At 37.7% G+C, this 72,089-nt stretch overlaps 2 protein-coding genes across 5 annotated transcripts; both read left to right on the top strand.

The window, feature by feature from the left end:
- The first annotated feature begins 9,725 nt into the window (after window positions 1–9,725).
- LOC140803208 (uncharacterized) lies at window positions 9,726–18,284 on the top strand. 4 transcript variants are annotated; one of them, XM_073158946.1, is made up of 6 exons: window positions 9,726–9,888; window positions 9,988–10,443; window positions 11,230–11,317; window positions 12,245–12,616; window positions 12,805–17,223; window positions 17,883–18,284. In XM_073158946.1, exons 3-5 carry the CDS (start codon window positions 11,309–11,311, stop codon window positions 17,188–17,190), a joined length of 4,767 nt encoding a protein of 1,588 aa, XP_073015047.1. In that variant the 5' UTR covers window positions 9,726–9,888; window positions 9,988–10,443; window positions 11,230–11,308; the 3' UTR covers window positions 17,191–17,223; window positions 17,883–18,284. The 4 variants fall into 4 exon arrangements, with proteins under 4 accessions (XP_073015047.1, XP_073015045.1, XP_073015044.1 ...); XM_073158944.1 differs by having other exon boundaries at window positions 11,233–11,317; XM_073158943.1 differs by lacking the exon at window positions 11,230–11,317 and having other exon boundaries at window positions 9,726–9,920.
- A 2,656-nt stretch (window positions 18,285–20,940) lies between these two features.
- Window positions 20,941–39,665, top strand: LOC140803209 (protease Do-like 9). Its single transcript, XM_073158947.1, has 9 exons — window positions 20,941–21,542; window positions 23,339–23,538; window positions 23,622–23,802; window positions 36,437–36,628; window positions 37,419–37,651; window positions 38,629–38,730; window positions 38,826–38,876; window positions 38,986–39,090; window positions 39,183–39,665. The coding sequence occupies exons 1-9, from the start codon at window positions 20,966–20,968 to the stop codon at window positions 39,279–39,281; spliced, it is 1,740 nt and encodes a 579-aa protein (XP_073015048.1). The 5' UTR covers window positions 20,941–20,965; the 3' UTR covers window positions 39,282–39,665.
- The last annotated feature ends 32,424 nt before the right edge of the window (window positions 39,666–72,089 follow it).

Consider the following 72,089-nt stretch of genomic DNA (forward strand, 5'->3'; position numbering starts at 1 on the left):
TTCTCAAATCCAAGGACCAAACTTCTGATCAACTGATTAAGCTTTTCAAAAGATTATCAAATGAAAAATCAGTTGGAATTGACAGAATCAGATCCGATCGAGGAACTGAATTTATCAATAAAACTCTTTCAAATTATTTAGAGAATACCGGAATCAGGCATGAGCTTTCAGCAGCTAGAACTCCTCAGCAAAATGGTGTAGCTGAAAGGAGAAATCGAACTCTCAAAGAAGCTGCTAGAACAATGCTTGCTGATTCTAATATCTCTCAAAGATTTTGGGCAGAAGCAGTGAACACTGCGTGTTATACTCAAAACAGATCAATGATTAACAAGAATCATATGAAAACACCTTATGAGATCTGGCATGGAAAGAAAAGCGTGGTTTCATATTTTAAAATATTCGGCTGCAGATGCTTTATACTTGACAATGGTAAAACCCATTTAAAAACTTTTGATGCTAAATCTGCAGAGGGAATATTTCTTGGTTATTCTTCAGTAAGCAAAGCGTATAGAGTCTTCAACAAAAATACTTTGAATGTTGAGGAATCTATTCATGTTGTATTCGATGAATATGCTCTAACTGATAAGCCAACTAATATAGTTGAGCTAGCTGATAGACTTACAGACATAAGCTTGGATGATGATGATGATGAAGAAGACGTTCACATTAATCAAAGCAATCTCCAAACACCTGAACCTGAAATATTAGATCAATCAGCTAAATTGGGAGTAAACCTTGACAATCAGTTAGTGGAGCCAACTAGTACGAATCAATTACCAACTGAATTAGCCTCAACTGAAACTGAGAACACTCAGTTACCCATTGAAGAAGTTGCTGATGAAGAAGCACCAAATGCTGAACTGAAATGGAAGAAATCACACCCTCCAAACCTGGTAATAGGTAACCCATCTGATCCAGTAAGAACCAGAAATCAGATGCTTAATTTATTCATTCATTCAGCTTTTGTATCTCAAATAGAACCAAAGAAAACTGACGAAGCTCTTGCTGATCCAAATTGGTTAAATGCCATGCAAGAAGAGCTAAACCAGTTTACCCATAACAATGTCTGGAACTTAGTTCCAAGACCAATTTCTAAAACTATTATAGGTACCAAGTGGGTGTACAGAAACAAACTGAACGAAGATGGTACAGTTGTGCGCAACAAAGCAAGATTAGTAGCACAAGGCTATAGGCAAGAAGAAGGAATTGATTATGACGAGACATATGCACCAGTTGCAAGACTGGAAGCAATCAGAATATTTCTTGCCTATGCATCCTTCAAGAACTTTAAAGTCTACCAAATGGATGTGAAAAGTGCCTTTCTAAACGGCCAGTTGCAGGAAGAAGTCTACGTCGAACAACCTCCAGGTTTTATCAACCATAAACTTCATGATCATGTGTATCATCTGAACAAAGCACTATATGGCCTCAAGCAAGCTCCAAGAGCTTGGTATGAAACTCTTTCAAAATTCCTAACTGATCACGATTTTTCTGTTGGATCAGTTGATAAGACTTTGTTCAAATTTTCTAAGGATGATCATATCTTACTTGTTCAAATTTATGTAGATGACATTATTTTTGGGTCAACTAACCCCAAATTATGTAAGAAATTTGCCAAGTTAATGCAGGATAAGTTCGAAATGAGCTTGATGGGTGAGCTGACATTCTTTCTGGGTTTGCAAGTGAAGCAATTGGATTCAGGAACCTTTATCAGTCAAACCAAATATACCAAGGAATTGCTGAAAAAATTTGGCATGGAATCATGTTCAGCAGCAAGCACTCCAATGAGTTCATCAGTTAAATTAGATTCTGATCAAGGGGGAATATCAGTTGAGACGACACTCTACAGAGGTTTAATAGGTTCATTATTGTACCTAACTGCAAGTCGTCCTGATATTGTGTTCGCTGTATGCATGTGTGCAAGATTCCAAGCTAATCCTAAGCAGTCACATTTCTCTGCTGCCAAACGTATATTGAAATATCTTAAAGGCACGCAAAATGTTGGCTTATGGTATTCTAAAGACTCATCTTTCAGTTTAGTTGGCTATTCAGATGCAGATTATGCAGGATGCAAGCTTGATCGAAAAAGCACAAGTGGATCTTGTCAGTTTCTAGGAGACAGACTGATCTCTTGGTTCAGTAAGAAGCAAACATCTATAGCAACTTCCACAACTGAAGCAGAATATCTTGCTGCTGGAAGCTGCTGTGCCCAACTGCTCTGGATTCAGCAACAACTGAAAGATTATGATGTTGATGCAAAGGAATCACCGATATTCTGTGACAACACGAGTACAATCGCTATAACGTATAATCCAGTTCTTCACTCCAGAACCAAACATATAGATGTCAGACATCACTTCATCAGGGATCATGCACTAAAGAAGGACATCAGATTAGAATATGTCTCAACGGAACAACAAGCAGCAGACATTTTCACCAAGCCACTGGCTGAGACTAAGTTTTCTCACTTCCGCAATATACTTGGATTAATTGATTTATCTTAATTAATGATCATTGTTCATAATTTGTTGATTAAGCTTTATTGCTGTTTTACTGAATATTTAAGTGAGTTGCTTATTCTTATGAACTCTTAACTGATGTCAGCAAGTGTGTATTGTTCTTATGGTTATGTTTCTAACAAATCATTGCAGGCAGAATGAGAAAATTATGCACCAAAAAAAAAAAGAGAGAAGTATTACAACAAGAGTGTTGTAAATGAAAAAGGGGGATGTAAGGTGTGGGGGAGCCAAAAAGGGATGAAATCCTATCCCAAGGCTAAATAGATGGAGAAGTAAGGCGTTGAGGAATGTCAGATAAAAATTCTGACAAGTGCATAATGAAAATGATCAGTGTACGTCCCATCTTCTTTAGCTGTTCGAAACCTCATAATATTGACTCCCTAATTCCTGGTGTACAACCTTGAAATTTTGCCGCTTTGTGTTCACTCGTTGGTCACGACTAGAAACAGAACTCGGGATAGGGAAACTTGCATTGAACTGTTGATTTGGTGACTCGCATGATTTTCAAATGAAACTGTCTGAAGCACGAACTAGTGAGACCCACAGCACACACACGACCACACTTTCTGGTAAATTCAAAATGTTATAAGGTGTTTTAAAAAGGGTATTGATGAATGTTGGGGTCTGGCTAAGGGGATGTGGTTTAAACACCCGCTGAGGCAGGAGATACCGGTTCGCTACTTCACCATCATTTTAGTTGTTTCGGTACCCTCACCTTTGTGTTTGTTTCGTGTTTGATTGCGGTCTATAACCTATTTTACTTGAGGGCAAGCAAAAGGTTAGTATGAGGGGGTTGATATGTGTCGTTTTTACGTGTTTTATTGTATTAGTTTTAGTTGTGTTTGCATTGTGCATGCATGCATTTCATTTACATTCTGTTCATTTTAGAGTAAACATTTGCATTTTATCATATCTCACTCGGGCATGAAGAATTTGCAAGAAAAGTGACCGGAAAGCCGAATATGGAGCAAAGTGCGAACTGAAGCAAAAAGTGAGCAGAAAAGGCGAAGCTCGAGCGGTACTTTTATACCGCCCGAGCGCGAGAGGTGAAAGGCTGAGGAGAGATCCCGAGAGGTCGGCGCTCGAGGGGTTGTTTTCTACCGCTCGAGCGCGAGAAGGAATGTACAAAGACCAAGTCGACAGAAAGGTTGGCGCTCGAGCGGTAGTTTTCTACCGCCCGAGCGCGAATGCCGCACTTCCCAAGGAGATTTACAGAAGGTGTGGCGCTCGAGCGGTACTTTTCTACCGCCCGAGCGCCACCTATTTTTGGAAAAATTTCATGCTCGATTTCTTACCTTATTTTGGAAGAAGAATGCTATGGTAAGGATTGGGGGTCGACTTTCAGACGGAGGGGGACATTATTCTTCAGCCGTCACAAGTTTGGAGAGCACTTTTGCGCTTGGATTGAAGATTTGAAGAGGCCGGGCATCGTTCTTCGCAGATTTTGTCTCGCCTAGTATTTCTAATCTAGTTTCTTTCATTTTAAACATTGTTGCATTTATTTTTACTATGAATTCTAGTAGCTAACTTTATTATTTGTTGGGATTAAAGGGGATCCTACCCCAAACGTTGTTTGAATTAATTTACGTTTTGATTGTGCGTTATTCTTGATTTTACTACTGTTTTGTCGTGTCATTAAAGGGTAGCTAACTTTAACGACGTTTCATATCACGAGTGAGTTCGAGAGAATAACGAGTGATAGGATCGAGTAGTATAATTCGCGGATCTACAATTTACATAGATATATGAAATTGGATACGTGCCGATAGTCATAGTCTTTAGGGTCGAAAACTAGGGGATTTCATAGACCGAAATGCGATTCGCTCTTGATAAATAATTAAAGATATTTAATTACTTCATTGAGTAGAATTAGTTTGTCATAGCTCGAGAGAGTGTGTTCAATAGATTAGGAAATCCTGTCGGAAGCGTAGATCACGATCGAACGAATTAATTAATTAACGAGGGGTAGGTGAACCGAGATTCCCAACAAATCCATTTCTCATTGAATTTTACTCAACCATTTTAGACATTATATCTAATTACTTGATTTTGAATCTTTTTATTTGCATTCTTATTTGATTTTAGTAGTAATAAAACAATCAACTCAAGTTTCGTTGCTAAATGTTAAATAACTGAAAACAATAATTGTTAAACACAGTCTTCAGTGGAACGATATTCGTACTCACGTACACTATATTATAACTTGACATCTTGCACTTGCGATTAATTTTGAGCATACAAAATCATATTTTTATTGGGGATTTTACTGTGCAAGTTTTGCTCGATCATGCACGTAGTTATAATTATTCATGATACGATTTTCACAGTATGCTTTACGACACTTTATTTTTACATGGCATGCGATTTTATGAAATATTTACTTGTTATTCACGATATATACATGTTGAGTCTTTAGACTCACTAGACTTGATTGTTGTAGGTATTGATGAGGGCGAGACCGCGGACGGAGACTAGTGAGAGATCTTGGGACAGCGGTAGTAAACCCGAGGACCTCATGATTTAGTTTATGCACCTTTTATTATTCAAACTCAGTTTTAATACGCTGGATTATTTTTAAGTTGATGTTTACGTTGGATTATTTTAAAATTATTGGTTGAAAACAATATTCGCTTCCGCTTTTAATTTAAAGTTAAAATTAGTTACATGTTTATTTTATAAATGAGACAAGATAATTATTTGTTTAGAAAAAATTTTAATAATTCCGCAAAATTATGAATACGGAATACGGGCCTTCACATTATACATGCCTTTGATCTTTAAAATTACCGAACCGATGATACCGAGCGGGAGAAAAGCGAGAGTTTATCCGGGACGATCATAGACCAATTTTCTTGAAGAAAAGTGACGGAAACTTGCTGGAAATTACAGAGGGAAGAGGGCGGCTGCTCATGCTTAAGAACCCTAAGTTTTCTCTTCAAAAAGATGAAATGAAATGGGAGGAAATATGTTGTGTGCAAATCGTATATGTGGTGTGTGAAAATGTGTGGGTGTGTGTGAGTTTGAGTGATAACGTGTGTGTGTTATAATTAGAAGTATTTAAATTGCTTAATGATAATTAAAATGTTAGTTAAAAGTTAATCCCTCTACTTTTACAAAATCTCCTAATTAACAAAATAAAATGAACAATGACTAAACTTTAAAAGTTTTAAAATCTTAAAATTGCCTAATAAATTAATTAGGCTTTTAAAATGCTAAAAATTAAATAAATTGTTTAAAATACCTCAATCCTAACTGAAAATAAAATACCTCTTTTTAATTGCCAAAATTCATCGCAGGTCTTTTTTCCTCGATCCTGCATCGAATAATCGTCTGAAACATGAAACTCGAGAAAACATTTTAACGTGCATCACATAAACATAAGTAATTTAAAATAATTAAATTTCATAAATAATTCATCGCTAGATGTCATTTTAAACTTAAATAATTGATTTAACAATTAAATAAATGCATGTGTTTTATGTGTATGAATTTGTGCTTTACAATTTCTTTCAAGGAAAAACAATAAAAAATGGAGAATTTATTGGATAAGGACAAAATAAAATCCTAAAACTAAAAGTAGAAAGTAAGAAAAAAATAATTAATTTAAAGATAATTAAATAACCAAAATGAGTATACCAAAAGAAGAAATTCAATCTTGTGAACCCGGGATTTTTCGATCCAAAGAAAATCAAATTTTCATCAAATTAACTCGAGGAAGTAACTTCAAAGCTCGGGGATTAGCTCAACAGGAGGCCGAGCTGCAAATAACTGCATCAATCGAAGAGTTGTCACAGGAGGAGTAAAACCCCAGCTTAAAGACTCGATCCCTCAGCTCGAAGAAGCTTAACCAAGCTTGTCCTAACAAGACCCAAAAGGGAGCTATAAGTTGAGCTAAAGGTTTGGACAAATTAAGTATGCAAAAAATAACCTTTGAGTAAACCCATGAAGGAGCTAAGGGAGGAGCTAAAGGACTAAGACATATTGATGATGCAGGAAATGACCTTTTAGAAAACCAAAGTGACAATTAAGGAATGCATGAGATTTTGAGCCACCATAATGATCACATTCAAACCTTTTCTTGGACCCCAAGTGGTCGACCAAGGTGTCTAGGTGGAAGGTCTTTCTTTTGCCTATAAATACCACTCATTTGGTTGAAAGGAAACACACCACAAAACCTCTCAAATTTCGGTTTTCCCTTCTCCTCACTCTCCCAAATTTTTGGCCAAGTAATCAAGGAAGAAAAGAGGAAAATTCGTACGGCCCGGTGCTGAAACTTTGCGTCAAAGTGTTGTCGGATCGAAGACCCCTATTGTCAAAATTAAGTCGAGGTGCTGTCAAACTTTCGAGAGTCAATTGTGTGCCAAAGTCTGAATTTTCGAATCTACTTCAAAAATCGGTAAGTGGGCTTTCGTTATGTACTTTGTTCGTATATTTAAAACTTTGCATATAAATTATAAAACTTGCATGATTGTGTGTCCATTCTTTCGAAAATCTCAGGTCCGTTCTTTAAAATTTCGATCGATTATATGTTTTCTTCTGTCCTTCGAAATTCTTTGATTCCGCTGTATCCGTCTGAAATTCTGATATGTTCTGTCTGATAAGTCTGAATTCTGTGTTGCTGTTACGATTCGAATTTGAAATGGGACGAAAATTGTAATTCTGTTCTGGCCCCCCATTGGTGGGTATAAAACCATGGTCTGTTCTGGCCCCCATTGGTGGGTATAAAAGCATGTTCTGGCTTCACCCCTTAAAGGACTAACATATTGGGGACAATTTGACCATGGAAATGAGATGAGTAACAATGATGTGTCTGTTTGATTTGATGTGTTTCTGAATTGCTCTGAATCATCTGATAAATTCTGTCATTTATTCGATTCGCTTCTGTCATGATAAGTTAAGAATATTAAGTTTTGAAAGTCTGTTAAAAGGACGTTTTAAGAAAATTAAGTTCTATATGTATCTTTGGAAATCGATCGACCCCCCTTGCTGAGTGTTTTCCCAAAACACTCACCCCCTTACAATTTCAGATAAAAATGAAGAACAAATAAATGAGGAGGAGCAGGAAGCTTTCTGGGGTTGGTGAACGATGATCAAGAGCAAGAATCAAGTTATCCCTTTTGTTTAAGTTTTCTGCATTTCGCAACTCTGATGTATTTTATCTCATTGTCATTATAAGACAATACTTTATTTATGAAAAAGACTGATTTGATTTGATACGAGGCTTTATTGTTTTCAATATAATTGTTAAACAATGTCGGATGTCACCGATGCTTCGGACTCGGGGCGTGACAAATTTTACCAAGTTCTAATTCAAGGGTTTCCACTATTCAATTATATCACTGTTCATTAGCTATCATATTATTTATCTATGCCGTTACAAGTAATTAACCTTATAATTATAGGGATAGCCGCTAAAATTCTTATATTGTCCTAATTTATTTGATCAAAGCTAGCATCAAGTCAAAACCTATTAGTAATCAACTAGGATAGTGTTTCATATTAATTAAAAACAATATTTTCATTTTGTGAAAACATTTAATCCTGAAATCTAACAACCAAAATAGCTATAATTGGTAGATCCAGTTTCGTTGATTTATTTTTATTAAATATGCAATGATAGCACAACACAGTTAATCTATCGTTACTCGTGTACCAATCGTTCATGACAATTACATATCACTGAAATCATGGATAATCATAGAAAATTATATATGAAATTAAATTTTCAGATTAATGAACATACAACTTTCATATAAATAAATAATAAACTAACAAATATTTGAACAAAACAAGAATATTAAATTAAAGCGCAAAACCTTACAGTGATAAAATTGAAATAGTAGAAATATCCATAAATCAGAAATAAAAGCTTAGCCTAAAGTTGCAGAGAGAAGATGAAAATTTCCTGCATCTCTTTGTGTTTTACGTGTAGATGGCGGAATTCTTGTGTATATTTTTTTGTGCATCCTTCTCGATTTTTCACGTGTAGATAATTAATTGAGCCCAAGGGTAAAAACCATTAACTAAAAGAAACTTAGTGTTAAAAATATCTCAAAAAAAAGAATATGAAAAAAAGGGTGAACCCCATCCCCGAGGGCCCCATACATAGCCGCCCCAAGTCCCGGCGTGAAAGGAGGTAAATCAGGGTTATGCACCGGCAGCAGGTGCCCAGAAGAGAGGTTGGCAGGAGAAATTCTCCATAAAGAGGGAGCCGAGACTCGATCCCTCACCAACATGGATTAAAGTATCCTTCACTCCAGGCTCTTACCACACAGCCTATGCCCCCCCCCGGCAAAAAAAAAAAAAAAAGAATATGTAGTTTATATGGAATAAAACTATACTTAATATTTTTTTCTCTCAATAATAATTTATCTCTCCAAGAATTTTTTTAAGTCAAACACCGTAATTAGAAATCTAAAATTTGGCATAATCTTCACAAATTTCAAATTTCATTCCTTGAAATTCTGTCAGCTTCAATTTCACATTTAGTAGAAAAACTGTTACAAGGCATGGCCACGCCTTGCTATAGACTTATTATGTTTTTGTCTTTCTTTCATAGCTTTATCTTAGGAACTTCAAATATGATAAAACTCATATTTTTAGCACAAATTCGCTCCAAGACCATAAAATTTCTTTATACAATAAAATAACACAAAATGTATCAATTAAGTATGTCGAAAGTTAAAACAATGAGAAATATGATAACAAAAATATAAACTATTACGAGTCTATCAAACTTGAATTACAAGAAACAAGACAGGAACGGAACTTCAAATGACACATCATGGAAATACAAGAGCTATAAACTAGTGAGTGTATGCAAGGGCCGATATAAACCCTAAATAAACAAGCTAAAAGTATTCAAGTCAAATATCGATAATGGTTGAATTATTTCGACGTTAAAAAGCTCGAGACATGGATTAGCAACTATAGATATTTCAAGATGCTTAGAAAGTGGGACATAATTAGTTTCAAAAAATCGTTAATTAATAATCACATAATAATTATGAAATAATTGAGTGTTGTACTTCGATATGAGCTTATGGGCAATGGGTGAAAAGTGAGACGACGTGGAGACGATACACGCATTCTAGTGCCTCTGCAGGTAAAATTATCATCGTCTGCCCGATCTGCCCAGACTGCCCGCCCTCTACGTTTTTTCTTAAATTAAAATTAAATAATTAATTCTCTCCCTATACGTACAATCCTTTTGTCTCTATATATCACCGTTTACTCTCTCTGGAACCTCTCGCTGTTTCTCCTTCTGAATCGGAAAATTTTGCAGGTCTTTCTCTGTCTCCTTGTTCCTCTTTCTAAGGCGCGTAGCCGCACGCGTGGATGTGTGCCGCAATTTTACGTTTTTATTCTGGTAATCGTACCTAAGGGTTAATCGGTTGTGATGTTGGTAATTTTTTTATTAGTTTGCTTGTTATTTTCGATCTGAATGTTTTGAACTTGAATTTGATAGGTACTGAATAGGCGAATCGAAGCTGTGAATGAAATAAAGCAGGATAAATTGCGGTTTCAATATAATTGAGGTGATCTAGGGTTTTCTCTGAATTGGGGAATCGGGGTTATTTGTGGGTTTCTGGCTCTTTTAATTTGGTGATTGGGGGAACGATATTAAGTTGTTGAATCCGGGTTAGGGTTTGGGATAAGGTTGTGATTTTGAGGGGGTCATTGGAAATATTTGATGGTTGAAGTCGTGGCGTCGGGCGGAACAGAAATTGTGCAAAATGAAAAAAATGAAAATGTAGATATGGACGGACGGTTCATGGGACGGATAGAATTGTAGGAGTTCAAGGAGTGTGGTTAGCACATGCGGTCAGTCCTGCCCGCGGCGACTGAAGCTGTTGGGGGTTATCATCTTTCGTCTCATGCTTCTTCTGTCACTGCCAGCACAACTGTAGATTCTTTCTGCAAGGTATTGCCTTTGGGTTTAATTTTTTTGGCTTTCTGCAGATTCTGCCATTCTATTGCCATTGGATGCTGTTGAATTTTTTCCTTTGCTCTGTGACATCATCGAATGTCGTTAGTGTGCTTTCCATGCATCAGGATTTGGTTGTGATGAGTGAATTGAAACATGTGACCTGATTGTTTGATGGCATCTATAGTCTATTTGTTTGTGAATTCTCAGGTTTCTTAATTTGGTGTTCGAGTAAAAAAATGGTTGCTGGAGGGTTTTCTTATTCAGTTCATATTTCAAACGAAAGTTCCACCATAAGTTATTTTCCTCTTCGTAGGAAATAGTACAGTTTGTTTTTATACCAAAGCCAACTTGGAATTAGAATGCCATTTATTTTAATATTTTGTTAGTAGTGATGTGAGGGAAGATATGCAAATCTGTCCGAATTTGGTTGACTCCTCTCTACTTGTGCCTCCAACACCTCATTATGTTCATGCTATGATCATTGTCTCAACATATTTTATTATATATACTCCTTTCCGAGCTATGGTATCCCAAAGCCAGGGTAGAATTTATGACTTAGATTAGTATGAGGCAGGAGAAGGGTGTATTACAGCACATGGTCTTGTTCAAGCTCTGAGGAATGTGATCTTGTCCAGTTGGTAGACCTACTGACATTCACTAAGATGATTACCATAGTCTGAATTTATTGCTTACGCTAATAAATTTCACAGTAATGCTGTGCATCTGGGCAAAACTGCTTTGATGCTAACAGACCTTTTCTTTTCCTCTTTTTTGCATCAGCAGATGAGGTGATAATATACACCCGTTCGAAACATCATCCTTATCAACCTGTCTTTGACACTGTGTTTAATATATATGAATGGTTGAGGTAATGATAGAAATTTGTTCAGAACTATCATATGATTTCCATGCCTTTGACTCTACTCTTTCTTTTACTCTAGTCTTATGATGTTTGTAACTCGTGGACATAAAATGCTTTGGTTAACCTGTCCTTTACAGTACTTTCAGAACACTGTGAATTAGTGGGAGTGGGGAGGGAGAGGGGTATCTAGAAGATTTGATCACGCTGTGAAAGATCATATCAATGTTGTTCCGAAACGATTGTCAATCTATGTTGGACAGTTTGTATTAGTGTTGAAATGCATGAATTAATGATGCGCAATTATCTAGAATTACCTTTTGTGGTATAACTTTTACATTGTTTTTTAGGAATATGGTGAGAATACTTTAGGTCTGTTCTTAGATCTCTGCTGATTATTTTCATTAAGGCGATATTGTGAATACATATTTTGTGAGTTGCGAATACTGGGATAATTATTTGCATCCGTCCAAAATTACTATTCATGGTTCATCGTGGTAAGGGTGTGGGGTGAATATCAAAAAATATAGAAGCACATACTTGAATGATGCCAAATATTCGTACCATACACTCATCTTATTTCCCATCTACCCAAAGAAACCTTCTCTCTGTATTTCTGCCCATATTGTCTCATTCTTCATAGATTCTTGGTGGCACAGAAATATATACTTTGAATATTAAAACAAATGTTTCTCTTTACGGTTTTGAGATACTAAGAATAATCAGTTAATATTAATACATTTGTAGGTAGTAAAGAAATTGAGTTCACTAGCTATCGTGGTAATTTTGGTCATGAGCTTGGAAGTTCGGCCACTTATTTTGTCTTTCCTTCTGTTTCATATTTTCTATGCCATTTGGTTTTATGAAATATGATATGACTGTGCCATGTTGTGCAATATATCCTACTAGTGAGCAAGTTCTTCTCTCCTTTTTCAGGACGATCGCAGAATAAGCGTTGGCGATTGTGCTCTTTTCAAACCTTCTCAGGATTCTCCTCCTTTCATTGGTTTAATCCGTTGCTTGACATTGAGCGAAGAGAATAATTTGCATCTAGGAGTGAATTGGCTTTATCGACCAGCGGAATTAAAGCTTGGAAAGGGCTCCCTTTTGGACGCTGCTCCTAATGAGATTTTCTATTCCTTTCACAAAGACGAAATTCCAGCTGCTTCACTTCTCCATCCTTGTAAAGTTGCATTTCTACCTAGAGGCATAGAACTGCCCACAGGGACTTCATCTTTTGTTTGTCGACGTGTCTATGACATTGCAAACAAGTGTTTATGGTGGATAACGGATCAAGATTACATTAATGTGAGCTGCTGCTGTTGATAAAAATTTTCTTAAAACTATAATATCTATATCCATACCCGCTCAGCAGATGCACACACACGCACACAGTTGCTTTGATATGGGTTGGGGGTGGTCAGAGGATAGATTACTGTAGGTTTGAATCTGTGTGTTTTTTGATAGCGATCCTGAGATGCACAATGGTTTTGCAGGAGCGACAGGAAGAAATAGACCAGCTTTTATACAAAACAAGGACAGAAATGCATGGTACATTGCAGCCTGGTGATCGTTCTCCCAAGCAAATTAATAGTCCATCTTCAACTGCACAATTAAAACCTGGTTGTGATAGTGGTCAGAATAGTGGGGCATCCATTCCTTCTCAAGTAAAGGGAAAGAAGAGGGAAAGAGGAGATCATGTTACTGATCCTGTTAAACGAGAACGTTCATTAAGACTTGATGATAGTGAATCTGTTCAATGCAAATATGGAGCTAATTTGAAGTCTGAGATTGCACGAATAACTGAAAAAGGAGGAGTTACAAATTTGGATGGGGTTGACAAACTTATTCAGCTAATGCAATCGAGCAGAACTGATAGAAACAAGGATTTGCTTGGCCGTTCCATGCTTGCAGGTGTGGTAGCTGCTACCGATAAGGCTGATTGCCTTGATGGGTTTGTTCAGCTGAGGGGTTTACCTGTTTTGGACGAATGGCTACAGGATATTCATAAAGGGAAGATTGGTGATGGTTATAATTTAAAGGATGGTGATAAATTTGTTGAGGAATTCCTTTTAGTTTTACTCCGTGCCCTTGATAAACTCCCAGTTAATCTCCATGCCCTTCAAATGTGCAACATTGGTAAATCTGTGAATCATTTACGATCGCATAAAAACTTAGAAATCCAGAGAAAAGCACGAAGTTTAGTAGACACATGGAAGAAACGCGTTGAAGCCGAAATGAACAGTATTGACACAAAATCTGGTTCAGCACAAACTATATCTGTGTGGCCTTCCAAATCACGCCTTCCAGAAGCGTCACAAAGTGGGAGTAGAACCCCAAGTGGGTCTGATGTTGCCATGAAAAGCTCAGTTACTCAGAGTTCTATATCAAAAACTACTTCAGCAAGGTCTTCACATGGGGAGAGTAATGTAAAGTCTGCAACCTCTTCACCGGAGCCACTAAAATCATCTTCATCGCCTGCATCTGGCAAGGAGAGCCAGCCCAGAGTTTCAGTTGGAGGCACTCCTGATGTCCCTGTAATTAGGGAGGACAGGAGCAGTAGTTCAAATCAGTCTAATAATTGCAGTCAGTCTTTCTCAGGGAAGGAGGATGGGAAGAGTTCCTCCGCAGGTTTAACAACTGTTAGTAAGAAATCAGGTGGCACTGCTCGCAACCGAAAAATCAGTGGTTTTCCTGTGGCCGGGGTGTCTGGAAGCCAGAAAGAAATTAGCTTCAGCAGAGTTTCTTCTGCACACAAAAGTCTGGTTTCAGAGAAGTGTCAGTCTGCTTCAACATGTGAAAGGGTTCTTGAGAGTCCCGTTCCTGAGGGGAGCATTCATAAGCTAATTGTTAAGATACCAAACAGGGTACGAAGTCCCCCACATGGTGTCAATGGAGAATCTCTAGAAGATCCTACCTTTTTGGGCAGTCGAGCTTCTTCCACAGTGCTTTTGGACAAACATGAGCAGTTTGACCAAACTTCAAAGGACAAGAATGATGCACATAGATCTAATGTTGCTTCAGATATGAATCAGGAGTCGTGGCAGCATAGGGAATTTAAAGGTTTGGTAACTGGGTCAGTAGAAGTTGCCAGCTCACCTTCTGCTCTTCCTGATGAAGAGCAAAGTATGTCAACTAAGGACTCCACAACAAATCATTTGAAGTCTTCGAAGTTACATGAATCTTCTTTCAGCCCCATGAATGCTTTAATTGAGAGCTGTGTTAAATATTCTGCAGGAAATTCATCCTTATCACATGAGGATGAGGTTGGGATGAACTTACTTGCTAGTGTTGCTACCAGGGAAATGTCCATATCTGATTTGGTTTCTCCGACTGATTCTACAGAAATGAGTACCCCGGCTGTCGAGGAAAATGGCGTTGTGGATGAAGCAAAGTCTAAGTCTTCCCTTGAAAAGTATGGGTCAGCAATTCAAAGTGAGTTCTGCACTGATGCTGTGTGTGATGATAAGAATCAGGCTGCTTTAGACAGTAATTCATTGTCTCACGACAATTTGCATCTGCTTAAAAAATTATCCATCAAGTTCCCTGGTGACATACGATGTCCTTCTTCCCGGTCTTCTGAAGATATACTAGCTGGAGAAGGCAATAACCACTTGGACTCTTCTAGTACAGATTTCAGAAAAAGTGCAGACACAGAGTGGGAGATGTGTGATAATTCTAATGAAAAGACTGCTGCTACTTCTTTGACACCACCACTCTCTATAGACAAGTTAAGAGATGATCAATGTAATGGTGAAATTCATGAGGAGAAGGTCAATTTTAGCAATGCTGGAACTAATAGTATTTTGAACTGTAAAAGTGAGGAAAATATTGCCATGGAGACTGGGGAAAAGGCTGGTATTGGTGTCGAAGAGGGCAAACTAACACTTGACATTACTGAGTCCAAGCGGTTGTGTGAAGGTAAAGGTAAAAAGGATTTAAATGATGGATTGAACGCATTAACTAATACACAGCAGAAAATGAGTACACATATTAAACATGAATTTTCAGAAAGAGATGATGATTCCAAGTGTGCAAATGGGCAGAACTCGGTGTTAGAAGGCAGTGATGAAGTCAAATCAGGTAAACCTGATAGAGATGATGCTAAGAGTTGCACGAATGAGCTTAAAATACCAAACTTTGATGCGGAAGTCAGCAAGGATGCTGATATAGAAAATCATAGCATCTCTGGGTTTTGTTCCACATCTAACGATATAAAGAGTGACAAAGATGTCAATGTGGACAAGTCAAAGATCACCGAGCATACGTCTCTTTCTGAAAATGGATGTAGTAGTTCTGTGAACTATGAAGCACAACAAAAGGCCGAGTTAAAGGGATCTAAGTCTTCCAGCATGCAGTTAGATTCAGCAGAGAAGTGTACTTCCAATGCTGTTGAGGCTTCCACTTCTGCTGTAAGAGAAGCAGATCCTAATGTCAAAGTAAAGTTCGACTTAAATGAAGGTTTTAGTTCCGATGATGGGAAATACGGGGAGTCTGTCAATTTAGTATCCTCGCTTTCAGCAGCTGTTCACATGATGAAATCGATACCATTTTCTGCAAGTTCTGTTCCAAGTGGCCATCCTGCTTCCATCACTGTGGCCGCGGCCGCTAAAGGTCCTTTTGTTCATCCAGAGGACTTAATGAAAATCAAGGGAGAACTTGGATGGAAGGGATCTGCTGCAACTAGTGCATTTCGCCCTGCTGAACCCAGAAAATCTTTTGAGACGCAAGTTGGTTTGACAAATGTACCTTACACTGATATTTCTACCAATAAACATGGTCGAATTCTCTTGGACTTTGATCTAAATGTGCCTGATGAGAGGGTCCTTGAGGAACTGGCTTTTCGAGATTGTGCTTTGGCTGTTAATTTAACAACCGATCTTACAAGCAAGCATGGTACCTTGCTGAATGAAGGCCCAGGTTCTTTGCTTTTACGTGGTTCTGGAGGTTTAGATCTTGACTTGAATAGGGCTGATGAGGCTAATGATAATGGGCACTGCTCTATCAGCAGCTATAATAGAGGAGAGAATTCCATTGCTCATATTAAACCATTTGTTGGTTTGCCTACAGGTGATATTCAGAGAGATTTTGATCTCAACGATGGGCCTGTGGTTGATAATACTAGCGCCGATCAGTTTTCAAGCAGTAAGAAAGTCAAGGGTGGCTTACCATCTCAGTTGCCTTCTGCAGGACTTAGAATAAACAGTCCTGGGCTGGGGAGTTTCTCTTCTTGGTTCCCTCCTGGGAATACATACTCAACAGTAGCCATACCATCAGCATTACCCGATCGAGTTGACCAGCCTTTTCCAGTTTTTCCACCTAGTGCATCCCAAAGAACTTTTGGCCCTATTGGTCTTGCCCCTTTTACTCCTGAGCTTTACCGAGGATCAGTATTATCATCATCTCCTGCAGTGCCTTTCTCATCTAGCCATTTCCAATTTCCAGTCTTTCCTTTTGGGACTACCTTTCCGCTTCCGTCAGCCAATTTTTCTGTTGGTGCAAACTCTTCTGCAGATTCCTCATCTGGTGCAAGATTGTTTGCACCTCCTGTAAACCCGCAGTTTCTGGGACCAGTTGGTTCAATGACATCGCAATTTCAGAGACCATATTTGGTCAACCTTCCAGATAATGGAAGCAATGGTGTGTTGGAGAATGACAGAAAGTGGGGAAGACCAGGTTTGGATCTCAATGCCGGCCCAGGAATCGTGGAAAGTGAAGTTAGGGAGGAGTCATCAGCACAACATTCTGTTGCCATTTCACAAGCTGTGGCAGACGAGCAAGCCCGGATGCTTTCGGTGTCAAGTGGAATTTCGAAAAGGAAGGATCCCGAGGGAGGTTGGGACAATGAGAGTGTCAGATACAAGCAATTTTCATGGCAGTAAGAAATTTGGTGCATACCAGTCTCTATAACTCTTGTAAGTAAAATAGCCGTCGTTGGGAGAAACTCCTAATTTTGTATGGTGTTAGTTTATATCTATATGTTTTAGTAACAGATCATCCTCTTTTTTACAAAAAAGAAGCTCTTCTGCATTTTCTCATCTGCATTCTGTGCATGTTCTGGCTTCGCATAATTATCATCCACACTTACAGATTCTGTCATACTTTTCTAGTTTCTCCATACAAGTTTGTCATAATACATTGAAATTGGGGTTTCTAGGCAAGTTTTTATTTAGCATGGGAAATAAGAGCCGTGAATTTGGAAACAGACAATTTTCATTCTACCAATAATCATTCTCAAGATTTGTTGACGTTGATGACTCATGTTGTGACCTTCTTTTGTTTCCCACGGGGATGACAGAAATTTTTAAGTCATAAAATATTTTGGAATGAGTGTGTAAGGCCGAATTTGAGCGTAGTTCCGGATATCCTTTTTGGTAAATGTTTATCTTAATGAGAGTATATAAAGCTGCAAGGGAATAATTATTTTTGTGTTCAGATATCAGAGCTTTGGTTTTCAAGTAATGCTTGTAAAATTCATTACATTTTTGTAGTTGTATGCAATTGGATTTTGTTTATCAAGGAGCAGGTGGTGTCTTTTCTTTGCTAACAAGACTTGTTATTTTACTCTCTCTAGTGTTTGAAGCCCATTTATGAACCACCATGCTGCCGGTTGGCTCTTTGGAAACTTTGCGCAGTTTGGTTTGTGCGGAAGGTCGACGAGCTTCCCCTTTCAGACTAGTGAATCTGAGGCAACTAGTTCTTAAAATTGGCACCCAAGTGAAAACCTTCAACAATCGAGCTCTTCCTTTTTAACCTTTCACATCTGAATCTTTCCCAATACATATTTATGAGCAGGTTTTAACCTTGTTTTGTAGTGGTATTACAACATGGTTGTTAATCTTGCCTCAGTACTTGCTGCATAACATGTCATATACAGTACGTGTTATTTGAAATTCATTTCGAGGATCTTATAATGTAATGTATATATTTTTAGTTCTTATGAGATGGACATATAAATGGTGACGAGTCATACAAATATGTTTCATTGATCCTGTGGGATTTGCCATTCGTTTTGCTTGGTTCCATGTTGCATGTTGATGTGATGAATGTGAAAAATGTACAGTTTCTTTCTTATCCAAGTCAATATACATATGTTAATAATGTACTCAAATTTCTGTTCTGTTCTGTTCTGTTTCGTAAGGTTAAGGTTTTTGAGAATGGGTTTGGAAGATATTGGCCGAATTTGTTTAGTTTTGTAATGAGAAATAATAATATCATCTGACTTGTGAGATAAGATGAATGATATATAATATATGAATAATAATCAATGTATAAGATGATATATGATGTATACTTTATGAATAATAATCAACATATAACTAATTTAATGATTTATTACTCAAATTCTACGACGAGTCAAACGTTGAATGACACAAAAAATGTAATAACTAATACTTTATCGATCGTGTCAAATGGTTAGAAGTTTAAAATCCACATTTCAAAGTAATTTTGTGATCGACAGGAATAAATAATATTATTAAACATATGGTGGATTTATTTTGTGTGTGGAGAAAGAATGGACGAAGGGTTGCAAATTATTGTCTTCGTCTTGTGACTAAAGTGGTATACGACCAGAGTTTCTGAAATTTCATCCGAACTTAGAAATTGTAATATAAAATTTCAAGAGTTTGAAAGCATTGATATTTGATTTAAAGCCCAAGTTCGAAAACATTTTTTTACTAACCACTCATAATATTTTATATGTTTGAAACTTGAAACTCAAAAAACTTAGATTAATAATACAATGCATCAAACCAATAGTAATGTGATTTGAATATATCTTATTTTAAATGAAATTGATACTACATTATCGAAGTATTTAAAATGAAAAATTCATTTTCTTAGAGTCATACTTAACAAGACAAGAAATTATATAATTTTCTAGATATTTTAAATTTAATAAATTAAATCGACTGATTATAAAGTTGGATTTATCTATTTTTAACTTTTTATAAAAATAATGAAAATGTGATTGCGTGTAATAGTCTATGGTTTTTGAGTTAAAATATGAAATAATGCCATGAATGAAAATATGTAGAGAGAAAAAAAAACTGACATATATAGAATAACTAGGAATTATCACGTACGATGCACGTAGGTCACTAATAATGAAAAATAAAGATTTAGATCATTTTTAAAATCGTTTGAATATTTTGTTTACAAGTATTTATTAATCTAAATATATCAAAACACAATAAATAAAAATACATGATGATGATATATCAAATATATTCATTTATTTATATAACATTTTTCAATTCGTGCGATTATAACAGAATGATAGCTCTATAAAATTAACAATGATATTTTTCATCCAAATATTATTCACAATGGAAAACAATAAAAATAAAATTAATAGAATAATAAATATTACTAAAACCAAAATCACAATATTTTTAAATGAAGTGCATATAGCGATTGTCAAATAAAATTATCTTAATTAGCTCAATTATCATAATGATGTTAAAATAAAACCTCTAAACTTGTTATTAATTTAAATATTGCTAACATTTAATTTCTTTGCGAATTTTTTTTAACTTTCTCCTTTTAAAAATATATATTATACATAGTTAATTTTTATCATAATAGATCATTTGAAAATTAATATTGTTGATTAATAATTTCATGTTAAATAAAATTTTAAAATAATATCAATCAAATAAATATGTGTAATAAAATACATATACGTAACATTCAGTTTAAAAATACTATATATAAAAAATTTAATTTCTAACAAATCATAATAAATTAGCACTATAATTCATATTTATTATAAGTTTGTCTTAATTAAAAAAATTATAAGGATTATCTCATAAATTTAATACAAAAGTATAAAGTAATTTTCATTCTTTTTAATTTCTTATTAATTTCTTTTTCTATGAATAAAGTTGAAATAACTCAAAAATAATCAAATTATATTGCAAATAAAATATTTAAAAAATTTGCAATAGAACATATAGAATCTACATGCTCTCAATATCCATTTTAATTGGAAAAAAACCATAAGAAAAATGACATTTTCTCGCATAGTTTTTATAACACTTGTAGAAAAGTATAAGTTTGAGATGCGATATATATTGAGACATTAATTAATATCACAATTTATTAAATTAAAATATAAAAAAGTATCATACTAATGTATTTGTAATATTTTTCGTCAATTCAACTAAAATAATAAAATAAAATTTTTCTCATTTCCCATCAAAATTAAAAACTCACCAAAATAAATAAATGAAATATTAATCAAGTAATGATGTGTAAAATTGTAATTACGAAAATCCACAAATCATATTAATGTGTTTGTAATATTTGTCGTTCATTCAACTAAAATAATGAAATAAAGTTATTTTTATTTTCAATATCAATTTTTAGATAGAAAATTGAAAAGTCACATAAATAAATAAATAAAATATTAATGAAGTAATGGTGAGTGAAAGAGTAGATAAGTAAAACATTAATGAAGTAAGAATGAGTAAAAAGATAACTAAGTAAATTAAATATTCAAACTCACGTATTTATAGATAATATAGATTTCGAAATAAAAAGTATTGGGTTTCACACAAAGCCCAAAATGTTACTTAAGCCCAAAATATGGGCCCAAAATGATATTTCCAATTCTTTTAATTAGATTCTCTCCATTCTGCATACAATTCCATCATGTGCCAGGAAACCAAATTAAAAAGGAAGCGCGGTCGCGGCGCCGAATCCCGGCCGCCTGTCGCCGACGCACTCGATAACGGAAACGATTCCTCTCCCTCCGTCGCCGCAGTCTCCTCCGAAAATGAAGTTGTATTTTCAGTCAGCAATGTGGAGCTCATCAACCCTAGTTCTCCCAAAGCCTCCCAACACCACCTCCGACGCCGAGGCCGCCCAAGAAAAATCCCGAAGCCCGAACCTCCTGCTACTTCAAAAACCCTGGCAATACCCACTCCACCTATCCCTAATGGATCATTGTCAGCTGCGCTGATTAACGCGGATAGTGTAGCTAGGGTTGTTCCCGCCATGGACTCCGTGGTTAAGGTCTTTTGTGTTCATACGGAACCAAATTTCTCTTTGCCATGGCAGAGGAAAAGGCAGTACAGCTCGAGTAGTAGTGGGTTTGTTATTGAAGGGCGGAGAGTTTTAACCAATGCCCATTCCGTGGAGCATTATACACAGGTTAAGTTGAAGAAGAGAGGCTCAGATACTAAGTATGTGGCTACCGTGCTTGCCATAGGGACGGAATGTGACATTGGTGAGACTTGCTATTTGTTCTGTTGATTGATGAGTGATGTATCATATTTTCCTTGGGGGAATTGATTTTAAGTTCATTAATGTACTTTTAAGCTGACTATTACACATAAAATTTGATCGTTAGATTTTTTTCGTTTTGCTGATTGTTATTGTTTCCTCAACCTATCTGGTTCCAGCCTGATTTTATTGTGATTGAACTTGTCGATGTTGTGAATTACTTGTGACCTTGTGAAAGAAATCCAGCTGGAGCCTTTTCGAGTTTAGTTCACTCTGTTGTCTCATTTACCTTTAGGTAATCGAGAGTGAAAACAAACTTCTTGTGTTTGTAGTAATTTAGATTAAGGAGAAGGGCCAAAATATTATTTATTTCTTCTGACTCTGTAAATCCAAGGTAAATATGTCTTTTGTTTGGTGTTCTCGGCATTGTATAATTTCTTTGTAATTGAGTGCAAACTTTATGTTGTGTTACTTGTAAAATATCCAAAAACGCGCGTGACAAAATTTGAAAGAAGTTGATGTTATGACATCCACATTGGTGTTCAAACACATTGTGGGTGTTTGGGAACCCCACCACGTCGGCTTCTCCCACCCCAATTCTGTTTTATTTTTATTTTTTTTTTTAAAAATCATCTACCAATGGTATTTTTCTTTTTAATTTTTTTTGTACCAACTGTATATTAATAAAAATTATAAGAATCTGAAACTATATAAAAAAACGTAAAATTTCCAATGGCTATTGTATGCGATTGTGATTTTTTCCTATGTGTATTCCTTCATTTAAAATTTATAATAAAATTTTATTTTTAAATAAATTCTACTCGTAAAATGAGATGAAATAATTTTAAATAATAATAATTTTTTTAAAAAATAATAATATTATTTATTTTAAAGAATAATAAGTTAAATGGTGTAAATATAATTTAAAATGTATTTGTTTAGTATATATAAGAATAAAGATGGATGAGTGGATATTGAGATCCATAAATAATGAGTCTTGATGTTAAAATGAATGTGAGAGAATATATGTGTTAATATAATGTGTTTTTGGCATGTGAGCTCCACGTTTTTTTTAGTAGGTGATGAGTGTTATAACTCTCACCAAGGTGGATGGTCTTGCTGAGCTCATGTTAGTCTAGATGGGATTTCTCCTCAATCGTGAAGATTACAATCTTATAATTTGGAGAAATTTGTATTTGTTATTGGCCAAGTAGATCATAATAGGAATTATAAAGAATGCTTGGGGCATGGAGTATAACATTCATGACTTCGCTTGAGTTAATGAACAAGGTAAACAATTTGGCCTTTTCAGTTACAAAATGTTGTTGGGCCTTTGTGATGAGGCGCATATTCTGTCAGTATTTCCTATACATGGTCATAATGGACACTGTTGAGTACCTGATATTAACATTAGGAGCCTTAAAGGCCACCTGGAATGCCGAATGAGAAAACCTGGATAGATGCATTATCATTGTTTCTAGAAACATGAAAGAAAGAAAGTTCTGTTAGAAAAAGATGTTTAAATTGGAAAAGAAGCGTGTAAAAATATGTGTATTCCTCTTGATTTGTAGGTAACTGGTCTATGAAAGGGTCTCGAGAGGGAAAAGTGGATAACTTGTTACTGCTAATATGCGAAATCGAAATTTTCAAATAACTGTTTTCCCTATGGAATTTTAATATGCTTCAGTGACTTGCAGCTAATACCTTACAGTTAACTGACAAAAAAGGGTAAAATACATGTATAGAAATATACAATAGATCGGATTAGTTTATGAAGTTATTTTGCATGCGATGATGCAGCCATGCTCACAGTGGAAGGTGATGAATTCTGGGAAGGGGTTTCACCTGTACAATTTGGGAATTTGCCTGCACTACAAGATGCTGTGACAGTTGTAGGTTATCCAATTGGAGGTGACACTATCTCCGTGACAAGTGGAGTTGTGTCACGGATAGAGATCCTTTCTTATGTTCATGGATCCACTGAACTTCTGGGGTTACAGGTAGGTCATTTCTGTTTCAATCACAATTATTAATAGCTGTCGGAATGAATTGTACCAATTTATTTCAAATTGTGGTTTTGCAGATTGATGCTGCTATTAATTCTGGGAATTCCGGTGGACCTGCTTTTAACGACAAGGGAAATTGTGTGGGTATTGCATTTCAATCACTCAAGCATGAAGATGTGGAGAATATTGGTTATGTGATACCGACACCGGTCATCATGCACTTTATACAAGATTATGAGAAGAATGGATCATATACTGGTAAGTTCAGTGATCGAATTCACCTGAGCTGATAGAATTTTAAGAACCAATTACAGAAATATACTTTGGACTTTTGTATTGATATGATGAAAATAACAAGAAAACCACCCCAGAGATGATCTCTGTGCAAATATTCTCCCTAGCCACTGCTAGTTACAACTCCAATAATAAAATAACAAAATGATTCTTCTCTCTTCTCTCACACCTTTTCTACTACTCCCTCCCCCATGTGGCTCTCCTACCTTTCTCCTAGAGTACACATATTGGATCACGGGCCTTTGTCTCTTCAAGCCCACACAATCTATGCCCGTATCATTAGCCCCCCCTTTGAAATCTACCTTGTCCTCAAGGTGGTGGTAAATTGAGTAATTAATACATCTGCATCCTCCCAGGTGGCCTCTTCTGCTCCGCTCCCAACCGAGAGTAGTAATATTTGCTCTGTCCCTCGTTTCCTGAACCGTTTGGCTAGAATTCTTTCAGGTTCATATGTGATAGCTAGATCTTTCTCCAATCCTTCTGGCAGCTTTGCTTCACCCTGTTGCTTATTGCCCAATGCTTTCTTTAAACAAGACGCATGAAAAACTGGATGCACCCTTGACCCCAACGTAGCTGTAACTTATAAGCAACATTTCCTACACTTGCCAAGATTTTAAAGGGTCCATAATACCGTGCAGCTAACTTCTGATATACCCTCTTGCAAACAGATTGTTGTTGGCGTGACCTTTATTTCGGAAAAATCATATCCCCAACATGGAAAGAAACATCATTTCAATGGTTGTGGGCATACTTGATCATTCTCTATTGAGCTCGGTGCAGATTAGATTTTAATTGTCAGAGCAACTCATCTCTATCGTGCAACTCTTGAGCAACTACAGCCACCGATGATTCTCCTGGTAGATATTGAATTAGGTTAGGTGACTGTCTTCCATATACGGCCTCAAAAGGTGTCATGCCTGTGGAAGAGTGGAAAGTGATGTTATACTAATATCATGCCCACAGAATCCATTATGCCCATCCCTTAGGTTGCTCCAATGCGAAGCATCTCAGACAAGTAGCCAAACAAGAACTTCAGATTGTCCATCGGTTTCCAAATGATATGCATAACTCATTTTGAGTTCGATCCCCTGTAAGCCGAACAACTCCGACCATAAATGACTCAAAAACACACTGTCCCTGTCACTAACAATCGTCTTGGGAATACCGTGCAATCGCACCACCTCCTTCACAAACACTTTAGCCGCTCCTCTTGCTGTATGAAGTCTGTCTTAGAGAGTGTATCCACCACCACCATGATTATCTCGAAACCTTTGGACTTAGGCAGCCCTGTAATGAAGTCCATTGCCAAATCGTCCCAAATTGCCTCTGGTACAGGTAGTGCTTGTAACAAAACAGCCGGTGACTTAGCCATATATTTTTGTTGTTGGCAAATGTCACACTCAGACACAAATTTGTACACACATCATTCCACATTCCCGGCCAATAGAAACTATTAGCACTTTTTTTCAAGGTTCGGAAAGCCCCAGAATGGCCTCCCATAGGTGTAACATGGAACTCTTCAATCAACTTAGGCACCCATACAGAATTCTGTGGAAATGACCACACGGTCAACCGCACATTAGCCATTGAGTAAAAGGATGGTTACCAATTCCTTCTCTGATGTCTTTAATTACTGCTTGCAACATGGGATCACATTCTACCTCCAATTTGAGTTCTTCCCATTCCAGCCATACCGGACAGAATTGTCAATTCACATCCTGACCCATCCTGGACGATGCATCAGCTATTAATGAAACATCTACTACTTATTTTTCTTTTTGTAAGCTATTTTCGAAAAATACAATCAACACATGCATTTTAATAGATCATTTACTATCCGAGAAAATTACTGCAGGTAAATAATTTTAATATCGTCAAATTCCTAAACTATGGTTTTAAAGGAACTCAAATGTAACATCCAAAATCCTGCTAAATCATCAACGCAATAAAGATGAAAATGTATAAAAATAAAAATGTTTCAATCGTGACTCATAAACATATAATGCAGAAAACATATAGTCCTCGGGTTAACGTGCACACACCCAGCTCCGCCTACTCAGTTTTCGACGCTCCAGTCTCCGCATCAGCATGCACATCTGCATAATTCACACCTAATGAGTCTAAAGACTCAACACACCTGAACCGTGATAGCAAGTACGTATACATAACATGCAATAGTGAAACGTACTGTAATTAAAATACATTTCATGATCTTAAAAGCATGAACTTAAACATAACATGTCAAAGCATAAACATATAACATATCACATCATATCCACATATACATGTTCATTTTCTTTTATTGAATTCAGTTCATTAGTTGTGACTTTTATATCAGCTCTAATTCGATGGATCCATTTACGTATAACCACGGTACTCGGCGGCGGAGACATTAGTTTTATCCATCCACCGAGCCTTGGCCTTACATGTTCGTGTTCGTATTAGTTACAACCAACTCCCTTCCGTCAAAACATGTTATCGTATTTATCACATATGAAAATCATGCATATACGTACAATTTCTTAAACCAAGCATGCAACGTATTTTCCGTATTTTCATAAAAAATCTTTTTTTTTTGATAGGAAACAATATTTTAATTTAAGTGATAAAAATGATTACATCAGTCATCGATTATAGCAGATGACCTAAAAATTCATAATCTATCGCACTAATGGTCTAGTGATACACATAGTCCCATTGTCTTATCAAATCAAAAACCGAAACATTCTTGAACTCCTTGTTAATTCCAATCCATGTGGCGACATTAAGCTTGATTTTCTCCCAGCATTTGTTGACGTCCGATTCTTTTTCTTCGAAGATTCTGTGGTTTCTTTCCAACCAAATTGTCCAGCAAATGCATTGAACCACTACTCGCCAAAATATTCCTCCTCTCTTGCCTGTTGTCCGGCCCAAATCCATGCTGAATAAGTCTTTAGTTGATTTAGGCGTAACCCAAAACAACCTCAACTCCTGCAAAGCTTTAATCCATAAAGAAGACGAGAATGGGCAATGTATGAAAATGTGATCCTGAGACTCCGAGTCATGTCTGCATAAAGCACACCAATTTGGGCACAACGCAAGGCCGGGGCATCTTTTTTGAAGCATCTCCGATGTCGGTAGCTTACCCAGAGTTGTAGTCCAAGAGAAAAACTGAATCTTACTAGGAACAGGAACTCTCCAGATTTTATCAAAGAGTTGATATTTTGGGAAAAGGTTTGATGAGAAAAATGAATCATAGAAAGAGCCAACAGAGAACAAACCCGACGGATCCCCTCTCCACTGGATAAAATCATCCACCCCCTCAACCAATCTAACAGGCTCTAAGACTTCTAATAACCCTGTGAGTTGATCAATCTCTACATCTCTCACTGCCCTCCTAAAATGAAAATCCCAAGAGTGTTCTCGATTTGTACCCCCGACATGAGCATAGTAAGAGATAGGTAAGTTGTGACACGATGAAAGCTGAAATAAAGCTGGAAAACAAACCTTGAAAGAAGAGTCGCCCACCCAATTATCCTCCCAAAATCTAACCTTATTCCCGCCTCTCACCTTAGTTAAAGTCCAGTTCTTAAAAATTGGGTGTATCCGGGAAATAAATTTCCAAGGACATCGGTATGTTACATTTCTTGCCAATCCCGCATCCCAACCGTTTTCTTGTAATCCATATTTGCTCACAATAATTTTTTTCCACAGTGTGCCCTCTTCTCGAAAAAATCTCCACCACCACTTCCCAAGCAATGCTGTATTTTTGAATCTGATTTTTGAAATCCCCAATCCACCTCTTTCCTTCGGTTTGCAAACTTGATCCCATGCGGCCAAATGAAAATGACTCTCTCCATCCATTCCGTCCCATAAAAAGTCCCTCGATATCTTGTCCAATGATACCTCAACAGATTTTGGAACCTTGAATAACGACATGTAATAAATGGGCATCGAATTCAACACCGAAAGAATCAATGTTAATCTACCTCCTTTCGACAAAAATGCTTTCTTCCATGTGGCCAATTTTCTGGACATTTTAGTAACCACAGGCTGCCAAAATACTTCTTTCAAAGGATTTCCACCCAAGGGTACACCCAAATAAGTAATAGGCCATGACTGTGTACCACATCCCACGTGTCTTGCCAACCTTTCAATTTGATCACTATCGCGGTTAATTCCCAGCAGTGAGCTCTTCTCCCAATTGATCTTTAAACCCGATATATCACAAAATGAATGCACCACTTTAGCCAAGAATTTTATGTGATCGTCGCTCCTTGCGAAAAAAAGCGTGTCATCCGCAAACTGGATATGAGTTATCTCAATCTTTTCTTTGCCTACCTCTATCCCCTTTAAAAGATGTGATTCCTTGGCTTTGTCTATCAATCTTCCCAACACATCAACAACCAAGTTGAAAAGAAAGGGAGATAATGGATCTCCTTGACGAAGACCTTTGAAAGCCCTGAATTTTCCTCTCGGTCGGCCATTGATCATAACTGAAAAAGTTACCTTCGATACACAACCTCTCATCCATGATCTCCATCTGTCTCCAAACCCTTTCTTCATTAAAACGTAATCCAAAAACTCCCAACTCACATTGTCGTAGGCCTTTTCAAAATCTACTTTCAAAACCCATCCTTTTGTTTTCTTAATCCTAGTTTCTTCGAGCAATTCATTCGCTATAAGGCCACAGTCGAGAATCTGTCGTCCTTCAACAAATGCATTTTGAGATTCTGAAATTGTCGACGCCATGACTCTCTTCAGTCTTGCTGATAGGACTTTTGATAAAATTTTGTATATGCTTGTTATTAGACTAATGGGTCTAAAATCCTTTACCTTGAACGAGTCGGCTTTCTTTCTAATCAAGCATATATAAGTCTCATTGGTGATTCCATTGACGATGCCACTACTGAAAAATTCATCAAAAACCAACATGATATCTGTCTTTACTAATTCCCAGTATTCCTGGAAAAAAGCGAGGGTAAATCCATCAGGTCCCGGGCTCTTGCCCCCATCACACTTGAAGACTGCTTCTTTCACCTCTTCTTCGCTAAATTTTTGTTCAAGTTGACGACTCATCACGGCTTCAATTGGACTCCAATTCACGCCTTCAATACCCCAACATCTATCTCCCGACTTGCTGTACAATCTCATGAAGAATTCTGAAATGATTGAAACGATTTCATCCTCACTAGTTGTAATTGTACCATCATTTCTTTCGATTTTATCAATGATTGCCTTACTCTTACGGTGGTTAAGAAGCGAGTGAAAGAATTTAGAATTATGATCCCCTTCTTTGATCCATTTTATCTTGCTTTTCTGAAAATTCATTTGATTCTTTCGATTAATCATCTCTTCTAACATCATCTTCGCTTCTATCCTCTCGGCCACTACACGTTCCGAAGCCTTCCCCTCACCCTCTAAACTGTCATATCTTCTGATTTTGTTCGATAATTCAGCCATTTTCATCTCTGTCTTTCCATAGACATCTTTGTTCCATTTTTTGATATCATCCTTCATTGTCTTCAATTTCATCATCATCCTATATCCCGCCCATCCTTGAGATATGGAGTTATTCCACCATAATTGTGTCAAGTTTTTGAAGCTTTGGTCCCTGAGCCATGCGTTCTCGAATCTGAAAGGCGTTGGGCCCCATTTTGTTTTTTCCAAGTCTAGAATTAACGGAAAATGATCCGAAGTTACTCGAGGTAAGATCGATTGTCTATAGAATGGATAAATTTCAGTCCATCCCACCGAGAACAGAAATCTATCTAGTCGACAACAAATGGGAGAAGTCCTAAGATTCGACCAGGTGAATTTGCCATTCAATAGAGGCGGATCACATAACTGAAGCTCCTGTATCAAGCTATCGAAGCATTGCATACTCGATGTCATTGAACAACTATTAATTTTCTCCTGAGTGGACCTAACAACATTAAAATCTCCCCCCAAGCACCATCTTTCTCCACAAATCACACTCAGACCCGCTAGCTCGTCCCAAAAATTATTACGAAGACTCGGATGGCACGGTCCGTAAACAGCCGAGAACCACCAATCATGCTGTGAATCATTCTGGATGTGAATTGAAACAGAGAATTCACCAATCAAATTGTCCGTAACCCTTATAATTCTCGGATCCCACATAATGGTGATACCCCCCGACCTTCCCAATGCAGGTAGGCTTACCCATTCCACAAATCTCGACTTCCAAAGGCCAGAAATCAGTCTCCTGTCCACCACTATCTTTTTTGTCTCCTGCAAGATTATTAAATCCGGTTTTTCTTTGACGATTACGGCTCTAATCAATCCCCTCTTAGTGGCTGATCCAGCCCCTCTAATATTCCACGATAAGACTTTCATTGATTCACTCCTACTACCCTGTTACTCTTACTACAGCTGGCTGCCTCACATTCCGCCATTTTTCCATCGTCATCAAAGTTTCTAAGTTCCACCTTCTCCACACCCATCATTCTTAGGCACTCGTTCTCTTCTTCAACGCTTAATTTCTGCTTTCCCAGGCCTTTTGAATTGACCCCTTCATCCATCCCCTCACGATGTCCCATGATTTTATTTCCGGATAAACCCACATTTTTAATGACCGAACAGTTTCCCCGCTCACCCCAGCCCTCCAACCCTCCCCCCGACTCAAAAAAAGAATCTGAAACAGAAGAAGAATGAGGAGGATACTGACAAGGTTTTGATTTTATGGGTAAATTGCGTACCTTCACCGGAGAATGTTCAAAGAATTCACCCAAGTCCTCGAATTGTAATGATTTTCTTGATGACTTATCCGTGTGGTCGGATATATGACTGTCGGCATCGCTGAAATCTCCGCCATCATCTGAGGTGTCGTCTCTAGCGCCATGATATAGTTGTTCCTCCCAAATTCCTTCTTCCCCGAGATCTAATACTTTACCGATATCAAGGATTGCTTTCTTTGGTTTTTGTACTTTATTCATTTGTTCTGATTCTTGTTGATGCTTTTTCTGTTTCCTACAATAAACGTGCTCAAATTTCCTTACAGCAGGGCCACAATCCTCTTCTAAAGAATGCTGTCCAAACTCTTGAGTATCAGAAATGTTTGTAGAGTCAATCTTCCCTTTATGAAAGTCTTGTACCCCTTTCGGCTTTAACTTTTTCAGTATCTTAATGTTCTTCCCCCGGAACCATGGTTCTGAAACACAGCTCCGATTTTCAGCGTTAGCATCTTGATCGACGATCTTGGGAGCATTATAATCTCTGAACTTGTTCCTGTCCACTGACTCGCACTTCTGTTTATGCATGAACATTCCTTCTTGGTTTTCTACTGGATGGTTTTCGGTATTAGCCTCGTGCTTGCTTTGGATATCCTGGGAGTCTTCTGCTTTCTGAAATTTGTCATTGATCCCTTCCTTGGTACCCCAGCCTTTCACATTGCTGGCTGCATTCATCACCACTTGAGCGTAAGCCCCTTGAAACCCTGATTGATCATTTTACTTGTGGACCTCAAAATTTCGACCCGAAGTAAACCAGACTTATTAAAACATCTCAAAACATATTTAAAACCATTTCTTAGACGTAAACTCGAGCCCATGCAAGAACTTCTATAATTCGTTTTAAAACTTGGACCAGGGTTCCGGTTTTAACCCGAAACTCAACCAAAACTTTCTAAACTTAAACCATGACTTGAACCTACATGACCGGCCCTTGAACCACTTGTTTCAGACCACCTTAGACCCTCGAAAATGACCGAACAGTGGCTGGAAAATTTCTGCGTAACATATCCGAACCCTAGTTGCCGCTCTTGACCACCCTATTCGATCCTAGGCCCGAACCAGCACGTCCAGACCTTAGCCAGCCACCCTAGGACCATGACCAAACCCGCGTGCACCTGACTGGACTACCCGCAACGAGCCATGCACGCAAGAACGCAGCATCGTCCGATCAAGCTTCCCACGCGTCTACACGCTTAATCGCCATGTCTTGCACCTAACCCTTCGAACCAGCCTAGCACTGACGGCTGACCTCCCAGGACCCTGACTCAGACTCTCCACTGTCTGAACCACGGCTTGGAGCAGGCCTGCACACAGCCACCTTCACCCATCCCTCCTCGATCGAACCCCCTTCTAGCCCAAAACATAAAGATCCAATCGTAACTCTCACACAACCCGTTCCCGATTTGTTCCTCATGCCTATGCACCTTCAACTAGACATGTTTGAGCCTTCTACCCATCAATCGTGCCAGCCCCTTGCAACAAGAGTCAAAAACGTGAGAATCAATTCATAAAAATCGGTTTTCTACATGAACTTGCATTCGAAACTCACATAAAACATTAGAACGACAATAAATCATGCACAATCAATCAAAAACTCGTATTATGGTGTGAAAGACGAGAAAGTGGAGGTATTAGGCGTGCCTTTGTGTATTTACGCTCGAAACCTCGATACAATTGCGTAGAACGGGCACCGAAGGGATGGGGAAGAGTTCTTATGAATTATTTTTGAGAAAACCAAGCACAATGGCTGCTGAAATGCCACGAGCTGCTGCTGCTGGGACTTGGGAGGGGCGGCCGAATGCAATGAGTGAGGGGATTAGGGTTTTGGGGTAGGGTTTGTTATAATAAGATTGTATGATGGGGCCCTTTAATTAAAAAGGTTAGGAGTAGGAGTTTAGGCCCAATATAACTTAAAGTAGGCCCATTAAGCCCAAAACACTATCGCAAAATATTTCATTTAAGTATGTTTGTTTTGCTAAAAATTGCATACCGGTTTAAAATATGAATCGATGAGTAAAAATACCCTACCAAGGTCCATTATTTAAAAATCACACATATATACATCATATATTAAATAAATAAAAATAATTATTTAATAAAAACATTTTTCCCTAACTGTCTCCGGTTTCCGTTTCTCGTTCGAGCGAGAAATACTGCTAAAAGTCCTAATACATGAAATCTCAACATCCATGAAATAAAACACCTATCCATGCCATGATCATGCATTTAATGCATTAAAAATAATTAAGCACATATTTTAGCAAAACCCTAGATTGCATGCAGTCATGTTACGTAGTTCGAATTTCTTAAATCTTACAACTAATCTTCTGCTGTAATATGCTCTTTGAAGACTTGTAGTAAGTCATAATTGTGAATTTCTTTCCTAATAGATACGGCCTCCAACGTTGGATTGCCATTATCAGAGACATCAACTCCTCAGAAGTAGATTTAGCTAAGGCCTGAGCTGCCAAAGCCTTACTATAATATGCAATGGGCCTCCCCTCTTGAGACAGAATTGCTCCTATCCCCTTTCCTGAAACATCACACCATCTCAAGTTTTTTTATTGAAATCAGGTAACCGCAAAAGCGGGGCTGTGCTAATAGCTGTTTTGAGCTGCTCAAACCTCTGCGCTTCTGAATTCCATTTGAAATTATTCTTCCTCAAAAGTTTAGTTAAAGGTTTGGCTATCACCCCATATCCCTTTGTGAACATTCTGTAATATTCGGTTAATCAATAAACCCTCGAATGCCCTTAACATTTAGAGGCATAGGCCATTTCTGCACACTCTCGATTTTTTTTTATCCTCCATTGACACTCCTTACCCGGAGATTGTATGTCCGAAATATTCCACTTCTTTTAGCCCAAATTGACATTTCTTTCGATTCAACACTAACTAATGTTGGCTCAAAACTGTCAATATGATGCCAAGATGCCTCAAATGATCTTCCCGCGTAACACTGTAGATTAATATATCATCAAAAAACACTAACACAAATTTTCTTAAGTATGGGCGAAGTACCTCATTCATCATCACCTGAAAGGTTGCCGGTACGTTTTTTAGCCCAAATGACATCACAAGGAACTCTTAATGCCCCGAGTGTGTCCTAAAAGCTGTTTTAGAGACATCATCGTTTCATACATGGATCTGGTGATATCCGGATCGCAAATCCAGCTTGGAAAAATGCCTTGCCCCATACAATTCATCCAACAACTCATCCACCACTGGAATAGGATATTTATCAGCCAGAATTATGTCATTTAGGGCCCCGATAGTCCACAAAGAACCTCCAGCTACCATCTTTCTTTTTAACAAGGATCACATGGCTAGAATACGGGCTGGTGCTAAGCTGAATCACCCCTGCAGATAGCCTTTATTTTACCAGCCGCTCCATCTCAAGTTTTTGACAATGAGCATATCTATAGGGCCTCTCTACCACCGGTCCACAACCCTCTTTTATGTGAATATTATACTCTTTCTTTCGGGAGGTTTCCATCAACCATAGCCCAAACTGCACCACATGATACCACATCCACAGTTTTGATTAGAGACCAAAGAGATACAATGGACATATTGGTGGATGGGTCCCCTTGAATCTCCAATTCTCTTGACCCTTGTAAGGACTTCATCACCATCCTCCCCCAATCTACCCGAACTTCTCCCAGAAAGCTCAATCATTCCACTCCATGATCAAATCCACACCCCCTAGCTTAAACAAATACCCATCGATAGTTATCTGACTTACCCCAAGATCAACCAGTAACCCTCTGCACACCCCTTGACATGGGACTCGACAACCATTACCCAAATATACCCCAAATCGCTCATTCTCATTCACGTCCAAACCCAATTCATCGATCAATTTTTTTGAAACAAAATTGTAGCTAATGCCATTGTCAATCATGGCAACGATACTGGTATACCCTATCCCTCCTTTCAGCTTCATAGTTTGAGATCGGTTGACCTCTCCCACTGAAAATAACGGCAACTCCAATGTTCCATATTCCACTTCCTACCCCTACTTGCTCGCCCTTATCCTCTCCCCCATAAGCCATCTCTATATCTTCCTTTCCCCCTTCATCGTCCGTCATCACAGTGACTCGCGTGATCTTAGAAGTGCACCTGTGTTGTGGTGTATATGACTCTCCTCATTTAAAACACAGCCTATTCTCTCTTCTTCTAAAATACTCTTGGTGCGAAACAATTCTCCCATCCCTTCCTTGATTTCCCCAGGCGTTGGACCCCTGCTTCTCATTCATCGATACTGATTTTCTGGTGGTTTTCAGGAAACCAACTGTCACCACCTTGCGTCCTTGTATTCCACTTGCAGCTTCATTTCGACTGACCCAGCCCGCACTTTGGCCTGTCTTCTTGTCTGTTTTTGGGCCCAAGGCGGCTATGCAGCGCGGACACCTTGAATTTTTTTTTTGAAGTATCAAACATGAATATGACACGGATACGGATACGACACGCGGGTACGCTGTCGGATAAAACAAAATCAGTGTCATTGACTTTTTTAGGGTTTGACCAGTTGGATACGTTTTGGACACGGCGCGGACACGCCATTGATACGGCTTGGATACGTTTTTCGAATACGTTTCGTGCAAAATTGCAAATATTTAAAAGTTTTAGGGGTTATTTGAAAAAAGTTGAAATTTCTGAGGACTAATTGGAAAATAATTTAAAAGGAATTGGGCATTGGCTTTGGGATTTTATAATGCCAACATTTCGAAAGGGTTAGCCGGTTTTCTTCCGCCATAGCATTTTATCAGTTCTTCCGCAAATTCCTCCCAGATCATGTTGGGTATCTTGCTTTCAACCCATTTGTGATTCGCCTCCTTCTTCATTTCCTTCAGAACGGGGCAACTCCTCGTGAATGGACTGTTTTGTAAGCTTGGCCAGGAACACTTTGATTTCCGATATTTCACCCACTTTGTTGGGATTGGCTATGTTTCCTTGCAATTCCTGGACCCCTCCTCTCAGTTCGGATATATCTGCTCCCACATTTCCTTGCATCCCGAGGAACTCTTCCTTCAAACCCAGCACCGAATTTTCCAGTGCCTCAAACCTTACTTCTGATCTCGTAGATGCCATGACTCTTGCTCAGGCTATCCGGCAGATCGGACCAATTTAATAGAATACACCCGAGCCGATAGAATTTAAGAAGCAATTACAGAAATATAATTTGGAGTTTTGTACTGATATGATAAAAATTTCTCTTCTCTCACTTTGCTCCTGCTACTCCCCCCACGTGGCTTTTCTAACTTTCTCCTAGAGTACACGTATCGGATCATGGGCCTTTGTTTCTTCAAGCCCTCACTATCTATGCCGCCCGTATCATTCACTGAGATAGAGATTACCTCACTTATTTCATTTCAATCTCTCCTGTTTTTTTGCCTTTGACTTGCAGGTTTTCATGGGTTGTTAAGTGAAGAAGTTGATTTATATTGTATTGTATAGGATTTATATTCTATACCTGGAAGAAATGGTTTACGCATTACAGAGAAATTGTAGAATGTCAAGGTGCTTGTGTGAGATCCAAGAAGACAAGTTGACATAGTTGCGACTTGAATATGCATTCCATGATTCTGATTCCTACATATCTAAAATAATGTGCTCTCTCACAGCTAACTTTTCTGTTCCCCCAGTCTTACAACTAGCATTGGTATTAGGGTAATTATTTAATTTTTCCGACTTGGATACTTGAATAAGCTCTCCGTGGTTATCATTGACTTAAGAATTAAGATTGAGTTCATCATCTTACATGCATAGATGACGTTGATGTGAAATGATTAGCAGATATATTTCGCTTTTGAATTTTTCTTGAGAATATATTACCTGAATTATTTGAGTGCTATGTGTTAGGTTTCCCTATTCTTGGGGTTGAGTGGCAAAAGATGGAAAATCCGGACTTGCGGTTGTCCATGGGGATGAAATCTGATCAGAAGGGTGTTCGTATAAGAAGAATTGATCCCACTGCTCCAGAATTCAAGGTTTTGAAGCCATCAGATATCATTCTCAGCTTTGATGGAGTTGACATTGCGAATGATGGAACCGGTAAGATCCAGAGAACAGTTTCTAGTGGCCCTTACATAATGACATGTAAAATGCTAACATTTCATCTTTGTGCTTAATCATGTGCTTCTTTTATGAAGTTATCTTTGGTGATCAATTATTCTCAAGTAACTTAATGTTGAAATTTTCATGCTTGACATTGAATGGAGAATTGAGCTCCATCAAGGAGGAAAGTTCATAAAATTCTATTTAATGTCACTGTGAATAACTGATGGTGACTAGACCTCTGCAGTATGCATATCTCGTGTAGTATAAATATGTTGCATTTCTGAAAATCATTTCCAACTGAGAGTGAGGTGGCCGGTCTGTATGCATATCAATGGTTAATGCAAATAATTGCTATCAGATGTCATGGCTACAATGTCTCATTACCGTGTCTTGTGGTGGGTCTTGAATGTGACTTTTTGCATATCAGCGTCTGTCGAAATATGACTCCTGTTATGCTATTCTTGTTTTCTCAAAGTATCAGGTAAATTTCATGTGTCCCTTTGACTTAACTACTTGAACATGCTTGGGCAAACATGCAATTTGTCTGAATTGTGCCCTCTTCCCCACCCTGGGGCATCAATGCAAGGACGTAGTAAAAGCAGTATGCCAATGGAGATTAGCTAAACTGTTACTTATATTCCCTTGCCACATATATGTTTCTCTATTGGGTACTTCATTCCGTACTTGATTTACAAAAACCCCAAGCTTGTCTCGTATTTGTTGTGATTGTTGTGACATTTCTTCAATTGATGATGCTCCTTATATTACTTTTGGTCTCTTGCAGTTCCATTTAGGCATGGAGAGCGTATTGGTTTCAGCTACCTTGTGTCCCAGAAATACACCGAAGATAGTGCCTCGATTAAAGTTCTTCGTAATTCTGAAATTTTCAAATTCAATATTAAGCTTGGTGCTCATAGAAGGTTGATTCCAGCTCACAACAAGGGAAGACCTCCCTCTTATTACATCATTGCTGGATTTGTTTTTACTACTGTTTCTGTTCCATATTTTCGTTCTGAGGTGAGTATTCCATGTTTGTTACAGCCTTCAGGTTCTCCTGATTCTATATATGCAATGTAAATGTCATTTTGAGCTTCTGACATCTTAAGTTCACAGCAACTAGAAGTGTCTTTAATGCAATATGGATTGTGCTGTACACCTATAAAATTTTGTCGTTTCCCATAATTTTAACTTACTCAAATGTGAGAAACATGATATTTGAGCTATGTAAATTTGAACTCCAGTGGGATAGCATCTGTACCAGATATTAATCATGGACTACTATCCTTTTACTTTTAAATTTGATGTCTTTCAAAACTGCTCTTTTCAAAGTAATGTTTACCTTTTCTTTTCCCCTTTGGGTTGATTTCTTATGATAATGGGCATGTGCTTCAGAAGCTAGGGTTAGCTGCGTTGTAGTGGTACAGATTTTGATTGCCAGCCCTAGTGTCTTATCTGTGTTGGCAGGCTTTTTGTCTAGCAGCTAATGATCACTCAAGCATCAAAATATTTCATAATTGGCAATTGGCATGGCTTTTTTGGCTCTGGAACTTGTCTGACTTTGCATTGTTTGTCAAGGTTCTAGCCATCAAATGAAGAATTCCCTTTCCTTCACCACCTTCCTCTCCCTTGATTTATTTTTCTTCAATGTGTTCTATCTTAATGCTTAAATTTGTCCCTCTTGCTTGGTGTTTGACAGCTTCCATGTTTAGTTTCTATATAATTCCTCTTGAGATCCATTTCTATTGACTCCTAAATTTGGAGATCTTGTGTTCTATGCCAAAAAAAATCTTGTCTACTTGCTTAATGCTAAAACTTTATTTGTTTCTCTCTTTGGCTGTGAAGTTTGCATATACCCATGATACTCAAGATTCCAATGTCTACTCTATTTTTTCATTAATGCTGATTACAATTTTATATGTTATTTTAATATATGAAACAAATAAATATAGTCGGTCATTTAGATTTGTTCTCACGTATTTCTTCGGAACTTCCAGTACGGAAAGGATTATGAGTATGAAGCTCCAGTCAAGTTACTGGACAAACTCTTGCATGAAATGCCTCAATCTCCAGATGAACAAATTGTTGTGGTTTCTCAGGTGCGCCACATCACTATAATACAGAAACCATTTGTATTTTATCTAAGAAGAGTGTTTCTCACCCTTGCTTCTTTGTTATTGCAAAATTATTTGAGGTGCTTGTTGCTGACATCAACATTGGGTATGAAGATATTGTCAATACTCAGGTTTGTGGTTTGATGACAGTTAACTCATGCTAGGAGTTCAATCGCTGCAAGTAATTTGTCATCTTGCCTATTCCTTGATTATTATTCATTATGTTTCATGTCTTGTTAGGTTCTTGCTTTTGATGGTCAACCTGTGAAGAATTTGAAAAGCTTAGCCAGAATGGTAGAAAGCAGCAATGATGAATTCTTGAAATTTGATTTGGAATACCAGCAGGTGGATCTATTTGTTCTTTTGTAGTGTTGGTGTATTATGTCAATTTATATATCCTGTTGCAGTATATTTTAACGCAATAATATTTTGAGCAGATTGTCGTCCTCCAAACAAAGACTGCTAAAGCAGCGACTTTGGACATCCTTGCAACACATTGTATACCGTCAGCAATGTCAGATGATCTAAAGATTTGATATCACACCATCTGGGGATCTACATCTACTTTCCAATTGGATTGTTGAAATTTCATTCTTATATCACATCTCTGTTTTTCTCGGTGTTGGGAGGCCACTTTTTCAAGTACCTACTAGTGAAACTATTAGCTAGCGACTTTCAGGCGAGTGAAGCAGGCTGTCGCGAACTAGGCTCTTTGAGTTGTCTGTATCTGCTGGTTAGAGCCGTTTTAGGTGAGGCGAAGGGGTGATATTTTTTGCTTTACCAATCCCCTCTTAAAAATAACTGCAGATTTAAAGTCAGGCGTTCCTTTGTTTTGATGCCAGTGTTTGTGTTTCTTGATTCGTCACACGTTGAATATATAATGGTTAACTATGCAATTCAAAAGTTCTGACTTTTAGCCAGTACAACTGCTTATTTTTGTTGTTACTCGAACTAGTAATCTATGGTATATCCTGGTAACGTTGGTTGGATTTCATAGAACAAATAGCTTTCTGGTTCTCTATCCTTGAAAAATTCCTTAAATCTCATTTGATTTACTTAAAAAATATAATTTTCATATTTAAAATTAACCTATTTCCCTAATCCGATCAACCTGGTTGGTCAATCAGTTGATTTTTTTAGGTTAAGAGGCGGTAGGGTTTTTGTGTACTATATGTTGTGGCAGGGATGAGTATTCAATTACTTTGGTTACCGATCGAACTGAAATTAATTTAACCGAACATTTTTAGGCTAATTGAACTTAACTGAATTTCTAAATAAAAACTAATTAGCTAAACATAATTAAAATCAGTTATTCGGGCAATAATCGATTTTTTTAAATAGAAAATAAATAATTTATATGAAATTAATAATTGAAGTATGATGTTTTTATTATAATAAAACACATTTTGTCTAAAGAAATGGAGGTTCGCTTCGATTGATGAATTGCAAGAACTCTCTTACCTGACATCAGTTATCAATCTTAATTACAAAACTCACGTACAATATTAAATATAAAAATACTAAATACATATTATAAGTAAAGTCTAAGAAAAAATTTCAAAATGTAATTATTGGTTAACCGAATGTTTTGTACGAAACCAAATCGAACAGAATTGATTCCAATTATCTAAATTGAAATCGGAAAAAAAATTCAATTTAATTTGGTTTAACTGATATAATGGTCACCGCTAGTTGTGGCTGCAAACTATTCTCGGGATTGGAGTCGAATTGGAACTGGAACACAATTCTCTTTGTTTAGTTCCAAATTCCAATTCCTAAAAATTAGAAATCCGAATTGTAATTGAATTTATCTAAAATTGTTGTTGAAATTATAAAGTAACTTTAAATTTTAATTTTTTTTTATATGTATAGACGGTTAAGTTTATATAACTAACTTACGAACTTTATGTCAGTTAAATTTAACTCTTTTTTCTTTTATTTATTAAAAAAATAAATCTTCATAATATTTTATAATATAATTTATCCAATAATCAAAGTTTAATTATCTTCTAAACGTCGTACAATTATTTTTCTTGACTCTTAATATTTAAAAAAATAAATTTTGATTCAAATCGATCTTAGCTATAACTAAACAAAAGATGAAAGTCGTTAAAAACCGAAACCGAAACCGAAACGGGACCGTGTCTATGCAATTCGATTATGAGTCCATATCGTTGATTTTAGAATCATGGTTAGACCAAATGCCATGATGTATGGGATTTGTGTTATAGGATGACCTATATATCCTTCCATGTTGATCTATATTACTTTATTCGTAAAGTTACTTTTGTTAAACCTAAAATGTCTTTTCATTAAATTTAGAAAACGATTTTAAACTTAATTTTTTTTCCCACTTATTTTTTAAAATAAAAAATAGGTATATGGGTGTAGCGGATAATTAGGCTTCATTATTACGAGTTTATTTTTATTTATTTATTTTCTAGGTGACCTGGTCATGCTTAGCCTATTGCTTCTGTTCAAAAGATAAAAATAAGCAACATAATTTAACGAACCATGTGAATTGCATGCAAAAACACAACAAATTCTGATATGAATATGACCGGACATTACGAGCTAACTTTTGGAAAGAGTTTCAAGAAGCGTTGTTGTCTGGATCGTATAAGCTTAAATGTGATTGAAGATGAAGAATCAATAGTGTTCAAGCAACAAGATTCAATGAAGCATTTCATGGAATTGTGTCGAGCAACTAAGCATTCGAGTGCAAACTGACCCTGGACACCAACGCGCACCCAAGCGCCCAAACAGAGGCGTCCGAGCGCACCATGTGCGCAACATGGGCGCCCCAACGCTCCAAAATAAGCATCTTGGTGCGCCGCATTGCTGATTTTAAGATAGAAACCCTAGCTTGACAGTTTTACATGAATTGTTATCTTTTTTAATTTAAACAAAGTTGCATAAACCTTATGATTAAGAATTTTGAACATTATTGAGTTTTATCATATATTTGAAAATAATTTTCTCTTCAAAAAGCTTTGACTTTGTTTACACCTTTATGCTTGTTCCTAAAATCTAATTTATCAAAATTTCATATTTTATGGCATTTGTCGATTGTTCTTCACGAGGATTGTCAAAAACGAATTTTTTGAAGGTTGCCCTGAGATCAATTGTTCTTATTTATGTTATTGGTTACTAAAACACATCGTTTATCGGTGAATATCATGTTGCTGGTTTAAAAGTTAAAGATCGGGGGTCACAAAAATTCTTGTTGTTAATTGAATTGAGGGCGTGATTTGGTCTAGCTTGTGTTTGCCTTTCATACATGACCAGATTCATGTCATTCGGTATCAGAGCTATGGCCTGCTATGATTATATCATTTGATAATCAAGAGCAAAGTTTTGAAACAAGTAAGTTATCTTGTTTTATTTATCAGGTCTTCTTCGTCTATTTTTCGTGTTTTTCGTTATGTTGCAAGAATTCTATTTATTCGTCTTGTCCTGCACAAAAGGAAAAAAAAAGATATAGTGTTTGAGTTTTAGTGCTTGAATATGAGCATTAAAAATTCTAATTTTGTGTGTGTATGAGTCATGTCTGGATTCAGATTTGATTGTTCTTTTGCATTTTAAGTGAGTCAATTTGCAAGTGCCATGAAATTTGAACTTGTGAGTATGATGCACACAAGCTACAAAGCCCGACTTATATTCTTTGAGAGAAATCACAAATTTGAGTGAAATACTTGAGTGCGAGTGTTTATTCGTTGGAGTGACTTGTGAGTATTTGTAGTGAAGACAAAAAAATAGACTTTGAGTGATTTTTCTTTTGGAGTGACTAGGTGAGACTTGGGTGAGGTTTATTTATATCTTATTTTTCTACTAACCTTTCTTGTAAGTACGACATGTCCGACGACTTTCAATTTCAAGAATGTGTTGGAGAGTTGGGAAACACTTGGGAGCAGGACTTTAAGCCTTTATGTGAGAAGTATAGGCAAGTTGATAGGGATAGAAGAGCGAGGAGAGTCGAAGAGAATAGAGCATCATACTTAAATGGGGATGATGATAGGCGACATGATGATAATCATAGATATAGAAGTAGAGAAAGGCAAAGAGTGAATGGTGTTAAGATGACCATTCCATCTTTCCGCTGGAGAGCCGATACAAAGGAGTATCTTGATTGGGAGGAGATGATGAAGTGTATATTTGATGTAACGTCCCGAAAATCTGAAGGTCCACGTGAACCACATGGATGCAAGTTATTAAATTTCTTCGGTATTTTATTAAATTGTTTTAAAGAATTAAATGCATGTTTATTTCATGAACTGGTGTTTTAATTCATGATTTATTTAAAGTTTCATGCATGAGATTTAAGTTGCATTTCGCCCTCGAACGAGGAACAGAGTCTGGAAAATTATTTTTGTTAATTAATATAAGGTGTTTTAAAGGTATTTTTCAAAATGACCTTTGTTGGATATTTTTACCCGCCAGAGCATATTTTTATTCGGTACGTAAATTTTATCAAATCGGGGGACTTTTTGAGGGCTCGGACAATATTTTCAAAAACTTACCTAAACGAAATATTTTTTGGGAATGTATTAGGGCTTGATGGACCTATTTTTTTTAGCTTAATGGGCTCAAGACCCATTTATAACTTTTAAAATGCAATTAAAGGCCCATTAGAGTTATTATACTATTTAATTAACCCCAAAACATACCATAAACCTATTTCCCAACCCATCAGCCGTCCACCCCTCTCCCATTCAGCAGGTTTTCGTGCATTTCAGCAGCAAAGTTCAGCAAAATCGGACATAGCCATATCCTTCAAGAAATGTTCCTCCGGCAATTCCCCGATGCTCGTTTTTTCGATCTTCTTGCGTAAATTACATCAAGGCACGCTTTTATTTTTATTTCCTCATCTCACACGTCATATATATGCTGATTTTAATGTATTTGTATGAGAATGATATGATCTACGTTATGCTTGCACTTTTGATTGAGTTTGACATAAAAACCTTGTCTTGTTTTAACTCCATCTCACGTTTTCTTGTATGATTGCAATGGGCTGCTGTTTTTGGACGATCTAAGGGTTGTTTAAGACGTTGAGATTATGTCTTATGTCTGGTGTAGAGTTTCAGTGTAGGTGATCGAGCAAAACTTGCACTGTGAAATCCTTAATAAAAATATGTTTTATATGCTCAAAATTAATCGTAAGTGCACGATGTCAAGTTATAGTATAGTGTACGTGAGTACGATTATCGTTTCACTGAAGACTGTATTTAACAATTATTATTTTCAGTTATTGAAAATTTAGCAACGAAAATTGATTTGATTGTTTTAACACTACTATTTTTGAACAAATATGCAAATAAAAAGATTCAATAACTAAATGATGAAAGATAATATCTAAAATGGTTGATTAAAATTCAATGAGAAATGAATTTGTTGGGAATATCGGTTCACCTACCCCTCGTTAATTAATTAATTTATTCGATAATGATCATATGCTTCCGACAGGATTTCCTATTCAATTGAACACACTCTCTCGAGCTATGCCAAACTAATTCTACTCAATGAAGTAATTAAATGTCTTTAATTATTTATCAAGAGTGAATCACATTTCGATCTATGAAATCCCCTAGTTTTCGACCCTTAAGACTATGACTATCGGCGCATATCCAATTTCATATATCTATGCAAATTGTAGATCAACGGATTATACTACTCGTTCCTATCACAAGTTATTCTCTCGAACTCACTCGCAATATAAAGACGTTGTTAAAGTTACCTACGCTCAAACAACACGATAAAACAATAGTATAATCAAGAATAAATCAGAAATCGAGGTGTAAATTAATTATATCAAAGTTTTGGGGTATGGTCCTCTTAAATCCCAACAAATAATAAAAGTTTAGCTACTCGAGTTCATATTAAAACTAAACAAAACAAAGTTAAAGTAGAGAAACTAGATCAGAAATACTAGGCGTGAAAAAAATCGCAAAGACGACGCTCGAAAATATTCAAATCTTCAATCCTGGAGCGAAAAATCTCCAAAAGCTTTTTGGCGGCTCTGAAATTATGTCTGAGTCTCCTCCAAAACGTCCAACCTACCTTTCCATATCATCCCCCTTCAGCACATAAGGTAGGGAATCGGCTATGAATTTTTTTCCAAAAATAAACGGCGCTCGGGCGGTAGAATATTACCGCTCGAGCGCCACATCTTCTGTAATCTGCTTGGGACGTGTGGCCTCTCGCGCTCGGGTGGTAGAAAGTTACCGCCCGAGCGCCGAACTTTCTGTAATTTGCCTCTTCGGAAGATTAATCTCGCGCCCGGGCGGTGGAGAACTACTCCCGAGCGCCATACTTTCTGGACATCATCTACTCTTTTCACCTCTCGCGCCCGGGCGGTAGTTTTATACCGCTCGAGCGCGACTTCTCTGCTCATTTTCTTCTTCGATTGCATAATTCGCTCCAATTTCGGTTATCCGGTCGTTTTACCTGCAAATTTGTCAATCACAGGTAAGAAATGATCAAATGCATATGCCTACTCTAAAACGAACAAAATGTAAATAAAATGGAAGCATGCACAATGCAAACACACACAAACTAATGCACTAAAACACGTAAAAACCACACCTATCAGTAGGAGATTAAATGGCCATGTGCTTTTGGTTGGGTTTTTGGTGACCAAGGTTGAGGAGGCCATGGAAGTGGCTATTTGGGGCTGTGATGCAGACCTTGGAAAGTCCAAATCGTGAACCATAGAGGCTGGTCGAGGTTGTCTAAGGCTAGGTTAGGATCTAAGGCTTGAGAGCTTGTGTAGAACCCAAAATCAGTGCACGTATATCCCATGCATTTATCTAATTGTTAAAGCATTTATTTAAATTTAAAATGAGTTTTAGCCATGCATGATTTATTTAAATGCATTATTTTAAATTATTTATGTTTATGTGATGCACGTTAAAATGTGTTTCGAGTTTCATGTTTCAGGGGTCGAGGAATAGAGACCGGTGACGAGTTTGGTAATTTTTAAATGTGGTATTTTAATTTAAGTTATAGATGGGGCATTCTAAATAATTCTTTTAGTTTAGTATTTTAAAGGCCTAATTTAATTATTTAGTAATTTTATGATTTTTAAAACATTTTAAAGTTAGTGAGTGTGTATTTATTTTTAATTAAAGGTTTTTACTTTAAGTTAGAAGAGGTTAGTATTTTTAATTAGTGGTTATTTTAATTAAGCAGTAATTTGACCCTAATTAAAACACACACACACACGTTACGCGCACACACACTAAAATTCGCCTAACACACACACACACACTTCATTATTCAGATTTTTGAGAGAGCAAACCCTAGGGTTCTTGAGAGAAAACAGCAGCCGCCCCATTCCCTTCAGCATCCCAGCAAATTTTCGTGAGTTTTATTGCAAGATTTTAGTGCCACAATCGTCTCGGATCAAGCCTCGCACCGTCTCCGCTTCGGTATCGCCGTATCGTGATTTTTTCACATCAAAGGCACGTATATTCTGTTTTTCCTGCATCGATCTTGTCATATTATTAATTTAATGTGTTTTGTGTGAAAACATGAGTATGTTATGTAGTAGTTTGAGCAGAAAATTTATTGGATGTGTTTTGAAGGAGTTTTTAGATCTCAAAACTCGTTTTTAATGTTCTTTTAAATACTGCGATTTTTCGGTCGCTTTTCTGGAAAAACTTTCAACGTACGAAACGTAGAACATTTCGATACCTTCAATTTGACAGTAAATTCTAAATATTTTGATAAAAATGGAGTGAGTTATGACGTTTTTCGTGGGACTGCTCAAACTGCGTTTTTCTGAAAATATATGCTAGTGATGTGTTCTTGAAGTTTTATGGTTGCAGGCTTCATTGGGGATTGACGTGTGATTGCTCTTGTGTTTAGGTATGTGGCTATTGATGTTGGGATGGTCATTGACGTTTTGTTTCGCGTCGCTAGGCAAATGGGAGATCGAATATTCGTGAAAAATATTTCTGTGTCAAAATTTGAGTTTATGGGTTTTATTGCGTGGCGTGTGGTGCGTCATTTTTTATAGGACATTTGGGACGTTTTATGGAGTCGAGTCGGTGTCATAGTGTCCTAGGATGAGTCTCGATGGATTGGTTCACGAATCGTATTTTTTTTGGTTAAGGGTATTAAGAGGCAAATCGCGAGTTCAGTGCACTCGGTGCCCGAGCGGTAATTTATTACCGCCCGAACGCCACTTATTCTGTCCGAGAGTAGAGTTTCAAAAAACTCGGTGCCCGATGTAATGCCCGAGATTTTGACTCTGTTAATCTGGAATTATTGATTTTGTATTGATATGATTATAGCCGGGCCATTCCGAGACCAGATTGGACAACGTATAGGAATTAAAAAGAAGAAAAAAAGAGTTGGGCCGAAAGTTGTGCGCCCGGGCGGAAGTCTTTGACCGCCCGAGCGTGCTTGTATAAAATTCAAGGGCCGAGATTTTCGCGCCCGGGCGGAACTTTATGTCCGCCCAAGCGCGAGACGTGTTGAACAAAGAATAAGCCATTTGCCCCTCACCATGCAATATATATATATATATATATATATATATATATATATATATATATATGAGTTGTAATACATTCCATCATTCAAAATTTTAGGAGGAAGAACCGAGAGCTGAGGATTTTTAAAGTTCATGTACAAGAATTCTACTCAAGCAAGAATCTAACAGTCCGATTTTCGATCCGAGCTTATATTTGTGTTTCTCTTGTTACAAGCTATCAAAGGAAGTAAGTATTGCTACATTTCAGCATGTTTTGAAGTTGAGATGTTGAGAGAAATCAGATTTTGATTTCTGTAATGTGTTCTTGATATGTTGAGATATGTAGAATTGAAACCGGATCGAAGAAATGTTACCGTATGCGATTATTACGATTTTTCCAGCATATATGTGTATGAGATTATGCAATTTTCAGCATGGTAGATTGTGTTATGATGAGAATTATGAGTTATTGTTATTGATTATTGATGTTTGAGTTGACCGGTATCGCGAGATTACGCCGTTATGCCATCGAAATATACCGGGAATGAATATTGATACGTACATGTATTGGTTGAGTTATTGATTGATATTGTGCTATTCGACATTGCCATTTCAGATTGATCGACAAGCTTCGATGTGAGGCCAGGGGCCGAAGAGAGCGGGGGGTGATTGCCGGTGCCATCATTTGCACGGACAATGAGCGGCTCCTAGCAGGCTTCTAGGTGGAGGGAATATGAATGAAGCGACCCATACGGGAATGAGAGGGATTCCGAGACTGTTCAATGTAATGGACTGTACAGTTGAAGATGGCTTAAAAGATTTGATTGGTACTACTCATATCACGAAGGTGCATCTTTTTTCGGTAGCTCATCACATAAGAACTTCAAAGTTAAGCGTGCTTGACTTGGGGCAATTTTGGGATGGGTGACCTCCTGGGAAGTTTCCTAGGGTGCGTGTGAGTGAGGACATAAGCACGCTGGAAAGACTCGTCTTGGTACAGTGAGGACATTCGTCAAATCTGGGACGTTACAAGTGATATCAGAGCCGACCTCTCTTAGTACGGTGTGGTTCGGGGACGAACATAGCGGAAGCTGGTGGGCATGTGAGGCACGGGGCCGAAGAGGGCGGGGGGTGATCGCCGGTACCATCAGTTGCACGAAAAATGAGCGGCTCTTGGCAGGTAGAGGGAACATAAATGAACCGACCCACATGGGAATGAGAGGGATTCCGAGACTGTTCAATGTAATGGACTGTACAGTTGAAGAGGGCTTAAAAGATTTGATTGGTACTACTAATATCATGAATGTGCATCTTCTTTTCGGTAGCTCATCACATAAGAACTTCAAAGTTAAACGTGCTTGACTTGGGGCAATTTTGGGATGGGGACCTCTTGGGAAGTTTCCTAGGGTGCGTGTGAGTGAGGACGACATAAGCATGCTAGAAAGACTCGTCTTGGTACAGTGAGGACAGTAGTCAAATCTGGGAAGTTACATTCGACGTCAAGACTTCGACATAGACAAAGATTGAACACCGAAAGGTATAATTCAATGTTGATTCGGGAAGACACAACTCAAATTAGATTCTATTTCAGTTTCCCAAAATCACATACTAGATTGTTTATAATTTGATATGGTTATGCCTTGTTTATAGAGTTATAGCAATGTACATGAGATATGTGAGTCGTTGGCAGATATGCCAAGATACCAGATGTTCGGTATATCGACGTACGTAGGAGAAGATCGACTCCTATTGTAGATATTCGATACAGAGAGGGCCGAAGTCCGGGAATAAGACGTACCGCCACCCCGATTTGGAGAGTAAGTGGGAGATTGTTGCGTCTTATTAACACTGGTATCCCTAGACTTAGATATGAGTCGAGTCAAAGAATAAGAGTCGAAGAGTTTTATCTGTATTCACTAATGTGTTATAAATAATGATTTATATGTTATGATTTTATATTTAATTGCATGACATGCATGTATACATGTTTTATACTGGGATTTGTTCTCACCGGAGTATCCGGCTGTTGTTGTGTCTGTATGTATGCATGACAACAGGTGGGACATGATCAGGGTCAAGAAGAGCGTGACTGAGATTGGATAACGTGGTGATTTCGGGCGTAGAAGATGAAATAGTGGTTATACATTTAATCTGTAGTTGTTTTTAAAAACATTAGTTTGTATGATTGTAATGGAACAAGACATTTACCAATGTTTGTTGAAAGAAAATAGAGATAACGTTAATGTATGATTTATATACAATTGTTTTTGATATTAAAAGCAAAATTTTGACCCACATTTTCTAGCAAAGATCCAATTAATCCCAAAGACAATTGAGTTAGAGCCCGGGTCCCTACACCCGAGCGGTAACATTTTACCGCCCGAGCGCCACTCCTTCGGTCCGAATATTTGGTTTCTCCATCTTTTCAAATTCAAATAGTGAGTTCATGCCTTTTATGGTTGGGAAATGTTCACACGTCATCTTAGAGTTTGTTTCGGGGTTTGATGTCATGGTTAGTGCGATTAAACGAGGTCAAGTCCCGAGCGATCTAGAATGTCATAAGCTAATTAATTGATTTCGGTGGTGAGAATGAATACCTACGTCTATGTTATGCAAGTTAAATGTTGAAATTCATGTTAGCATGTGCAGCAGTGGCCCCAAGCGAAATCCAACGAATCCCTCAACGCCAAGTAAGTATGTTCGACGTGCAATAAAATATTTCAAGTTTTTGAGGTATGCTAAATGTCTTGTGACCAATTATGTATGAGATTGGAAAGCGGTAAAGTATGACCAGGGACCAATCCACCCCGTTAAATCATGAACGGGTTTAGATCAGGATTGGAAAGCGTTAAAGCATGAACAGAGACCAATCCACCAGTTAAAGCATGAACGAGGATCTCATGCATGTGGCAGTAGATTCTTCCCTGTCAGCCCAGTACTGTGGTTTAGTCTGATTAGGCGTTTTATGTATCGGTCACTCGCTTTGAAACATGCCTCTACGCAAAATGATGAAGTTTTTGTATGTTCATGTAAGTACAAGTATGCAAACATGTTTAAGAAAAGTTTCACATTATGGCACGTCTATGTTATGTATGTAAGTTCAAGCTTTATATGCATGTTAAAAGTTCAATTATGTAATGTTCTGTTGGAAACTAAATTCCGGCGTTTGACAAAATATGAACCAACTGAAAATACGAACTAACTGATCGAGTAAACTGAACTCAGCAACTGATCGAGTAAACTGAACTCAGCAACTGAATCTAGTAAACTAATCTACGCAACTGAAACACAATTCAGTTATTCTCCTCATCAGCAAATCTGGAACACGTCAACCGACAGATAATACATTCAGCCGTATGCGTTTAAGCTAAGCATCCTTCAACTAAACATGTCTCGGGAAAGAACATTCAACCGACAAAGAGACATAGAAGACTGCAACTGAATATGAAACGCCGCACTTCAATCAATACAGCTTAGAACAACGCATTTCGGCTAAAGCAGTTAAGACGCCGCATCACAATAAATGAAGCAAACAATTACCAAGGAATAATGAAGTGGCAATCAGCGGATACAAAAATTCAAATATATCTCAAGTTACCGTTGGAAGGGAAGCTTATAAATATGACAGAAGAACAGCTGAATAAGAAGAAGATTTCAAAATTCAAAGCTTGCTGTTACTCTGCCAAAATCTTAGCTCACTCTTACTTGGTCTATTCGTAGCATTCAAGGCTAAATTTGAGCTCACTAGCACTTTGTAAAAATTCGATAGTGCTAAGATCAGTTACGCACTAAGAACATTCTATAATACTAAGAGTTTCAGCTTTTGACAGTGATAAGTCCAAACTGAAGTGGGTCAGTACAAATCTTGTATTCGATCAAAGTCTTTTAGTGGAAATCCTATCCTTGAGATAGAAGGGGTGACGTAGGAGTAATTGAAATTTCCGAACATCCAGAAACAATCCTTGTGTATTTTATTTCAGTTTTGTATTCTATCTTTCAGTCAGTTACTTTCCGCAACTACTTTAGTTTAACTGATTGTCATTGACCTACAAGATTCCGAGAATCAGTTTGTCACCAAACTGAATTCAAAATTCTAAGAGATCAGCTTTAATTGTGAGTGTTTATTCAACCCTCCTTCTAAACACTCTTGATACGTTAATCGATCCTATCAAGTGGTATTCGAGCGGTTGAATCTTGTTCTTGAATACTTTTAATCCATAAACTTGTTAGCATGACTTCATTCAACAAAATTCCTATGTTCTCCAGAGAAGAATTTGATGATTGGAAAATCAGAATGCAGGCTCATTTAGCTGCACAAGATGATGACATGTGGTATGTCATAACTGATGGACCAATGAAGATTCTAAAAACAAATACAGCAGCTGCCATAACAGAAGGGGCACAACAAAGAATAGAAAAGCCACAGATAAATGGACAACTGATGATAAAAGAAACAAAACGCTGGACAAAGTAACCTTCAGCAAAATAAAGATGTGTAAGTCAGCCAAAGAAATTTGGGAAAAGCTGATCCAGCTGTGTGAAGGAAATGATCAAACCAAAGAAAATAAACTTTCTGTTGCTGTCCAAAAGTTTGATAACATCAAAATGAAAGCAGGAGAATCAATGCACGAGTATGATGAAAGAGTAAGCAGTATCATCAATGAGTTAAATGCACTTGGAAAAGTGTATACAAACAAAGAGATTGCACTGAAGGTAATGAGAGGTCTTCCCAAGGAATGAGATTGCAAGACCATGGAAATGAGGGAGTCCAAAGATATGAACCAGATTGAACTTCATGATTTGTTTGCTGATTTAAAGGCTTATAAATTTGAGCTGCAGACCAGAGAAGGAGAACCATCTACCCATGCTGCCACAACGGCTCTAGCTGCAATCAGAACAGAACCAATCAGTTCAGTCGAGAAATCTGCTGATCAGTTGAGCAGTGATGCTATGTCATTGTTCATCAAAAAATTTGGAAGGTTCATGAGAAAGAATCAAGGAAACTTCCAGAAGCCATACCAAAGGAACAGCTCCAAAGATGAATCAAATGCCTGTTACAACTGTGGCAAATCAGGTCACTTTATTGCTGATTGTCCTAAACCCAAGAAGGACAGTCAAGGCTCAACTGATAGAAGAAAGAAATCATATGAGCACAAAAGAAGACCCAAGGAAGATAAGAAGACCTTCAGAAAGAAACATGAGGTACTCTTCGCTGAAGAAAACAAATCTAAATGGGCAGAAACTGATAGTGAGGAGTCAGAACCAGAAAGCTCATGTAGCTCTAGTGATGATGAGGAAGTCAAGTGCTTGATTGCCAATGATGCAGAAGAAGAATCATCTAGCCAACAGGTATTTGATTTCAGCTCAACTGATTTCACATGAGAAGAACTCATTATAACACTACATGACATGGTAAATGAGTATCAAAATCTTGCATCATCATTTGAAAAAATCAAAGCAAAGAAAACTGATCCCACAGACAATAAAACCAAAACTGAAGAATCAGTTGATGGGTTGAGTATAAAAAGAGAAATTGCTGAGTTAAAAGCAGAGAGAGACAAAAATCAGTCATTAATCCAGAAGTTGATTCTTGAAAATTCAAAACAGACTGAGCTCATTCAGTCTTGGAACAAGTCATCTACTGCACTGAATGAGATGCAGAATTCACAAAAATCAGTTTATGATAAAACTGGTTTAGGGTTCAACACTCAAGGAGAAATGTATCCAAATGATACTCAACCAAAGCTAAAAATAGACAAAGGGAAATACATTCACTTTGTCAATTCAGCAGTGATACAAGAACAAATTGAGCCCAGTAAACTGATTGAGCAAGTTACTGAGAATATGAACAAGGCTAGAAGATATGAGATTGGTTATAGTCAAAAATTCTCAACTGATTCACAAAGTCAGTCATCAAAGAGGTTTCACAAGAACTATTCGAATAGCTATTTCAATTAATATAACTACAATCCAGTTAAGAAGAGATATAGACTGAACAATCAGTTGAATAAAGCTAAAACACATATTGTATATCTGTACACTACACACAAAGCACACAAAAGCCGAGAAAAACCATTTGGAATACAGCTACTGGAAAGTCTGTTAGATTAATCCAAGTGTGGGTTCCTAAGGGACTAATCAGTTCAGGACCCAAATATATATGCGTACCAAGTTATATTATGTGTGTGATTGCAGGTAACAGGTACAAACAATAACTCAATATGGTATTTGGACAGTGGATGTACGCGACATATGACAGGAGATGCAAGTGCGTTATCTCAACTGATCAAATACAGCGGTCCAAACATCAGTTTCAGGGACAATTCCAAAAGTAGAACTATGGGTAAGGGTAAGCTTATCCATGGTAACTTTACTTTTAAAGATGTTCTATTAGTAGAAAACCTGAAGTATAACTTGATTAGCATCAGTCAGTTATGTGACAGTGGATTCTCAGTACAATTTGACAAAAACTCATGTTCAGTCAAAACTTCAACTGATAAAATCATACTTACTAGCAAACGTTGTGGAAACACATATAAAGTCAGTTGGAATGATCAAACTTATGCACCAGTGTGTTTATTGCTTCCAAATCATCTAAAAACTGGTTGTGGCATAAGAGATTAAATTATTTAAACTTTAAATCCATTGCCTATCTGAGTAAACATGAACTTGTAACTGGTTTGCTCAAAATAGACTTTTCAAAAGAAAAACTTTGCTCAGCATGTCAGTATGGTAAACAAGTACGATCCTATTTTAAAAACAAGGGCTGTAAATCTTCATCCCGATGCTTAGAAATGTTGTACATGGATCTTTTTGGTCCTATACCAGTCATGAGCTTAGGAGGAATGAAATACACCTTGGTAATCGTAGATGATTTTTCATGATTTACTTGGGTTATTTTTCTCAAATCTAAAGACCATAATGCTTTGCAACTAATAAAGCTCTTCAAAAGAGTTTTGAATGAAAAATAAGTTGGAAATGATCGAATCAGATCTGATCGAGGAACTGAATTCATCAATCAAACTATTTCAAATTTCCTAGAAAATGTTGGAATTAAGCATGAGCTCTCAGCAGCCAGAACTCCTCAGTAAAATGGTGTAGCTGAGAGAAGAAATCGGACTCTTAAAGAAGCTGCTAGAACAATGCTTGCTGATTCTGGTATTTCTCAAAGAATTTGGGCAGAGGCAGTAAACATTGCGTGTTACACTCAGAACAGATCAATGATTAATAAGAATCATATGAAAACACCATATGAGATCTGGCATGGAAGAAAAAGTATAATTACTTATTTCAAAATATTCGGCTGCAGATGTTTTATTCTTGATAATGGTAAAAATTATTTAAAAGCGTTTGATGCTAAATCTGCAGAAGGAATATTTCTTGGATACTCATCAATTAGTATAGCATATAGAGTCTTAAACAAGAAAACCTTAAATGTTGAAGAATATGCTCATGTTGATTTCGATTAAACTGAACTAACTGATAAGCCAACTGATCAAGTTGAGCTAGTTGATCGATTTACAGATATCAGTTTAGAAGATGACGAAAAAAATGAAAGTCATGGCAATCAAAACATACTTCAAACACCTGAACCAGAAGTACTGGACCAATCAGAAGTGCAGGAAGTCGTTGCTGATGATCAGTTGATAGAGCATAATGATAACATTCAAATACCAGTTGACGAAGCACCAACTGAAACTGAAAACTGTGTTCAGTTACCAACTGAAGAAATTCCTGATACAACAAATACTGAGTACAGATGGAGAAAATCACATCCACCTGAACTGGTAATAGGAAATCCATCTGATCTAGTAAGAACTCGCAATCAAGTGCTAAATTTATTTATCTATTCAGTTTTGTTTCACAACTAGAACCGAAGAAAACTGATGAAGCTCTTGCTGATCCTAACTGGGTAAATGGAATGCAAGAAGAGCTAAATCATTTCACTTATAACAATGTCTGGAACTTAGTTCCAAGACCAATTTCAAAAACTATTATAGGTACAAAATGGGTATACAAAAATAAACTGAACGAAGATGGTTCAGTTGGACGCAACAAAGCAAGATTAGTGGCACAAGGATATAGGCAAGAAGAAGGAATTGACTATGATGAGACGTATGCTCCAGTTGCAAGACTGGAAGAAATCAGAATTTTTCTTGCTTATACATCACACACGAACTTCAAGGTCTATCAGATGGATGTAAAGAGTGAATTCCTAAACAGTCAACTACAAGAGGAAGCATATGTTGAACAACCCCCAGGTTTTGTAAATCACAACTTTCCTGATCATGTATATCATTTGAACAAAGCCTTATATGGTCTTAAACAAACTCCCAGAGCTTGGTACGAAACTCTTTCAAAATTTCTAACTGATCATGATTTTTCTGTTGGATCAGTTGATAAGACCTTGTTCAAATTTACTAAGAATGATCACATTTTATTAGTTCAAATTTATGTTGATGATATCATATTTGAGTCAACTAATCCCAAATTATGTGAAAAGTTTGCTAAGCTAATGTAGGATAAGTTTGCAATGAGCATGATGGGTGAACTGCCATTCTTTCTTGGACTGCAACTGAAGCAACTGGAGACTGGTATACTCATTAGTCAAACTGAATATACAAAGGAGCTGCTGAAGAAATTTGGCATGGAATCATGTTCAGCTTCAAATACTCCCATGAGCTCATCAGTAAAATTGGAAACTGATCAAGGGGGAATATCAGTTGAGGCGACATTATATCGAGGTATAATAGGTTAATTGTTGTACTTAACTGCCAGTCGTCCTGATATTGTATTTGCTGTCTGTATGTGTGCTAGATTTCAAGCAAATCCTAAGCAATCACATTTCTCAGGTGCTAAAAGAATTTTGAGATATCTTAAGGGTACACAAAATGTTGGGTTATGGTACTCTAAAGACTCTACTTTCAATTTAGTCGGACATTCAGATGCAGATTATGCAGGATGTAAGCTTGATCGTAAAAGTACAAGTGGATCTCGTCAGTTTCTAGGAGACAGACTGATCTCTTGGTTCAGCAACAAGCAGACATCCATAGCTACCTCAACAACTGAAGCAGAATACCTCGCTGCTGGTAGTTGTTGTGCACAACTGATCTGGATCCAGCAACAACTGAGAGATTATGGAGTAATTACAAATGAATCGCCCATATTTTGTGACAATACGAGCATAATTGCCATCACCTATAATCCAGTTTTTCACTCAAGGACCAAGCATATGGATGTCAGGCACCACTTCATTAGAGATCATGCTTTGAAGAAGGACATTAGACTGGAGTCTATTTCAACTGAGCAACAAGCAGCTGACATCTTCATCAAACCATTACCCGAGACTAAGTTTTCTTACTTTCACAATATTCTTGGTTTAATTGACTTGGCTTAAAATTATTATTGATGCTGTTTTACTAATAAAATTATTTGCAGAATATAAGAACACAACAACAAATTGGAAATGATACTTTATTAAGAATAAAATCGATTCCATCTTACAGAAGATAACTTAGAACCAACTTTATCTTGCCATTCTGTAATCAAATTATTCAACTCATAAATTCGGATTCTAGAAAATGATTCAGTTGTAGAAATCTTCTCAATCAGATGCCATTCCTTCCATAGCATTGCATGTAACAAAACATTGTCATCAACCAGGTCTGTAACATGCCTGACTTCAAAACGATTAATATATTTTCTTGTTGTTGCTGCTTGAGCATGAGAAGGAGCAGCACCACTACTACTTATCCTCTGCAAATCATGAATTTTGAACCATGTTGACATCACTTTCGTCAAGATATATTCCTCCATCGTTTTCTTCAACTCTTCTAAATAAGGACTTAATTGTTTAGTAACTTGAATATGCGTGCTGCTGCATGCATCAAAATTACTTGAATCCGACATATTGAACTGTTATTGTCTCACATTTTATCTCTATCGTCTTATTTATAGGCAGATGACATCAAATGTTGAAAAAACTAAAGAGTCTCAAGTCAACCGAAGCATTTTTCTCATTTACCCAGGCTTCTTATTTATCAGTTGTTCATTATCAACTGATATCAGTTTGTCATTTATTACATAATGCTTAACTGATTTCAGTTCATAGTCAACTTATATATGTTAGTCTTTCATCAGTTCATCTGTTTAAGATTCGCAATTCATATATAACAACTGTGAAATTTATCATTGGCAGGAAAAAGAAAAACAAAGTTAAGCTAATATAAATATTTCATTCAACCATAAACGTTTGCACGGATTACATCATCATATTTTTCCTCTACAACAATTATCCACATTTTCAACCAAGTGGATAAATGTGTGGTAGATGTCTTGACAAAGCTCTGAGAAACAGCTATGCGATTAAAGATTTTCAGTTCCTTTCGAAGCATTAGCTGATAGATATGACCATCCTTAAATATGTCCACTTAAATATGTCCACCACACAGCTATGTTCAAGTGCTCCCGCACTTTTCTCAACTCTGCCATCAGCTCGGGAGTTGTAGCCTCTCCAGTATTATACAGGAACTCAAGCTTCTGTAACTTTTCCCAGTAGTGAAGACTCTTATAGAAGACTTCATCTTCTATAATAGCCTTCCTGGTCTCCAGAGCAAATGGCGAAGCACTCGAGCTACTCATATCTGCCATTCTTTTTGTCTTGAATATTTTCACCAATATGATTGAAACTAACCGTGTCACTTCTATTTATAGCCGAAAATCATGGAAGCTGAAGGGCCGTCAACGTTTCAGCAAACGATAATCTTTCTAACCTTTAAATTTATTTTATATCGTCACTTTAATTATTCTATGCAGCGATTAATGGGGAATAATGGTTTTAAGAGGTTAACTAAGAAGACAAATGTTAGTAAACTCTCAATTGAAAGGACACAGTCTTACAACTGATCGTTCAGTTGGGTATTTCACTAATCTTCTCATATAAGTTAACTAAGTAACCATATTATATTCCAAATCAAGTGACGTGACTGTCTGCTATCTAATGATGAATCTTATTTTAAAAAAATGTGGAAGCATTTGAACCGTTTAAATTGTACACACGCTTACAGCACACGTACACACGTTTTTAATTCAAAATTTTGATGGACTGACACGTGTCCAGAATTTAAACAGTCACATACATATAAATAATTCCTGCTTCAATTCAGTTTCTTTCTTAAGCGTACATCATCTCCCAGAGCAAACTCATACACTTAGAGCTTGTATTTCGCAAAATCTCAGGTTTCCTTACTCTCAGCAATGGCAAATCAGATCCCTGCTCATATGTTGAACGCTATGGCTATCAACTTTGAATCAGCCTTATCAGTCGAAGAATTCGATGTGAAAAATGTATTTCTGAAGCTTGAATCAGCTGGGCTGAGGATATTCTTGGGGCAATACTCGCAGGAGATTTACCCAAAAGAACTACATGACCTCTACTCAAATGAATATATCAACTCTGATGGAAGCATCACTTCCACTATTAATGGTCAGTTGGTGACCATTTCTGAAGATTATTTCGGAGAAATATTTTCATTACCTTCTGATATACTGGTACACCTTGATGATGTTAAAGCATCAGATATTGAAGAAATGCAAACTGCACTATCTGCTGATGGACGGAAAATCAAAGTTTCCGATCCTAAGAAGGAACTTAAGCATGTGGTTCAGTTGCTGGCTGATATCGTAGCCAAAGGGCTATTGGATAAGGCAGGATCGTATGCTGCCCTGACTTTGGAAAAGTTTCAAGCTATTATGGTTATTATGGCTGGAAGAAAATTCAACTGGAAGCAACTTATTTTCAGTATCTTGAAGAATATGTTTTCCTCCACCAAGCAATCCAAAGGATTTGCAGTGCTGCTGAGCTATTTGATGAAAGTCAAAGGGTTGGTGGCTGATGTTCTGAGAGATTATCTAAATTCAAAATTTTCAATTGGAAGAATGTTCTGCCACCAAAGACTAAATTAGATATCTCTCCTGATCAGTTCGTGAAGATCAAGAAGGAGATTGGGACGCAACAGGCTGCTCCCAAATCAGTTAAACAGACCAAGACATTGGCTCAACTGAAGAAATGAAGAACCTAAGGGGGGGGGGGGGTGAATAGGTTCTTTAAGGCCCTTTAGCGTTTTTAAAACGAGTTTGCAAAAATTGCAAGCGGAAGACTTGAGGGACAATCACAAATAAGTACGATAAATGAATGCGTAAAGTAAGTGCGTAAAATAAATGCGTAATTTAAATGCAATAAAGTAAATGCGTAAAAAGTAAAGAGGGATAGAGATGTTTATGGAAGTTCGACGAAGAATCGTCTACGTCTCCCCTTCTCGATGAGGATCGAGGTATCACTATAACGACTTGGCTTTAGGAGCTCCAAGCTAGCTTTTACAACCACGCCTCAATGCGTCTACTTGGCCTTGAGGGCTCCAAGGATAGCCACGAACTTTACAACCCACTCGAGAGTATTACTTTCACTCTTTTTCTACAACTCTTTTGATATTACAACTCTTTTAATCAACGCACACAAGAGATAGTAGAAAGCTTTGTAAGAGACAAGAGAGAATGGAGTGGGATAATTGAGAATGCATCCTCAAAGGCCTATTTATACTAGTCTTGGACGCCAAGGTTCGGATCTTCTGTTTATGCTTCGGAACTTCCGATCAATTTGCGTAATTTCTGGAATGACTTCGGATCTTCCGTTCTTGACTTCGTAGGGTCCGAACATATGCTTCGGAGGGACCGATCAAACTTCGTTTCTTCCGAACAATTCTTTCAGACAGTGTATGAACAACTTCGGAAGGTCCGAACTCCAGTTCGTATCGTCCGAACATTCCCGCGTTCCGGAGATTTGAAATCTTCAACACTTCGTAGCTTCCGATCATGTCCATCGTAGCGTCCGAAATCTACTCAATCAACAGTCAGATCAAATTATCTCCGGATTGAAGCGATTTGATTGCTTGTGTTCGGAACGTCCGATCCATTCTTCGGAACGTCCGAACTTGCTCCTCGCAGCTTCCGAACAGCTTCTATTTTGCTTCTGATTGGCACAATTTCGGAACGTCCGAACCAAATTTCGGAGCTTCCGAACGTAACCTTGATCTTAATTTCCTGCATGCCTCAATATAAAACATTAGTGCATTTTTAAGCCAAGTTTTGGTATCATCAAAACAAAAACTTTGGAATATGTTACAGCATTAAAAACATTAATCTCATCCTCGAGATTTGTATGCGTTTAAGGCGTAACAATCTCCCCCTTTTTGATGATCACAAAACTTGGTTAAAAATTGAGAAACAATAATCAACATGAAACAATAATCAACATAATCTAAATGTTATTAAATAGCTCCCCCTTAATCAAATAACAAATCTAAGAGGTTGAATTAAGGAGAATTTATTTAATAACCATTTAATAGCAATTTTAACCAAATAAATTCTCCCCCTTTTTGCGATAATCAAAAAGACAAAGCATAAAGAGAGACAAATAAACAGGTAAAATATCCACTAATAAATGCAAGTCTTTTATACAATGATGCATAAAGATAAAATAAACAAAAATAACAAAAACATAAGCTAAGAATCCGCATCCCGCGACTCTCTATGGCTCCTCATCTCAGCCTCGATGGAATCAAGACGCGAGGAAGTCTCAGTATGATGGCGCTCTAAGGCAGACTCCAAAAGAGAGAAACGAGTGTCGAAACGAGTCTCCAATCGATCGAGATACTCGAAAATCCGATCGAAGGGTCCAGAGGGAGCAGGCGGAGTGAAGCCATGAGGAAGGTCATCAATGGTCAACAAAGGAGTGCTAATAGGGTCGGGACCATGCTGCTGGGATGTAGAGGGAATATCAGACGAAGGGGTAGGAGTGGTACCCGTAGTAGGAGGACCAGCGGGAAATCCTCTCGTCTGAACGTGAGGAGGAAGAAGACTGAAGGGAACATAAAAGTGTTCGGTCGGACGATAGGACGCAAAGATGCGATCCTTGTCGACGACCCAAGAGGATAAGACGGGATTCCAAGAGAGTCCCATCTTAACAACGGTATCATGGTCGATAGTCTTGTGAGGAGAAATAGACACGGATTCTTCACCGGCAAAGTCAATGTCAAAATGGGCGAGAATCCGGTTAATGAACCGGCCAAACGGAAAAGAGACGCGAGTAGAAGTAGCCGCGTACTCCATGGCGGACATAAGAAAACGGGGAAGGTTAAAAGGGCGCTGGGAGACTAAGTAATAGAGAATGTATAGATCTAGATACTTGCAAGTGGAGAGGTCTCCACTGCGAGGAACAATGGAAGAAGTGATAAGCTTTTGAACAAGCTGAAGCTGAGGAGGAAGGTCCTTCGCATGAGGACGGTCATCGGCAGGAGTAGGCGGACGACCGAAGATGGTGGTCAAGGCAGTGACTCGATCAAAAGTGGGGTCATTCTCAGTCCAAGACTGAGAAAAGAACGTACTCGGTCCGTCTCGAGGAAGATCGAACCAAGTAGAGAGGTCGGCGGTAGAAAAAGAAATGAACCGACCCTGAGCAATGGTAACAACACGAGTGTCATCACCACCAAGAACTAGGGAAAAGTTCGCATAGAACTGATGCATGAGAGAGGGGTATATGAGATCGGGTACGGAAGGTAGAAGAAAATTTCCCCAACGTTGAGACTCAATAAAAGTAATCAACGTGAAGGAATTCGCACGGAGGTATTCGGTGTGAAGGGTACGACCAGGCAGAATGTTACGGTTTTCGAATTCAGGTGGGGTAGGACGATGGTTGGGTGGTTGGTTAAGATCATGGTGAAAGGCACCGTGACGAGGGCGAACATTTCGGCCAGCTGCGTTACGGCGCGGAGGCATAGTGAGTAGTGGGTGTTTTGTGTGGGGAAAGAAAGAAGGATGTGAATTAGCAAATGAATCAGAGGATCCGAACGCCTATTTATAGGCCCTGTTCGGACGGTCCGAACATGAGTTCGGAAGGTCCGGAATGCGAACAGATCGGTTATCTGGCAAGACGTTCGGACGATCCGATTACCAATCGGACATTCCGATCCTAGAACGGAGGCTACGATGAGTAAACGGAGGGTCCGAAGTCCGACAGTCAGGCATTGGGAAGACGCGAACATTAAATGACATCGGAAGGAGGTTCGGACGATCCGATGTGTGTTCGGATGGTCCGAAGAGTGAATCGGAGGTTCTGGAACCTATGGTCAGGTTCGGACGATCCGAACACGTTCGGTGGATCCGAAGTGAAACGAAGCATTCGAATAAGGAACGGTGATTCCGAAGTAGCCAAGATGAGGAACACCTAAAATTTAAAATATTTAACACATAAATGAATGTTGAGCCATAATTATGGATAAATACAATTAATTTGTATTATCCGACATTATAATGCTCACATTAATAATACTCCCCCTCAATTTAACAAATATGTACGAGAGTATTTGACCAATGTTTACAACTCAATCATGCCAAGTTCACCACGCAAACGAGTAAAAGTAGATTCATCTAGTGGTTTTGTAAAAATATCAGCAATTTGATTCTTGGTGTCAACATAGTGAAGTTCAACATCATTTTGCTCAATGTGATCACGAATAAAATGATGTCGAATGTCAATATGTTTAGTACGAGAATGTTGAACTGGATTCTTTGTTAGACATATGGTGCTTGTATTATCACAAAAGATTGGAATTTTTGAAAAAGTAACACCATAGTCGAGTAATTGATACTTCATCCAAAGAATTTGTGCACAACAACTACCGGCAGCCATATACTCGGCCTCGGTCGTTGAAAGTGCAACACAGTTTTGCTTTTTATAAAACCATGACACCAAGCAATTTCCCAAAAAGAAACAAGTACCACTAGTGCTCTTTCTATCCACCTTATATCCTCCAAAGTCGGCATCACATTAAGCTTTTAAATCGAAAAATGAGTTCTTAGAATACCATAATCTGAGATTTGGAGTATTTGAAAGATATTTGAAAATGCGTTTTAAGGCGAATAAGTGTGATTCCTTTGGACATGATTGAAATCGTGCACACAAGCAAACACTAAACATAATGTCAGGTCTACTAGCAGTCGCATAGAGTAGGGAGCCAATCATGCTACGAAATAACTTTTGGTCAACAGGTTTACCTCCCTCATCTTTGTCGAGTCTGACTGTCGTGCTCATAGGTGTGGATGAGACTTTGGAAGACTCCATCCCAAACTTTTTGAGCATCTCCTTGATGTACTTCCCTTGGTTGACAAAGAAACCATCCTTGCATTGCTTGATTTGGAGACCAAGTAGTTGAGCTCGCCCATCATTCTCATCTCAAAGTGATCCTGCATAAGCTTAGAAAACTCTCTACACAAGTGTTCATTAGTAGCACCAAATATAATATCATCTACATATATTTGTACTATCAGCAAATCATTATCTTTAGTCAAGGTAAACAAGGTAATATCAACTTTACCCCTACAAAAACCATTAGACAGCAAGAAAGTAGACAATTTCTCATACCAAGCTCTAGGAGCTTGTTTCAAACCATACAAAGCCTTATCAAGTTTATACACATAATCAGATAAGTGCACATCTTCAAAACCAACAGGTTGCTCAACATACACTTCTTCTTTCAAATCACCATTAAGAAAAGAACTTTTAACATCCATTTGAAACAATTTAAAGTCTCTAGAGCAAGCAAAAGCAAGTAGCATGCGAATGGATTCTAGTCTAGCAACAGGGGCATAAGTTTCATCATAATCAATTCCCTCTTCTTGACTATATATTTTAGCTACTAGCCTAGCTTTATTTCTAGTGATTGTACCATGCTCATCTAACTTGTTCCTAAATACCCATTTAGTTCCTATGACAGGTCTATCAGTGGGTCTAGGTACAAGATTCCAAACTTTATTCCTTCTAAATTCATTTAGTTCATCTTGCATAGCAATAATCCAAGAATCATCAAGTAAAGCTTCTTCTATGTTCTTAGGCTCTATGTGAGAAAGAAAAGAAAGATAATTGCACATATTAGAAGAGCGAGTAGATACTCCCTTCGATGGGCTACCAATGATGAGGTCCATGGGATGATCCTTGTGCGTAGTCCACTCCTTCGGAAGAGATGCGTCCTCTTGATCTTTAGGAACATCATCTAGGCTTGTGTACTCCAACTCTTTGCCAAGGATATCTATCATCATCATCAGAAACAACAGGTCTAGGCAAGCAAGGGTTAGTTTCATCAAATATGACATGAATAGATTCTTCAACTAGTAAAGTGCGTTTATTAAAGACTCTATATGCTTTGCTAGAAGTAGAGTAACCAAGAAAGATACCTTTGTCCGATTTAGCATCGAACTTACCCAGGTTGTCCTTACCATTGTTGTGGATGAAGCATTTTGATCCAAAAGCGCGGAAGTAAGAAATGTTAGGCTTTCTCCCTCTCCATAGTTCGTATGGAGTTTTCTTGAGAATTGGCCTTATTGATACGCGATTGATGATGTAACAAGCAGAACTCATCGCTTCAGCCCAAAAATATTTTGGTAGAGAATGCTCACATAGCATGGTCCTTGCAATTTCTACTAGGGTCCTATTCTTCCTCTCAACGACACCGTTTTGTTGAGGAGTTCTAGGACAAGAAAAGTTGTGACCAATGCCTTTGTTTTGACAAAAAAATGAAAAATTTTCATTTTGAAATTCCGTTCCGTGGTCACTACGGATTTGTTTGATCAAAAGATTTTTCTCATTTTCAACCTTTTTGTCAAAAATTTTGAAATGATCAAAGGCATCACTTTTATGGGCTAAAAACAATGTCCAAGTAAAACGTGAAAAATCATCCACAATGACAAAAGCATAGGATTTACCTCCTAGACTAGTTGTCCTCGAGGGGCCACATAAATCTAGGTGAAGTAATTCAAGGGGCATAGAAGTGGATACAAAATTTTTATTTTTGAAAGATTCCTTTGTGTGTTTACCAAGTTGACAAGCATCACAAAAAGAATCTAATTTTAAATTCAGCTTTGGCATTCCGGAAACTAGGTCAAGTTTTAAAAGTTTTTCTATGGTGCTCATCCCAACATAACCAAGTCGTCTATGCCAAAGAATGTTGTCATCAACATTTAATGTTACAAGGCTTTTTATTTTTGAAAAAGATGAAATCTTTAAATCGACCTTGTAAACATTTTCACTTCTATAACCTTTGAAACTAATGGATTTGTCAGTTGTGAGTGATACAGTGCAATCGTGTGGTGTGAATTTGACTTCATAACCCCTATCGCACAATTGACTAATCCTTAGGAGGTTATGTTTAAGTCCTTTCACAAGAAGTACATCATCAATAATAGTAGAGTTAGATATACCTATTGAGTCGATGCCTTCTATGATCCCTTTGCTGTTGTCTCCAAAGGTCACCGATCCCTTTTCTTTTGGTCGAATGGATTGTAGCAGCTTCTTTTCTCCCGTCATGTGTCGAGAGCATCCACTGTCAAGATACCAAGTGCTCGATGACTTGTCTCCCCTTTGTCCCTACAAGATTGAGATACAGTTTGATAGTTGGTACCCGTTTCTTTGGGTCCTTTGAGGTTAGTAGTAGTTGGGGATTTGGGGATCCATTTCCAATAACTATTCTTATTGTGTTGGTGTCTAAGTTTCTTGCATTTAGGTCTTATGTGGCCTATCTTACAACAGTAAGTGCATGTTGGTGATGTTCTTAGTTTTGCCTTTGCGATAAGACTAGCGAAGTTGACTGATTTCTTTTCATATCCTAGACCTCCTTTGTCGAAGTTACACCTTTGCATGCTCAAGAGGTTTTCTAGTTTACCGCTACTCACATTGAACTTGTTGAAGGCTTTCTCTAAGACTCTTAGGTTTGTCTTGAGCCTAGTGTTGTCATGCATCCTAGCTTCTAGTTCAGTTTTAAGTTGCTTATTCTCATTTCTAAGTGACTTAGCCTTATTGTACATACTAGTGTAAGCGGAGAGCAATTCATCGTAAGAGGGTACCTCGTCGTCATCCGAGTCGGTCAGATGATCTTCCTTTGCCATGAAGCATAGGATAGACTCCTCTTCGTTGTCGCTGTCGCTCCACGTGGCTAGAAGGGCCTTCTTCTTGTCTTTGCCGGCCTTCTTCTTGGAGGGACACTCGTTTGCATAGTGACCCTTTTGTTGACAGTTGTAGCAGGTCACTTCCTTCTCAATCTTTTTGTCCTTCTTGTTGAAGTTGGAACTCCGCATGAATCTTTTGAACTTTCTAGTGAGGAGTGCCATTTCTTCATCGTCGCTATCTTCAAGTTGACTGGTCAAGGCGATCCCTTTCGCCTTTACTTTGTCGTCATCTTTCTTTGTCTCCTTCCGGGTAGATACTTCAAGTTCATGGGTCTTTAGTGTCCCATGAAGTTGATCAAGGTCGTAGGATGCCACATCTCCCTTGTTGGATTCAATGATAGCCGTGCGCTTTGCATCCCATTCCGTCGGTAGTGCTCGAAGGGCTCTCCTCCACACTTGTTTAGTTGGGTAGTTCTCACCAAGTTGGGCAAGCTCATTGATGATTTGGGTGAGCCACCGGAACATGGTGTCGATATCCTCCTTGGGTTCCATCTCAAAGGTCTCGTACTTGAGTTGGAGAAGATCTATCTTCGTTTCTTTGACTTGATTGGTTCCCTCGTGGCAAATCTCCAATTTGTCCCAAATCTCTTTGGCGGAGGTGCAAGCCGAGATTCGGTTGTATTCATTCATATCTAGGGAACAATGAAGAATATTCATAGCTTTAGCATTTTGAGAGATAAGTTTCATATCGTCCTTGGTGAGGTCATCCATTCCCTTAGGACTTTCCTTATCATCCACCGTTTTCATGGGGATATAGGGACCTTTCACCGTTATTTTCCAAAGGTCGTAATCGACGGATTGGATGTATAGAGATATTCTATTCTTCCAATATCCGTAATTAGTACCATTGAAAAGAGGGGGACGATTTGTGGATTGTCCTTGGGCATACTCGCTTGCTAGATTGGCCATTTTTAAAAGATTTTGAAAAACTTGGCTCTGATACCACTTGAAGAACCTAAAGGGGGGGGGGGGTGGTGAATAGGTTCTTTAAGGCCCTTTAGCGTTTTTAAAACGAGTTTGCAAAAATTGCAAGCGGAAGACTTGAGGGACAATCACAAATAAGTACGATAAATGAATGCGTAAAGTAAGTGCGTAAAATAAATGCGTAATTTAAATGCAATAAATTAAATGCGTAAAGTAAAGAGGGATAGAGATGTTTATGGAAGTTCGACGAAGAATCGTCTACGTCTCCCCTTCTCGATGAGGATCGAGGTATCACTATAACGACTTGGCTTTAGAAGCTCCAAGCTAGCTTTTACAACCACGCCTCGATGCGTCTACTTGGCCTTGAGGGCTCCAAGGATAGCCACGAACTTTACAACCCACTCGAGAGTATTACTTTCACTCTTTTTCTACAACTCTTTTGATATTACAACTCTTTTAATCAACGCACACAAGAGATAGTAGAAAGCTTTGTAAGAGACAAGAGAGAATGGAGTGGGATAATTGAGAATGCATCCTCAAAGGCCTATTTATACTAGTCTTGGACGCCAAGGTTCGGATCTTCTGTTTATGCTTCGGAACTTCCGATCAATTTGCGTAATTTCTGGAATGACTTCGGATCTTCCGTTCTTGACTTCGTAGGGTCCGAACATATGCTTCGGAGGGACCGATCAAACTTCGTTTCTTCCGAACAATTCTTTCAGACAGTGTATGAACAACTTCGGAAGGTCCGAACTCCAGTTCGTATCGTCCGAACATTCCCGCGTTCCGGAGATTTGAAATCTTCAACACTTCGTAGCTTCCGATCATGTCCATCGTAGCGTCCGAAATCTACTCAATCAACAGTCAGATCAAATTATCTCCGGATTGAAGCGATTTGATTGCTTGTGTTCGGAACGTCCGATCCATTCTTCGGAACGTCCGAACTTGCTCCTCGCAGCTTCCGAACAGCTTCTATTTTGCTTCTGATTGGCACAATTTCGGAACGTCCGAACCAAATTTCGGAGCTTCCGAACGTAACCTTGATCTTAATTTCCTGCATGCCTCAATATAAAACATTAGTGCATTTTAAAGCCAAGTTTTGGTATCATCAAAACAAAAACTTTGGGATATGTTACAGCATTAAAAACATTAATCTCATCCTCGAGATTTGTATGCGTTTAAGGCGTAACAAGATAGTTAAAAGAAAACTGATTATCAGTGAATACGATTCCGAGAAGACGCCCTCTCCAAAAGTTGCCAAGAAACCAAGAACACAAAGGACAAAATTACCAACTACAGTAGAATCTATTCCTACTGAAAGGCTGAAATCTTCGAATGCCCAACAGCCTATCGAAGCAGTTTCTCTGAAGATCATCCCACCAGAAATCTCAGCTGGTGCAACAAAGGAAACAGTTAGGATCAAAGCTCCTCTAATCCATATCAATCGTCCTGCTGTTCTAGCACCTGCCAGACCCAAAGGTATAAAGATTACAAAACTGGTGGATACTACTCGTACTGGATTGGAAATTCCACACATCCTCAATACTGAAAAAGGCAAGGGCATATTGATTGAAGAGCACAGGCCATCCATTCCCATTCAAACTCATATTGACCTTGGTTGGGAACAGGTTAATAATTTTGCATCATCAAAATTTCAAACCTATGATGCCTGGACCGCTTACAGAACTCAGATTTTTGCTAAGCAGCTGAAAAAGAAATCCCAGTTGAACAAGTTTATCAAACTGGAAGCAATTGTCCTCAAGATGGTCAAAGCTGCCACAATTGTTCAGGCTTATGAGAGGAAAACCTATTTCTTTGACCAAATTCGAGCTAAGAAGATATCTCAACTGCTTGAGAAATTGAAGGAAAACTACATTCCCACCAAACCAACTGCTTATAATGATCGAGCTGTGATCACTCAGCTAGATACAGATCTTACTAGCTTGCAAGCTCAGATAAAAGTATGGGAAATGGATTAGGAGTTAGTTCTTCCTGAGGAAGCCTCTGAAGAAGAAGAAGAAGAACCCTCATCTTAGCAGAAAGAGCCATCCTCAGAACAAACTGTTGTTACAACTGAAGAAACAGTTCAAGATGTGCCACAATCATCTGCTGTGGAACATCAGCTGTACTCTGAAGTTGAGTTGAATTTTGCCAACATTGATGAAATTATTCAATCAGTGGTGACAGAATCTATTATTAGTGAACACATTTATGAAGAAGTTGATCACTCAACTGATCAAATCACTCAAGAGGTTCCTATCTCAACAGAAGCACCAGTTCAGCCTGTTGTTTCTGAATTAAAGGAGCAAACAGTGGTGCCTACTCAATCACCAAATCAACAGATTGCTGAAAAAATTCCAACTGATGAACCAACACGAACATCAGAAGACTATCAAATAGATGTATCAGTTCATGACCCTCTCACTGAAGATCTTATTCGGCAGGAAAGCCCAATTGCTGATCAACATCAATCTTCATCTCCTCTAGTCCAAGTAGCAGTAACTGAAACAGATGTTCCAGCACAGACTGTTTCTGAAACGATACTAGTGATCTTTGATCAAGTCTCACATGAACCAAGAACATCTGATTAGTCACCTCCTCCTCAATCCACATAAATGGATCTTGTTCTTGAAGAAATCCAGAATATGCAGCAGATGATTACTGAAATCAAGAGAATTCAATACACACAATTATCTCATACTGTCAAATTGGATTCTTCAATGGAATTTGATTCAGCAAAACTGAAAGCCATTCAAGAAAACATGGAGTCTCTTAACCGAACTGTGGATGAGATGAAGAATAACAAAGGTCTAGCTCAAAGTCTCTTTACAACTCATGATATAATCAGTCAATGAGTTGAGCGATTGGAAACCTCTGTTTCTAATCAAATGGAGTTGTTGCAAACTTCTTTACAATCTGCTGTCTCAAGTATCTCCTCAGATGTCAAAATTCTTTCCACTGACGTTCGAAGATTATCTATAAAGATGGAGTTGTTTGACAAAAAAGAGGAAGAGATCAAAGAGATTCTAGAACAACAAAACAAATCTTCTCGTTGAAGAAAAATCTCTACAGATTCGTGTAGTCCATTATTCAGTCGATCAATCTCTCATTTTATCTACGATGAGTTCAGACGTTCAGTTATTATTTGCTTAGTTTTGTCAAATACCATAAAGGGGGAAATTGTTTGGAAACTAAATTCCGTCGTTTGACAAAATATGAACCAACTGAAAATACGAACCAACTGATCGAGTAGACTGAACTCAACAACTGATCAAGTAAACTGAACTCAGCAACTGAATCTAGTAAACTAATCTACGCAACTGAAATGTAATTCAGTTATTCTCCTCACCAGCAAATCTGGAACACGTCAACCGACAGATAATACATTCAGCCGTATGCTTTTAAGCTAAACATCCTTCAACTAAACATGTCTCGGGAAAGAACATTCAACCGACAAAGTGACATAGAAGACTGCAACTGAATATGAAACGCCGCACTTCAATCAATACAGCTTAGAACAACGCATTTCGGCTAAAGCAGTTAAGACGCCGCATTACAATAAATGAAGCAAACAATTACCAAAGAATAATGAAGTGGCAATCAACAGATACAAAAATTCAAATATATCTCAAGTTACCATTGGAAGGGAAGCTTATAAATATGACAGAAGAACAGCTGAATAAGAAGAAGATTACAAAATTCAAAGCTTGCTGTTACTCTGCCAAAATCTTAGCTCACTTTTACTTGGTCTATTCGTAGCATTCAAGGCTATAATTTGAGCTCACTAGCACTTTGTAATAATCGTTAAATTCGATAGTACTAAGATCAGTTATGCACTGAGAACATTCTGTAATACTAAGAGTTTCAGATTTTGGTAGTGATAAGTCCAAACTAAAGTGGGTCAGTACAAATCTTGTATTCGATCAAAGTCTTTTAGTGGAAATTCTATCCTTGAGATAGAAGGGGTGACGTAGGAGTAATTGAAATCTCCGAACACCCAGAAACAATCCTTGTATATTTTATTTCAGTTTTGTATTCTATCTTTCAGTCAGTTACTTTCCGCAACTACTTTAGTTTAACTGATTGTCATTGACTACAAGATTTCGAGAATCAGTTTGTCACCAAACTAAATTCAAAATTCGAAAAGATCAGTTTTAATTGTGAGTGTTTATTCAACCTCCCCTTCTAAACACTCTTGATACGTTAATCGATCCTATCATGTTATATTTTAAATTTGTATGTGATTTTATTACGTATTACTCGTTACTTCCAGTTTATACGTGTTGAGTCTTTAGATTCAATAGACTTGATCGAAGCAGGTGAGCATGATTTTGAGGAGACATGGGGTGGGGACCAAGGAGCTGGCTTGGACTGAGCAGGAGGCTAGACCCGAGGACCGTCCAAGTTTTAAGTTTTTATGAAAAGTCAAATACTCTGATTTCACGCTACTGGTTATGAGATTTTAAACAAATACTTTTGTCAAACCTTATTTTAGACCTTTTGTACCACCTACTTTTGGGACGTACAGTTTATTTTATCTAATTTCGAAGGTTCTCCTTTTATTTAAGAAATTTTTTAATTTTTCCGCAAATTTTAAGTAGTAAAAAGTACGGTACGTTACAGCTTGTGTGTGCGTGGAGGAGCTTCGGTGGGAGCTAGCATTCGGGCGTGTTGGTTGGGGTGAATGGGACTATAGGCTTGGTTCAAATAGGTCAAGTAGGGTCTGGTCATGGGCTAGGAGTGGCTGGTCTTGGGCTGGTCCTCGATGGTTTGGTCTAGGAAGGGTAAAACGTGAATTCGGTGCACTAGAGTTACGTTTAGTAACTTGCTGTATTTTTCCAGAAACCGTTCAGGGATCCATTAGAAAGTTTTAAGGTCTAATTTTTAT

The sequence above is a fragment of the Primulina eburnea genome, chromosome 10 (assembly GCF_022965805.1).
Source record: "Primulina eburnea isolate SZY01 chromosome 10, ASM2296580v1, whole genome shotgun sequence".
Classification (NCBI taxonomy): Eukaryota; Viridiplantae; Streptophyta; class Magnoliopsida; order Lamiales; family Gesneriaceae; genus Primulina; species Primulina eburnea.

Bases quoted from the DNA above. Each gene is read 5' to 3' on its own strand.
- LOC140803209 (XM_073158947.1), top strand. From the start codon at position 20,966: ATGTGCCAGGAAACCAAATTAAAAAGGAAGCGCGGTCGCGGCGCCGAA. The intron at 37,652-38,628 runs GTGAGTATTCCA...CGGAACTTCCAG, and splicing joins TTCCATATTTTCGTTCTGAG to TACGGAAAGGATTATGAGTA. The intron at 39,091-39,182 runs GTGGATCTATTT...TATTTTGAGCAG, and splicing joins TTGATTTGGAATACCAGCAG to ATTGTCGTCCTCCAAACAAA.
- LOC140803208 (XM_073158943.1), top strand. From the start codon at position 10,339: ATGCGGTCAGTCCTGCCCGCGGCGACTGAAGCTGTTGGGGGTTATCAT. The intron at 10,444-12,244 runs GTATTGCCTTTG...CTCCTTTTTCAG, and splicing joins CTGTAGATTCTTTCTGCAAG to GACGATCGCAGAATAAGCGT. The intron at 12,617-12,804 runs GTGAGCTGCTGC...ATGGTTTTGCAG, and splicing joins CGGATCAAGATTACATTAAT to GAGCGACAGGAAGAAATAGA.